The 72,089-nt window shown below is 44.8% G+C and overlaps 2 protein-coding genes across 4 annotated transcripts in view; both read right to left on the reverse strand.

Moving 5' to 3' along the window:
- Positions 1-2,249: 2,249 nt before the first annotated feature.
- Positions 2,250-60,088, reverse strand: Dhx35 (DEAH-box helicase 35). 3 transcript variants are annotated; one of them, XM_036185825.1, is made up of 22 exons: positions 59,942-60,088; positions 53,214-53,347; positions 47,261-47,353; positions 43,498-43,575; positions 38,923-39,027; positions 36,425-36,486; positions 35,422-35,491; positions 33,236-33,295; positions 30,894-31,006; positions 29,341-29,437; positions 27,667-27,825; positions 24,881-25,091; positions 21,245-21,369; positions 19,351-19,405; positions 15,230-15,325; positions 13,450-13,544; positions 12,595-12,672; positions 11,334-11,463; positions 8,530-8,611; positions 7,514-7,585; positions 5,385-5,496; positions 2,250-3,209 (listed from the first exon to the last, which is right to left on the reverse strand). In XM_036185825.1, exons 1-22 carry the CDS (start codon positions 59,979-59,981, stop codon positions 3,051-3,053), a joined length of 2,226 nt encoding a protein of 741 aa, XP_036041718.1. In that variant the 5' UTR covers positions 59,982-60,088; the 3' UTR covers positions 2,250-3,050. The 3 variants fall into 3 exon arrangements, with proteins under 3 accessions (XP_036041718.1, XP_036041716.1, XP_036041717.1); XM_036185823.1 differs by having other exon boundaries at positions 2,250-3,423; positions 59,942-60,087; XM_036185824.1 differs by lacking the exons at positions 2,250-3,209; positions 27,667-27,825 and adding an exon at positions 3,307-3,423 and having other exon boundaries at positions 59,942-60,087.
- Positions 60,089-70,596: 10,508 nt separating this feature from the next.
- Fam83d (family with sequence similarity 83 member D) overlaps positions 70,597-72,089 on the reverse strand; it is a 20,653-nt gene continuing 19,160 nt past the window's right edge. Inside the window, exon 4 of the mRNA XM_036183179.1 lies at positions 70,597-71,584. Coding sequence (XP_036039072.1) covers positions 70,597-71,584 — 988 coding nt within the window. The remainder of the gene's footprint in view (positions 71,585-72,089) is intronic.

The raw sequence follows: 72,089 nt of genomic DNA on the forward strand, positions 1-72,089 counted from the left end.
GCCACATCAGCAGTCAGGATGCAGACAGGAGCCCTGGCTACCTTTGGATCAAGTGCTGATTCACCCACTAAGCTGAGACCAACAAAGAGCAGGGACCTTTGCATTCAAAGCCAATGACTGTGGCATTATCAACAGAGAAGGCCTCAGAAGCCAGAAGCAGTAGCCACAACTGGGTCTTCACCTGGCTGTGGAGACTCTTGGGATTAACCACTAGTTAATCTAGTCTCCCACATCCCTACTCCCTCCAGTAGTGACTGCAGGCAGTAGGGTGCATATGCAGAAGCAGAATGCTTAGGGGGCCTGTCGTACTGGGGGCCACTTAAGCAGGCAAGGAGAAAGCTGGCCTGGACACGTTCAAACGATCCAAGAGCACCAGGTATATCTCCACGATTCACCCCACCTTAGCCCCACTCCCTGGAGAAAGCAATGACTGAGGACCTGGGGGCAAGTCCTCTCCAGGCCATCTGTCAGGCAAACCCCAGCTACCCTGTCAAACATGACTGGCTTCCTTCCACTTCCCATGACTTAAGAAACTCCAACAGAAAGCTAATCAGAGTTCCATCATCTGCTTCATCCTGAGTTGGAAACTGAGGAAAATCCAGCTATGGCACTGAAAAGTGAGTAATGTTTGATCTAAAGGATATGGCCCAGGACCAGATAACATAAACTCCTCTAGCAAAGACAGTCCCACACTGCTGGAAACCCATTTGCTCAGCACTGGAACTACATTCCAGGAGTGGTGCTGCTCAGTGTCCATGCCAGCTGGCCCACAGTCCACACAGCCACACCCAGCAGTTTCCAGGCTCTGGGATTTCACTGTGTTTTTGTTTACATTTTGTATTGGGTTTTAATTGGTTGGCTGATGTAAACTGTTGGTATTTGTTTTTCCTCAAGAACATTCTAAAGTAATAACAAAATAAATATATGAATAATCACTGTTCAGTATCACCATCATCCTACCTCCCTCCTGGTCCACTCCGCAGCCTTTTGCTGACAAGCATCCCCACTCTCAGACCCATACCATGCACACAGTCCAAGCGCTCAAGCAACACAGCAACACGTGCTGACTGACCCACAAAGCAGGCCAAAGCAAGGGTTCAAATCCACAGCAAAATCATCCGCAGAACAGGACCACAGGCCCATGCAGGTCACACAGGGAAATGCATGAAGGACTCCCGGGCCACGGTCTCCGGACTCTGTACCTGCAGATCTCCTGATGGTGAGAGGCTATAGTGCAGGTGGCGTAGGACACAAAGCTGGAAGGCCGCTCTCGGTTGTCTGGATGGGGAGGCAGGGGTGACTCTGTATTTGGGACCACACATGCAAAGATAGATGTGGCAAAAGAAGGTGGTTTGCTTCCTTCCATCTACTCCTCTCTGGAGTGCACAGTCTCCCATTTTAGATCTGTGGCCTCGAATTTGGGTATGACTACTCTAGCCGTTTTACCTCCCACTACAACATAACCTTTAAAAAACTATCAGGCTTTAACCTGCTGCTCTTGCAGAGGACCCAAGTCCAGTTCCCAGCACTCACATGGCAGCTCACAGCCATCAGTTCCAATGGATCTGGCAACCACTTCTGAACTCTGTGGTCACCAAGCATGCTCATATGCAACTACACATGCAGGCAAAACACATGAGATACAAATAAAAATTCAAAGTCTTTAAAATAAAAAAAAATAACAGAAAGAGCTGGCAAGACGGCTCTGTTGGTCAAGTACTTGCCACACAGCACAAGGACCTGAGTTTCAGTCCACAAAGTCATGTAAAAAGCTAGGTGTGGTGGTGCACACTTGTAATCCTAACCCTAAGGAGGCAGAGAGGGGGAACCCTGGAGCTCACTGGCAGCCAGTCTAACTGAATGGGTGAACCCCATACCCCATTGAGAGACTCTGTCTCAAAAATAAGGTGGCCTGTATCTGGGAAACAACACCTTAGGTTCTCCTCTGGCTGTCGGATGTGTCCACATGCACACTACAGTTTGCCCACACACACCAACAAAATATAATACTAAAACAGCATGCAGACCCCAGCTGACAAGAATGAGAATCTCTTCAGATCATCCTTTAAACAATGCCCCACACTTTGCTCTAATAAGGTCTGAGAGCATCCAGGCACACGGTGTGCACTATGGGGCTCTGGGTCGATGTGCACCCCACCCTGCCCCCAGATGCTTTACAAGGCAGCATCAGGTATCTTAGCCACTTTCAGGCCTCACCTAGAACAATGAACTGGACCATCGTAAAATATAAACCACAAGATCCACAGACAGGAGAAACACGTCCCCTCAAGTACAAAGATTTACTGTGATTAACAAGTTACCATTGCTATTCATACATTTATAAAATGGAAATAAAAATGACATAGGTTTGGTGCCCAAAGTGGCACATCCAAACTAAAACCAGTACAAAAATAAACTTTTAAGCTACACTTTTAAAATAAACATCATCGAAACGGTAAGGGGAGAAGTCTGTCCTGCCATGTGCTGAAGTGCCATCACTGTCACAGCAAAGCAGCCCTGGCTGGGCAGTGTGAACAGTGCCCAGGGGAGCTGCCTATGTTCTTGCAAGAATGCAAGCAAACAAACAAAGATAAATATACAAGAGTTATATTCCTGAGCCACACAAGTTTAGGGCATCTAAACTGTAGTGAATTCTTGCTAAAGAGGAGGAGCCCCGTGGGGTCGAGGTTGATGAACTTTCCCTGGTGCCCAGACACTGGCACCAAAATGTGGCATGGTGCTCTGGAGAAAGCTAAGCCCACTTGCAAAGGCAGTGGCTACCAAAGACGGGGGCTGTGAGTCCCGCATGGCCCACCACAGTGGCCCTAAGTCTCCTGCTCAGATGAGCATGGGCATGGGCAGAGGAAAGGAAGAAGCTGCTTGGTTTAGGGGCCCTGTACCTGATAGACCAGACCTTTGGTGATCTTGGCAGAAAGGCCCAGCATTTCCTTTTGTACTTACTGCACACAGCAGCAGTGGACCTCAGCAGACAACCACCAGGGCGCAGCAGGCAAACACAGGCACCCAGAAAGCCCTGTCTACACAGGCCTTCAGCGCTTCACTCTCCTCATCACAGAGCAGGAACAGGACTGTGCCTGCTGGAGTAGTGTGCTGGCTTCTGAGAGTGAGCACTGAGCCCAGAGCACAGCCAAGCCAACTCTTGCTTGGCCTAGGTGCAGTGCAGTGGAACACCAGCCATGCTCAGACTCCTCTGGGGTCCCAGTAAGGATGGTAAATGCTGAGGGGAGCAGGAAGAGGGAGCTAATGCGCAGGATGCAGCCCACACCAGATCGACTGCCTGTTCCTCCTGAGCTGGTGCCAGAAACCACACAGAGGAAGGCTGCCAAGCCATCCCTGCAGCCACTTGCTGAGCTCCAATCACTGGTCCTGGACCTTGGCCCTTTTGGCTTTCAGTGACAGGTGCTGAAAGAGAAGAGACATCAATGGGGTGGTGAGACTGAGAGAGCAGACTCCAGCAGGCTCCAGTCAAATCCTCGACCTGGCCCACACCATCCCAAGGCATGCTGTGCCCCTTGGAAAGCTGTCTGCAGGAGAAAAGACCAGGTATATGTAACACAAGAAGCTTCCTTACATCACCATGGGCATCAGTTGATAGGACTGAGGGGTAAAAACATACCTTACGGTAAAGCCAAATTACTATAAAATTCTCAAATATGTATTTGAGGCAGAATGTATGAACATAAGCTTCTAATCAGGGATCTCTCCTCACCAATGGAGGGGTACCTGACATCCTATCAATAACATAAGCCAACAAGCACAAACCCCTCAGCTGAGCCAAGCTAGCACCCAGAAGCTCTTCCCAAGAGAATGCTGCCCTCCTAACTGCTAGTGCCCCAACCCCATGTCCTAGCAAATCCAACATGACCTCACAACAGCCCAGAGAACTGCCATCCCTGAAAAAAAGCAGCACACCACCACCAACAAAACAAGCTGACAGAGCAGCAGGCTCCAGGCCTCAGAAAATGGCCAGATGCCAGGCTTTCTACACACTTGTGCCTGAGAGAGGAGAGCATGGATCCTCCAACAGTGAGGCCAGACACTCTTCCTAGATCACAGGGGTCTCTCTGAGGCAAATCTCTGTGGGTGTGCTTGTGGGGTTTGCTGCTTCTCTGAATTCTTTCCTCTCTGTTCTTCACCAGCCATGACTAATGCTGGACCATGTGGCCTTATCCAGGGGTAGCCAATGACGCCACCTGCCTGTAAGCCATTTCTAATGTGCTTTACTGGAAAGATCGCCAAGTATAAACAGAGTCGACTTTGAGCCATTTCAGGCCTCTGCAGAGAGAAAGCAACTCTGAAAAACAAGTGAGGGAAAGTCACCGAAGGCGCCAGGAAGAGCATGCTGACAGCCTGTGAGCTGTACATGTGCACCGTGTCCAAGGCAGCAGCCCTGCCCTGCATGGGCAGCCCTGGGGAACCTGGAGTGTCCCTGAAGAAATGGCTCCAACTTTGGACCTCAATCAGAAGAGACACCAAGCTGCCATGAAGGAGCTTTGGGGAGCCCTGTCATACAGCGAGGATGTCCTGGGTAGTTTCTAAAGGCCTAGCTCTCCCCAACACTCTCATCATGTTGCAGGTGATGGGCTGAAAGGCAGAAATTCTGAGAGAAGAACTGTCGTTTTTTTTCAACCTGCTTGAAGCAACGTGCCCCTTAACTTTGTGGGTCTGACATAAAGAAACTAACTTTGAGCTGAGAAGGAAAACTAACTCAGCTTGTCGGCCAATTCTTCTCTCCAGGAGCCTCACAGGCAGGGCAGGGCAGGGCTGCCTCCCTAAGTGCAGCACCCTGCTACTATAACAGGCCCTCTGCAGCACACCCACTCTCCACTCACAGCCGGCCTTTCTAACCATTTCTTTGGCCTCCTGAAGGCTGCTGTTTCCAGATGAGATTTAGATGGAAGAGACTTTCTTCCACTCCAGGTAACTTCTGTTCAACCCAACAGAGCCGAGACACACTGTGCACTCAGCAGTCCTTCATTTTAGAAGGATGCATGGACTTGGGGGGCAATAAACGGGCCATTTTTGCAAAAATGAAGAAACCATAAATCTGCTTTCCAAAGTGGAAGTGGCCTGCTATGGTGGCAGGGGCATGTAGTTGACTGCACAGAGGGTTTCAACCACCTTAGGCCTTTTCTTATGGAGTTGCAGGATGTGCTTTTAACTGTACTTCTCTATGAAGGCAATGAAAGTGGTTTCACGAGGAGGTTCTAGGGATGGTCTTACCTGTGTAGTGCATGTGCATGTGCATGTGTGTGTTGGGGGGTGGGGGATTTAGGAATGATCTAGGGTACTGAGATGGAGCACACAGACAACACTATGAAGAGGCTGCTGTTTGCCCGGGGCTAGGTTCCAGCCAATCCTACCGTTCCTTGTTGATAAAAGTGCGGAGCCAGCTCCAGCAGCCAAGCCGATTCTATGGCAGTCACGTCTCGCATGTAATACTTGGAGGTCTGGATAACTTCGTTGTAGATAACCCTGAAACAAAGAACAAACAGAAACACACGCTGACAAGTCGTCTCTGCTCTCACCATAGCAGGTGTACACTGTCTGTGTATGGCTCTACACACAGGCCCTGTGGCAGCTCACTCAGCCTCCTGACCCAAGTGATCAGTCATTGTGTTTCACAGATGCAAGTCTACATCATACATGATTTCCAGGCTCTCCAGTTATCCACAAAGGACCCCTCCAGACTGTGGCCTGCATTTGCAAAGCTCTAAATAGAACTTAAAAACTTAATTAGAAAGTACAGAAATGGACTCAGTCTTGCTATAAGACACACAAAAGAGCCTTCTAGAGTGACACAAGTATTTTAAACGTAACTCTGCATGCAAGTTACACCTCTATCAAAACCCACCTTTTACTGTCACAAAGTATGTCTTAAGAGGAAAAAGACTTATCTAGGGTCGAGGAAACACAGCCAAAGAGCAAGGAACACATTCTCTAAGCCCTGGACTTTCAGGAGTTCACCGAGTAAACCCAAGTTTCTGAACTATGAAAAGAATTAACTCAGGGCATCCTTAACAACTCCTCACCTATAAATACAAAAGCCACATGGAGTTTGTCTCTCAAACACCAATAAATGAATCTCAGCTGACGGGAAGAAGAGAAAAGGCTAAGAATGTAACAGTTGCTTACTGTCCTCAAAGCTTGGACGTCCATCCCCAACACAGGAAGAGAGGAAAGAAGGAGGGAAAGCGGAAGAAGAGAGGGGAGAGCAGGGAGAGGGGAGAAGATGGGAGGGCAGGAGGGCAAAGGGGAGATGAACGGAGAGGAAAAGGGGCACGCATCCAAGTCTGGGTTCCCTCTTGGACACCTGTATACTCAGGGTAGCAGGGAAACAGCTATAAATCCAGCACTAGAGTCACACTCCACCCAGGAAGCTTCTAGAGCTACACTGGTTACAGCATGGTCTAATTCTTGGTGAATTTAAATGCTCATCAGAAACACCAGCAGTCCTCGTTTAAACAGTGGGCCCTGGCCCAGGTTCTGATTCAGGAGGGCTGGGCGGGGCCAAGAACCTGCAATTCCAATATGGTGCCAGGTGATGCTGCTGCCAGGACAGTAGGGTATGAATCACTGTCACTTTCCAACTTCTCGACACGTGCCCCAGTCTGCCCCAGAGTATATCGGTAAAAGGCCAAGTGTTAGTGTCTTTAAAATTTCTAATCCTATCAATCCATACTTTTGTAGAATACAGTATAAATAAACTAGAAATAGGAAATAAGTACAAAATACAAGCCCAACTTTGCACTGAGCTGGGAAGATACAGCGTGACTTGTGAGAACACCTTTAAAAACTCTGCCATCTCTCAGTGCTGCACCTGCCTCTCTGCCTTCCCAGCCAGTGCTGCGGGCTGGAACCTCCCTTTGGTCACCCTTGGCCATCTTACTCCTCATCCCCACAGACACGTGCTTCCTCACACTGCCACAGCTTTGCCACCCTGTTTCCTAGATGTAACTGTCCTTTGAGTCCTTCCCCTGCCTAAAAATGACAGTCACCAGGTCCAGAGCAAGGTCAGCTTCTCCACGAAGCCAGCCTAACTGTCCGGGACCTTCAGTACCAACACCAGCACTGCACACAGCCCTTTAGAAAAGCCGCCTCCTACAGGAAGTCCATCTGTTTGCCTGTTAAAGAGTCTGGCTGGGGTCAAGTCCTCTCTGCACACTATGCCTCGGACAGTAAGCCTTTAGTCAGTGGGTCAAAGTGAGCGCCTGTTGGGAGGATGAGAGAGGAGACAGACTGCAGTTTGCTTAAGGAGGTTTTTTTGGTTTTTTTTTTTTTTTTTTTAAAGAATATTTTACTGAGTACAGTGCAAGGGAGCTGGGTAGTAACTGGATTACTGTCTACCTTTAGGGGATTCCTGATAGAGCAGAATCCTGGCAACCCAGCACACCAAAGTCAACACACCTATATTGCAAGCCGAGGCCAAGCCTGGGGACCCAGAGATGAGCAAGACCATGCAGGGCCAAGCTCAGTAGTGGGAGGGGCTTACCAGCGGGGTGGCTTCTCTGCATAGAGGACTGAGGCAGGGTGGATGTGCAGCTCGTGATCATCACGGATAGTCCTATGAGACACAAGAATTCTGTGTGAAGCACACTGCATGCACTTACTATAAGACTTAACATATTTAAGTACTTTTCCACAAATGTGTTAATATTAACCCCCCAGCTGCATGTAGATTGGATTTCACATGGACAAGACACTACTCTCTAAGCACACCTCCACCATCACTATCACCCTAGGAACCATGAATAAATCAGGCAAGAAAAGGAAGAGGGCTGGGCATGGTGAGGCACAGCTGTAATCCCAGCTATCTGGGATACCGAGTAGGAAGGATGTGGGTTAGGGGCAACTTGCACAACTTAGCAAGACCCTTCTCTTTCTAAAATAAAAAGGTGTGAGGTTAGCTCAGCAGCATAGTGCTTGTCTATCATGCACAAGGCCCTGGACTTAATCCCAGTATGGAGGGAAGGGGGCGTGGTGCAACCGTGGACACTGAGAACAAATCACAGGAAGAGAACGTTCTATCCACATTTATGTCTGTGTCTATCTCCCACAGATTCCCTTCCCAACAGAAACTGGGCTTCCACAGCCTTCCTTCTGCAGTTCAACACTGATGACGGGCTATGGCAGGAGGCACAGTAACCAGCGAAGAAACAATTGAAGGCTCCAAAGACACAAAATGCAGCCCCAGGTGCCAGTCCATGTCTTCCAGAACTGGAGGACACAATGAACAGCCCACTGGGGAAAGTGGCTTCTCTAGAGCACACCACTGTTAATGCTTCCTGTCATACTGAAATGCAGGAATGTCACTGTAATCCTAAACATGTGTTACTGTGTACAGATGCACTGGGTATTAGGACTCTTCCTGAGAGCAAAGAAAATCTGCTGAAAGCTGGAGAGCCAACCTCAATTTTGGAAGGGGTCAGTTAAAAGCTGCTTGATTTTTTTTTTATCCCTGCACAGCTTTCTGCTCTTCTTCACCAAGAAGCTTCAGAGTCCCGTTACCTGTATGCTCCAGAGGAATGAAACCGTGCTGCATTTGCAAAGAATCCTGACACGATGCACCTTAGGACAGGGTCTGGATCACCTACACAAGGCAGCAACAGAAGGCTGGTGAGAGTCAGTACCCTACCCCCGTGTTCTACATGCTGAGGCCTGGGCTATGATGCACAGAATCCAGGCCCAGTCCCTCCCCGATGCTCTGGCCACCTGAAACCATCTCTGAGCACACTCAGCCCTGCGCTCCCAGGTCTGACAGCTGCCTAGCAGCTGCTAAGAACAATGGAGAACTGCTCCCATAACTAGGACCTCTCCAACCAACCACAGGCCACAAAGGATTGGACCTGAGACAGCTGCTCCACAGACTGGCCAGTGAGCTCGGAGCACTGTGGAAAATGCTTTTTTCCCTAAGACACAACTGTGAAAGCACACTGCCTCATCTCTGGCTGTCAGCAAGTTTGCAATTCTCCACCACTTCCACACATTCTGTTCCTTTTTAACTGACATTTCTATTGCTACGGCAAACACATCTTTCATGAATAAAGCATCTCCATTCACTAGCTTATAGCCATGAGACAAATTCTAAATTGCCATGCAGGGTATAATCATGTTTTAATGGCTGAAGATATCCCCTACATTTCATCAGTTCTAAGCCATTTTAACTCGATCAAGTCAAGACATAATTACAGCAGCAGCCATTCTTTTCTTAGTGATACATAAAATAACGATGGATACACATCTTAGCTCTGATAAAGAACAGTACATGGGCAAACAGGTCCCTACAGGTGGTAGCCTTACAGGGCTCTCCAAATCACTTAACTGAATTCTTTACAGCAGGTTTTGGCAAGGGGAAGGGGCTATGCTACATCCTTTTATTTTTTATAAGTTAAATTACTACTTGTGTGTTTTTATTTCTTCTTGGTGAATTTTATATTCTAATCCTTTGTTTAACCTACCAAACAGGCTCAATAAAGTAATTCCATAATAAACATAGCTTTTAACTGCATAACTGCTAGAATACATTTCACTAACCTCCTAGATGAGCTGTAATTTACATACAATTGCTTGTTCTGTCTATCTGCTGTGACTGTTCCCAGAGATGCTAAGCCTCAAGCCTGCACTCTGCCCACCACCCATCCAGATGCAGCCCCTCTCTCCAGCTGGCCAGAATCCTCATTTAGAGCATGCTTTGTTCTTGGGGCTTATTTCAAAAAGGGTACCAATTTGTTGCAACCCTCAAAACTCAGCTTCATAAAATCATTCCTCAGCACTCCATTCCTTATTAGGAAGAATTTTAATTTAACATACCCCTCCCCCTGGGCAGCAGGTGATAATGACAGGTGAAGACACAGATGCAGAGGTGAGGCTGTCATTTATCTGCCAGGCGACAGGACCCCAGTGGGCAGATGCTCTCCTGCTTGTAAGTGTCCTGTTTCAGCCCACAACATCAACATGGAACCCTGGGCAAGCTCTGGTGGATTTCTCCTTCCCTACATTTATTTCTGCTACTTGCCACTGTCACCCACAGTTACTAGAGTGCCTACACTGTCACTTCTATAAAGCCCTGTGGCCTAACACTACAGTCTGTCTGTCTCCATGATACCTCTCTCCACTACACTGGGCTCTCAGTGAACCAAGTTGCCATCACTCACTATTAGTGTAAAAGCAAACAGAACTTCCTGGGTCCTGACTCTAACAAGTTTCCTTTAGCCTAGGGGCCTCTTTATTTTCCTTCCAAACGTGAGATAAAAGCAGCACACGTCTTCCAGAGTACTGAGAACATGATGTGCATCCACACACAACATACTCAGAACGCTGCCCGCCCGGCAGTCACTGTCAGGAAGTGTCACAGGTGCTTGTGGCACAGCAGGAAGACTGCTGAGTGAACCCAGTGCGTCACTTCCTACAAGATGGGTCCTGGCTCTTTGGCTCTTCGGGCTACAAGCTACGGCATCCTGAGGGTCATGTGATTCCTCCCAGGACCTCCCGGTTCCCATCACACAGTGGGAGACAAAGAGAATGCAGAGACCCGACGTGGTGTAACCTACTGTAGACTTCATAATGGGCACCTCAGTCACTGCTACAAGCCAGGACGTCTGGTACAGCCATGTTCTGCCTCACCCTTGGTGAATGCCTACGCTAAACACGTGGTGTCTACTTCAATAACACTTGCATCTGAGAAGAAAATGCGATTTTCATGTAATACCTATAAATTTCATCCATTTAAAAGTAACATTTTTGGCCTGTCAAGATGGTTCAGCAGGTAAAAGCCCTTAAAGACAATATCTGAGTTCAGTACATGGTAGAAGAAAAGATCCAACTCTCTGTGCCCACCCAAAACACAAACACACACACACACACACACACACACACACACACACACACACACACACACACGAACACAATCCTAGCACTTTTGGAGGTAGGAGGATCAGAAGTTCAAGGTCATCCTCAGCTATAGTTAAGTCTGAGGTCAGCATGTGCTACATGAGACACTATCTCAAAAAAATGTAAATTTTTGCAACAATCATCATTATATTAATTATATGTGCAATGATGTGGAAGTTAACAATCCTTAAGCGTTTTCATAAGCTGTGGAAGTCTGGGGGAGGGGTAACAGCCCAGGGAAATAAGATGGATCTATCCACAGACACCAGTCTAACATTCACTACTGAAAGGGTGTAGGCAGCTCAGAATGTGAAGCTGGCTGCAGGTACACGGCCTCCTATCAGCCCAGCATACGGACTTGAAGAATGCAACTGAGCGGAGCAGAAAGGGAAGCCACGGGCAGGGGGGCAAGCCACACTCACCTTCGCTGGACATCCTGGGCACCTGGAACTTGACGAGGAGCTTTTTCAGCTGTTCTCTCACGGTGGCCGCTCTGACAAGACCCTTGTAATTCAGGAAATGCTCCTGACACCACTGGGAGCTCTTGTTGTGCTGCAGAAGGGCCACCATTGTCAGCGGGCTACTTTCTCTCCCCCACTTGTCCTCTGATGAGACCTGCCCAACTCTACCTCTAAAGCAACCTGCCTGCTGCCCCACAGCCCCACTCTTCACACCAGCAGGCTCAGGAGAACTGAAGGACAAGCAGGGGTCCATCTAAATACACCACAGGAGTCAGCCCCACCTCCCCATGGCCCTCAGAAAGTCTCTTAACTTTCCCCTCCGGTGGACTTATCTCTTTATTAACTATAGGGAGCAACACAACCCATGCAGAAATCATTTTCAAATCCTATCTGCCCTCAAAGTGGGACTTTTTCTACCAATAGTGCCTAATTTTCTATATTCTTGAGTCCAATCATTACATCATGTGTTAAGTTTTTGCTAAGGAAACGTACCTCTAAAATTACATTTTAAGGGAGGAAAGTTTTTCAAATAAACTTTTAACATAATAACATTTTTAAGTGTAATTCACACAGGATTTCTCCAGAAGGCAACCAGAGAATATCCACTATAGATCTATGGATGCATCCTTCTGTAGTCAAATTTCATCTTGTGATGGCACACTGTACCTTCATCTTCAATTTTAACTAACTTAATCTGCATCTCATTTATTGAGTAATCATCCTCAAATCTCTGGTAAAACAAAACTTTGGTATTTCTCTTTTTAAAATATGTTAAATTAGTGAAAATATGAACTATTATTCCCTTTCTTTTATATTACTTTTTAAAGTTTTGTATCACTGTTTAGCTTTTAAGTGAGAATTTTAAGTTCTACTAATTGCTTTCAGTCCCATGGAGTACTCAGAAAGGAAATTAGCACTGCCCGTGGCCAACTAAGAGGAGGATATGTGGATACATGCAAGCCTCATTGAACACGTTCTTGTGGAAGCTGGGATGCCTTTCAAGACTCAACCCACACAGTTGTGGTTCTCAGTCCAGTCTGGAAGAACTCCCATTCAAATGTTGCCCTGCTTCCCTTGTCCAGTGCATGTGGGACACAGAGGTCAAGCTGTCAGCCAGCCTCAAATGTAGCACACAGCCAGCCAAAGAAAAGCAACATCCCTTAGCCTTTCCAGCAGTACTGGTCTCTTCAGTGGGAGGCTAGCAGTCTACTTTGATACTTACTTTGATAAATGCTTCATACACATTGAGCATGGTGAGATGATCACCCTCCTCCACAGCAAATTTCCGGTGCACTCGAGTCTGTAAAAGATGAAGTTCAATTTAGAAGTTGACTTCCATGAGCCTCTTGTACTGAGGAACATGGTATACTCGAGAAAGGCTGACAGCTTGACATTCCCATGTCCGACAACCATACATCACTCACTACCTCCTCTTAGGCACTCTTTAGACCCCATCCTTGAATTCTTCTTTCTGTGGCAAAGATCCTGAATAATGCCACTTGTTCCCTGGGGCTGAAGGGCTTCAGATAAAATATATATAGCAAAGACACAAATCATTTACTTCAGAACTTTGTCCCTGAACCAAATGCCACATAATCAAACTGCCTCCTTCCTTCCCCACAACAGACTTTTATCAAGTACCTCTGTTCTAAGCAAACTGATGCAATAATGAACAAATGGTGGAAGAAAGACATTAAATACATAAAAAAGCAGAACTCACAATGTCCTAGAGGTAAGAAGCATGGCGGAGGCAGGGAAGGGCTGCCAGAGGAGACACTGCCATGTTGGACAAAGGGTTTTACACTTTCACTCTCAGCCACCTGCATGAGGTGGGGTCTTGAAAGGTTAACTAAACAGACAACAGACAAAACCACCCGGGTGTGGGTGGCAGAATCTACCTCCACAGTGTATAGGAAGATATATAACGATGCTTGTGAAATCTTCCCACAATATACAGCATACTCGCTCAACTACAATCGGGAATCTTTTATGTAACTGTCTTCAGCAGTTTCTAGGTGAGTTTTGACAAAAATGTACAAGAGAGCAGTGTGAAGAGCTTGGGAGAAGCTGGACTTACTGCCTGAGATTTCTGGTTTGAGGGGAACACAAAGACATTCTGGATCTGCATCATGGCAGCGATGCTCAGAACCTCCTGAGAACAGCCGAAGTTCCCTAGAACATAAAAGGCGTGTTTGCAAACATTGTGGCGATGCTCAGGACCTCCTGAGAACAGCCAAAGTTCCCTAAAACATGAAAGGTGTGTCTGCAAACAGACAGTGTAGCAACAAGGAGCGAAGGGCATTTCCCAATGCCGTCCTTGTACTGTGTTGTAAAATGTAAAATAAGATCCTATTTTATAGTTCTTTTTTCAAGTCCCTAGCATGTAAGTACTTACCATGCCATGAATGGTCCCATATGTCCCAACTGAGGATTATTCCCTGCAGCGCTAAGGCTGAGGGCTCTTGATGCCAGCCAGGGCGAGGCTACGTTGGCCTGTCACCAAGGGCAGGACAGTGGCATGCCTGCTCCCTGCCCTCTATGTGGACAGCTCAAGGTAAAAGCACAGAGGAAAAGGGGGAGATGTGTAGGCTGTGCCCCTCCCACTCCTGGCCCGTCTGTGGGGTGGCTGGCCTCTCCCAAGTACTCCTCTGCTCTGGACACAAGCCTGCAGCACAGGCAACCAGGGCAGCATCCTGAGCTGCTGCTGCCTCCTGAGAACAGATTCTGCAGAGTTCATCAACCAGGATACTAGACAAAGTACTCCTGCCTGGCTCCCCACTGCTTCCTGCCTGAAGCATAACAGATTCTGCTCTTGCTGCATTTAGAATCCGTTTCTCAGGGAAGGGGGCCTCTTAGAGCTAACTTTCACCGTGCTACCTTCAAAACATGCCTCCATAAACTGCCACTTGTTATAACAGACAAAGGCATAAAATATTAACAGCACCATTCCCAGGGAGGGGGGACAGTTCCTATACCACCAAGATGTTTATAACTAGAAAAACAGACCTTGCCCTAATTCACATCCTCACAAAAATCGACAGAAAAACTGGAACTAACTCTGCATGCTGCTTCAGAATATAAAGTCACACAGCCACTGTGGCACACAGTGTGATGATTTCTCAGACAGTTGAAGTTAGCACAGACATTCTGGAAAATACAGGGATGTTCCTCAGAAACCTAAAACAGAATGGCCACATGATAACAGCAACCCTGCTACTGCACATGCTCCAAAGAACTGAAGTTGGTGTGTGGAAGGAAAACCACACTCTGGTGTCCACTGCAGAGAACAAAAATGTACAAGTAGAGGAGGAATGGGGAAAGACAACATGATACATACAATGGGATACTTCTTACACTCTTTAAGAATAAGTAAACTCTGTCATTCAAGACAATGTGGATGGCAGTGGAACACATCAGGCCCAATGAAGTATGTCAGGCCCAGGGCACAAATGCACACTTCAGTTATACATGGGAACAGAGTGGAAAGCAGCTGCTAGATGCTGGGGGGAGGAGGAGCAGTGATCAAGACTGGAGATGTTGCTTAAGGGATGCAGTTTCAGGCTGGAGGAGTGAGTTGTAGTGATCACCATGTTGTGATGTTCAGTTCAAATTGCTAAGGGGAAGTGCAAAATGTAATGAGAGGCTAATTACCTGGACAGAGGCTTTCCAGTACAGGCATCAAATATTCCACTGTCTTATAAACACACGTTCCATCTTTAGTCAAAACTAAATACTTTATTGATATTGTCACTTTTTAAACCATAACTGGCCCCTCTTCCTTTGATGTACAGAATTCAGGGAAACAAGTTCTTTGGAACCCAAAATAAAGTCAAAAGGAGCTGTCAGGCTCCACCCACCTGATTCCAACAGCATCTTGGCAAACATGGGGTTCAGAGGGAACTCTGCGATTCTCATGCCGAGCGGCTCAGTTAGGCGGCAATCTTTGTCCAGGCCTGTCAGAACGGAAGAATCAGAAGGATGTACCGCTGTGCCGGAACAGTAGCTGTGAGAATAAAAGGTGACCCATTGCTACTAAACCCAGCCTGACACTCAAAGAGAGGGGTCACACTGAGCGCAACGCTGCTTCTAACGAACTCTACTGAAGGACTTCATTACAGGCAGCAGCCTGCACTTCCTCCTGCTCCCTCTCTCTCCACCCCACAGGATGCTCCACAGAGACCTCTCTCAGTGGGAACGACAACTGGGAACACAAACATGGCCTCTGTCTGCTGACCACCATCTCCTCACTACTCTCCCCCAGTCCCCATGACATGGGCCCCACCCACCTTCTCACCTTCTGGATCTTACTGTCTAGCTAAGACCTGATATGCCACAAATCTAAGACCGTGCCTCAAAATCCTGCTCTGCTCACACCATGTGAGCAATGGCCAGGCTGGCACTCAGACTCTCGACTCTGGCCCTGACTCTCTCCACTTGAACTAGACAGGCTCCTCCATACTTCACCACCACCCCACCACCACCTTTCCCACAGACCTCCCTACCAATCCCCAGTATCAGGCCCAGGATTCCAAGATACAGATGACCATTTCACCCATCAAAATAACTGCTCTGAAAGCTTGCAATGAGCCAGAAAAGTTATGTCCTTTCTGTTCCAACACAATTGTCTTTTTTTTTTTTTTTTCTTTTGAAACTGGGGCTTCCCCAACACTCTACTGAGTGTTTATACTGGTGAGGACAGTCTGCCCACTGTTCTACTTTCAGAACAACCCTTGCAGAGGATAAATGAAAAAAACCAGGATTCCCTGCTCCTCAGTACACACAGCCCCTGTCATACACTGAGAGCTGGGGACACAAACCTGACAAGACATACGCTCTGAGCAAATGTCTGTGGCCCAAGCAGAAGACCTTTGGTCAGTGGAGAGCTTTTAAAGTCACAACTGACTATTCCTTCACAGAAAAAAAAGTAAATACAATAAATGAAAATGGACACACACACACTAACCAGAACAGATCACAGACTTAAGTATGAGGGTTAAAACTCCACAAACACTTGTAAGTAAACACGGGTGTCAGCAGTGGCGTCTCTCTTGGGTTGTCTGGCTGGTGCTTGGAACACTAGCTGATGCACTCAAGGTCTCAAACACACCAAACACGTGTCCTACAACTGAGCAAGGACCCCAGCCTCACAGCAGTGTGTCCTTGACACAAGGACACAGCCACAAGTGACAAAGAAAAGCTGAGGAAAGCAGGTAATAAGTCAAACTGTAAATTACAGAAGACACCTCCACGAAAATGGGGCAAGCACTTACAATGACATGGGGATCTATAATCAGAACATGTGAAGAACTCCAACTCAGCACTAAAGACAGCACAAACACACGCCAGCAAGCAAGCTGAACTGACAAACTGCTGAGCACTCTACAGTGAATTTCCGTGTCTATGGATTCCATGCCCTTAGATTAAACCAATTTCCATTGGAAGTATTTAAGAAAACAACCTCTGAACAATCACACCCAGACTCTTCTACTGCCATGGTTCTCGGAACAATACCGTAGAACAAACACTGACAGGGTATGCACACGGTGGTAGGTATAAGCCACCTAGAGACAGCTGAAAGCACATGGGAAGATGTGTGAGTTATATCCAAACACTACATCGTTTTACACGAGACTTGAGTTTCTCTAGATTTCAAGTATCTGAAGTAAGTCCTGGAAGGAAATCCCCATGGATACAGAAGGACTAGAGACACTAGTCTTGCAAACTGACTTGCTCACAAGCAGGAAGGTTCTCAATATCCTAAGTCATCAGAGACGTGCAAATGAAAATTACCAGAAACCACTTCATATCCACTAGGTCAGCTGTGATTCAAAAAGACAGACAATAACAAGTGTTGGCAACAGTGTAGAGAAAGTGGTGGGGGGTGTCCATCAAAGACTCACAGGCTGATGTTCATGGCAGCCTTATTTATACTGACCAAGAAGAAACAACTCACAACACCTACTAGCTAAAGAATAGAAAAAAACATTATATGGTATGTCCATACAATGGAATATTATTTAGCAGTAAAAATAAATGCTATACTGATTCTTGCTACAAGTGATACTTGGATAACCCTGGAAAGAGCTAAGTGAAAGAATCCAGTCACCAAAGACAAGCTAAGATTCCATTCGAAGCAATGTTTAAACAAGGCAAATCCATAGAGAGCAGGTTAGAGGCTGCCTGGAGCCGAGGAGGACAGGAATGGAGAAAGCACTGAAAGACACATTTCTTTTCGGAATGATGAAAAGGTTCTACAGCTGGACTGGACTGAAGACAAGACAACACTGTGACACCAGAAGCTCTCGAACAGTAAGTTACAAATTAATGAACTGTACACTATATGATGTGTGCCTTAATAAAGCAGTTTTTAAAATACTGAAGACAAATCTCAGGGCAAAGGCCTGAACTAAAACTTCCTGACAAACTCAATCCCCCACTCACAGAACCTCCCAAGAGGACACCACTCACAGGGCACAGAGCACAGAAGAGAAAATGCTACCTCCCAAGCTCCCACCACTTTCTCTAACTTAAGGCACATACTGTGCTTTCAAATGAACCAACAGGACTTCCTCCACAAAACAGGACGCTCTTGCCCTAACAATACCACAGGCTGCTGTCTGCCCTATTCCCACAGGGAACTCAGGGCTGAAATGAAGGGGGTGTCAGGATGGGGCTGGGAAAGAAAAAGGGGCATGAGAATGAGAACTGGGGTCCATAGATATCTGACAGTCTCTGGGTGTCTCTTGAAGTGTGTCCTAGTGATAGCTGAAGGCACTCTAACCAGCCCATGGCAAACACGGCTCTGGCAGGCCTAGCCTTTCTCCCCCATTCCCTCTGCCTTACTAAAAACCATTAGATTACATTCCTGAAGCTAGCACCCAAGGTCTGTTCCTTTATTTGGACACTTCCTCCTTTTGAGGCTGACTACCAAAGTCCAGCAATCAAAGTACTAAAACCCAGCAATCAAAAGCCCCCTTTGGCTCACCTAATTAACATGCCCTATTAAAATGAAACACCTCATCCTAACACAGGGTTTCCCCTTGTACCTTTATAAACCTCCATTTACCTGTGGGCCACATCTGTCTCCTCTCCATCCAGAGGCCGTCCTTTGTCCTCTGGGACAAGTATCCCTTCCCCCTCTCCCTTCTTCCCTCATCCTCTAGCTCCTGTCTTTGTCTCTTATTTCCTGCCCCTGGGACAAATAAATCTCCTTTGCGCTGAGAACTTGGTCTTAGAGGTCCTGAGCCATCCTTTTGACAGCCATCCACAGTTTCTGCCACACTCTGTAAATTATTATATTGGCCATGAGGTACTTTTGTCTAATTTCTATTTCAACAGAGTAAATGTCACTAAAGAGATTATTCACAAGAGAGAGCCAATCCCACTCCTAAAGACTCTAAAAATTCTAATGTGAATCCAGCTACCTATGTTGTGAACTATTAGTTGAAGATATGTTGTATTTGGTTATGCTGGAAACATTTGTTTAAAGATGCAAAGATATGCTGCTTTCTTTTATGTTACATTTGTTTAACTCTGTGTTATTTTGCCTGTCTAAAACACCTGATTGGTCTAGTAAAAAGTTGAACAGCCAATAGCTAAGCAGGAGAAAGGATAGGTGGAGCTGGCAGGCAGAGAGAATAAATAGGAGAAGAAATATGGTAAGAAAGGATAAAAGAGCGAGCAAGAGGAGAAGGAGGAGGGGGATGTCAGGGGCCAGCCACCCAGCTACACAGCAAGCCATGGAGTAAGAAGCAAAAAATGGTGTACAGAAATAGAGAAAGGTAAACCCCAGAGGCAAAAGTAGATGGATAATTTAAGAAAAGCTGGCTAGAAACAAGCCAATCTAAGACGGGCATTCATAGAAAGAATAAGCCTCAGTGTGATTATTCGAGAGCTGGGTGGTGGGCCCCCAAAAGGGTAAAAAGAACCAATAACATACCTACTATCTTATAAGAGAACACATGAGAAATGGGCATACCTCCAAGAGCATAGAGTAATTCCAAGGCTTGAACCATCGACTGTGCTGGCGGGGGCTGTAAAACACACAAAAGTCCTCCAGGATTAGTTTCTTTGACAAGGAACTGAGAAAATGTGACCACTCTGGTTCACTCTCCCTCTATCTTGCCCTATCCGCCCAGTTTCCACGCTGATGGTACCTAAAACTTTGCCTCCCACCTCTGTAGCATCCTTGGCAATGATTTCTCCAGGACTTAACTGCTTTTCAAGTCCCCTCCCTCATCCCCACTCCATCAGTGGAGACAGCCCCCTATTCTAAACCACTCCTTCACTGCCCTAAGTTCCCCTCAGCCTTCTCCTGTACTGGGAGCTACAAATCCTACAACACAGGGAGAATACTAACTTCTACTGGCCAGGTCTCGCCAAAGACGAGCTAGTAACATGTTCAAATCGCTGAAAATACAGAGAACTTTAATACTGCAAAGTGCATCAAGGCTCACACTGTGCCCTTCAGTGGGTGCTCTGACACCTTTCCCTCTCTCTAAAATCTCACTGAGAACCTCTGCAGGCCAGGCATCAGTGGTCCCTTCTAGGGACTCAATTCCTAGTAAACCAGCTAACAAGATCAGTAGCTTTCCAGACTGCTCTGCCTCTCCTCTGAATGTGCAGAGTAACAAATGTGCTTTAAGCATCAGAGAAATTTAACTCCATTTCACAGATGAGGAAAGTACTGGTAAGAAAAGGTCATCTGAACAAGGCTCTGTAGCCCTCAACGGCAGGGTCAGAAGCTAAAGTGAGGCCTTTGTGTTGTTGTTTGCCAAAGAACAAAGTCAACCCTTTAAAAGATCTAGTGACCGACTAAATAGCCTTTACAGTGTGGGACCGACACCTGATTTGCTAAACACAGGAGAGCCAAGGAATCACTGGATGAAAGTCATGCAGCTTGTGAGCCAAGCTTCCCTCAGCTATTACTGCGTTCTTTAGAAAGGCAATGTACACACTAGCTCAGCCCATCTGGGGGTCTACTGTGAGAAAGTAACAGAACAGCAAGGCACCATGTTAGTGCATCCAGGTTCCTGTGGGCACACATGGTCTTGTTCTGTGTTCTCCTGTTCTCTCTTGCACTCACAGAAGCTCTAGGGTAATTAGTTTGGATCAGTACACAATACTCCACTAGTATCATACTCTATAAAGAAGTCAATTCTTCTATAAGTCGGCAGATGACAAATACTCTCAGAAATTACTAACAAACATTAACAGATAAGTAAGCATAAAAATTTATTTAAAATATAAAATGACCGATAATTTTTTTTTAAATCTACCATATGAGAAATAACAAAAAGAATGGATATAACATCATTGCCACTGACCCACCATTACATCTGTGCACCTAAGAGAGAATGACGGGTGTAATGGGAGCATCCAGACCAGGCTGCACAGGTTCCTGAGACCCCAGCAGAGCCAGGCAGCCATGTATCAGGAGTCCACAGAAGGCCAATGACTCCACTTCTATAACTTGCCTTAGGAAATCATCATAGATACCGTGAGCCATAGGGTCTCTCCCAAAGCCTTGAGTTCCCTCAGCCTTATTACTCTACAGGTAGGCCCATTCACACCCTCTGATCTGGTGACAGCTCACACAGGAGGAACGGGCTGGAGGCCCCTTCCTTTGTCTCTCTGAGGACTGGTCGAGCTGCCCTGTGACTACTCACTCACTCATTCTTCCCTAGAACAAAGGAAGGGAGCCACAGAGGAAGACAACTCTGGCTCTCCGGGCCACCAGTTTGCCCCACACCCTTCACAGGACCAAGTGGCATGTGGTGTTCTAGCTGAGTGGGGAAGGAAGAAGATGGCACACCTAACCAGTGTCTCCACACCGTAACCCCATGAGCTCCTGAGCCAGAAGCAGGACTTACAGACATGAAATGGAACCTGAGGACATTGTCGATCCCTAGGGCTTTCAGCTGCAGGATGACGGGGGCCAAATTGCTGCGCTGCATCTCAGGGACAGTGGACTGAGGTAACTGGTCAAAGGCATCCTCTAAGAACAGGATCAGAAAGGGATCAAATGGGACACTCACATGCACCATATGCCAGAGTCTTCCTTCTCTGCCTTGAGCTCTATGATTCTGGGACCAGGTGCACATTATGATACAAAGTTGTTTTTACATTCTACTTCAAAAATATATTGAAAAATATACTTGAATATATATACACACTTATATTTATATATGAAAATATACCCCAATAAAAAGCACATTACTTTACTTCAGAATGATACTTTTCAAATGTCTTTTCATCAGTGAAATACAAAGCAGCAAGTATCTGCATAATCACTATCAGGTCCAGTTACTGTTAACTCTGCTTAGGGTAGAGTACGTCAAGGAAGCAAGAACAGCACAAATAAGCAAAAAACAATGTAAAAATAAACCACCAAAACTGCCACCAGAATCTGACAAAGGACCTAATTACAAAGAGCAAAAATTGTACAAACACAGCTTTTAAATCAAGGATCCAAATGCAGCGTCACACCCCGATCCTGTGCTTGCATGTCCCACAGGAAGACAGAGAGGGGTGGAGGGGGAGGACAAGGAGTAAGGGGAAGACTTCATGAAACCAGACCAAAGGGTGGGGAGAAGGAAGGCATGAAATCATTCCTGTGTATATCAGAAAGCCCATGGATTATACACGCCAAATGCTCCTGCCTAAGTCAACACTATACAGATGCACACCCTTCCTAAACACCAGCATCGCCCACCCAGCCTCCATTTAAATCAGAGAGCTACAACTAACTAGAGAGGAAAATAAGCACACCATAGTCTCCTGGAGAAGCAATATCAACAGAACTTCAAAAGGGTTGTCTCTAAGAAAACAGACAGCCAATATTCCGGACTGTGAACATAAACTGCCAAAATGCATGGGTCTAGCTGGAAGGTTCTAGATGGCAGACAACAGAAGGAAAAGAAACTCTTTAGTTATAAGAATACAGGGCCCAGGCCCTGTGTTACCAGGACAACCACATTTCCCAAGTACATCGCTGACCAAGGCAGAAACAAGTCATTAGCTGAGAGGCTGGCCCTACTGAGAAGACACTGAGAGAAGCAGGTATTGATGCTCAGAGATGAAGATGTGATGGCACTCAGAAGCTACAAAGGCCCCGACCACAGGCAATGCCCCGGGGGAGTGTCAGAGGTAGGAAGGACCTGGATCAAGACCAGAAAACAGGCCCTACAAGGAGCAAATGCTCCTGCCATGAACCACTGGTCGCTCAGGAAGGAGAAGAGCAGAGACTGGGGAAAAGGCTCTGCAGGGCTCCTGTGAGCATCAGGAGGATCTGCTGGGCAAAGACAGACATGCCTCAAAGGTTTGAGTGGAGGAAGTGGGAAACAGAGGGCGTGTCTAAGAACAGAGTACAGCTGAGAATTTAGTAAAATGTAAGTGAGAACAGAGGAGCTGAGGAAAAGCTGGAAGATTCTGGAAAACAAGATGATCTGTACCATCTGAAAACTGAGCTAAGATCTGAAGTACTGTGGATATTGCTCTGTGTAAATAAAATTCTGATTGGCCATTGGCCAGGCAGGAAAGATAGGCGGGACAAGAGAGAAGAGAATTCTGGGAGGTGAAAGACTGGGGTGGAGATTCTACCAGCCGAGACCATGACAAGGAAGCTAAGGTAATGGTAAGCACGAGCCTCGTGGCAAAGTATAGATTAATAGAAATGAGTTAATTTAAGATAGAAGAAGTAGATAACAAGAAGCCTGCCACGGCCACACAGTTTGTAAACAATGTAAGTTTCTGTGTGTTTACTTGGTTGGGTCTGAGCCTCTATGGGCCTGGCGGGTGAGAGAGATTTGTCCTGACTGTGGGCCAGGCAGGAAAACACTAACTACACTGAAGGCTGGGCACTAACACACTGTCTACTGCCCCTGGCCCTTCCCAACCACACTCATGCTAAAACAGCCACGGCTAAGGACTCAATAACCTTCCATCCAAATGCACCTGCCCAGCTTTGGTCCATGTCCTATATCACGTGATTTCTCTGATGCATGAGATGTTGGTACCCATTTCCACTTTAAAAATAATTTGAGTTGGAACTGGAGAGATGGCTCAGTGGTTAAAAGCATTGGCCGCATTTGCAGAGGTCCCAGGTTCAGCTCCCTAGCACCCATGTGGTGGGTCAGAATCACCTGTAATTCCAAGTCTAGGACATGCAACGCCCTCTTCTGACCTCCTCAGGTACCAGGCATACATGTGGTTCACAGACATACATGAAGGCAAAAAAACTAAAATTACATAAAACTAAAAGTAATAATTTGAGTTGTTGGGAATAGTGGCACACATCTTTAAATCCCAGCACTTGTGAGGCAAAGGTAGGGAAATCTCTGAGTCTGAGGCCAGCCTGGGCTACACAGAGAGACTTTGCCTCAAAAATAAATAAATAAAACAACTCGAGTTCCTTTAAAAGTTAAACACACAATTACTATATCTACAACTCTGCAGTTCCTCAAAGAATAAAGGTTTCTCTGCATGTCTCTAGTCCACGCACACACTTATCCCCAGCACCACTAACCCCTAGAACCTAAGAGAAACTGTAAATAATGAATGGACAGATTGTGTGCATGTACATAATGGACTATTACTCAGTCATCCCATTCCCTCTCCCTACTGTTCTGAAACCAGTCTCCAGTGCCCTACCCCCTCCACTTGGACAGCCTGGGCTGCCAGTAAGAACAGGCTCAAACACTGCATGGGCTGTGAGGCACTCCCTGCTCCCCAACTCCCAGAGGGGGAAAATGCACCCTCTCTGCTCCGATGGCCTCCTTTCCTCCACAGCCACTTATCACACCAGGGCATGCTGCTCTTTTCCTGGGTCTGCTTCTACCACCATACCATCTACAATGTAGAGACAGCACATGGCTTACTGAGTCCTAGGAGCCCAGGCCCTGCTGACAAGCTGGGAAAAAAGGAGGGCTAGGTGTGAAGGTCAAGGTGTAGTGATGTTCTGAGTTCCATACCCAACAGAGGAAAAGAGAGAGAAAGACAGGCAGACATCCATCAATGACTACATAAGGATGATGGAAACAGGAAAGAAAGAAAGATACCTGGCAGTGCTTAGCTCTCAGATTCTTAAGCAACTGCAGGTGGATACTGTATAAAGGAAGGACTAATGACTAGGAAGGTGTGTGCAGAGGCCAGGGGTGGGGGTAGGGTCTCAGTGCCACACCCAGTGAAAGAGACACACAGAGAACAGCAGCTCTGGAGCATCACAGTACCCGTGCCTTCCAGTACCAGCAGGCTGAGAGGAAAGCTCGTTAAGGGCCAGGACTGTGCCCTCAGAACCTAGCATGGCTCAGGATACAGAGTGGTGGTTCACTGAGCTAGCCTTGGCCAATGGGGAGTCCTAGCAAAGAAGACAAGAAGTGGTGGGAGCCCTGGGAGGGAGAGCTGGATTTTATGGTAAGTTCTGCCACAAGGGACAAATATCTGCCCTATGATCCAAAGCCCAGGCTACGATAAGAAAATGCAAAGTTGTTAAGAAACACCATACATACCTGTATAAAGGCGGTAACACTTTCCCGAGCGGTTGCGCCCACCACGTCCTGCCCTCTGGTTGGCTGATGCCTGAGACACTGGTACCACCACCAAGCATTCAATAGCTGTCCTGGGGTTGTAGGCTCGGAGCTTCATAAAGCCACAGTCAATCACATACACAATGCCACTGATTGTGATGGAAGTTTCTGCCACATTGGTGGCCACAACCACCTACCAAGAAGAGAAAGAAAGCTAGTTGGTTCTTTCCACTTTAAATAAGCTTAAAAATCCTACAGATATTTTGATATTTCAAACATCATGATGTGAGGCAGGAGTTAAAGAGCCAGGATACTCTATAACCATACACAGCTCCCTCAAGCCCGAGCCCTCCTTCCTCATCTAGATAGCATGACCACCACCTCCCCAGGGTTGTTGAAGGGAGAAGATCCAAACATAAAGAGATCAGAACCTAACACTGAGCACACGGTGAGTTCTTTTTTTTTTTTTTTTTTTTTTTTTAAGATTTATTTATTTATTATGTATACCAAAGAGGGCGCCAGATCTCATTACAGATGGTTGTGAGCCGCCATGTGGGTGCTGGGAATCGAACTCAGGACCTCTGGAAGGTCAGTCGGTGCTCTTAACCTCTAAGCCATCTCTCCAGCCTCCACAGTGAGTTCTTAATGTCTATTTTCTCTTTGCACAACCAAACAGCCATCTCGTACAGTCATGTTCATCTACTCACTATCTCGATGGCTCTGCATCTGACCAAGCACTGTTGAAGGTGCTAGGAATGTTCAATGGAGGAGAGAAAGCCCTGCTCTCCAGATTTCAAGATCTGGTCTAGTATGTCTACAGTGGAAGCACCTCTAACAGGCTGATAATTTCAGAGAGCAGCAGGTACCAGGGAGAAAGCACAACCCAGTAAGAGTATACTGTGCCACTATATGCTATATAGCACACATTACACATTATAAATTATAATAAAGTTTCCCCTTCACATTGCTGTCCAGAGAAAACATCCCTGGAAGATGAATGTGAGCTGAGGCCTACTATCAGGAACTGGCCACCTCTACAGAGACCAGAGAGAAGAGCCACAGAAAGGAGATACTGCCAACACAGCCACTGCTCAAGGAGCTTGGGGACAGAGGGGGCCGAGTTAGTGTGCAGCAATCTCTGACTACCATGCATACCTGCCAGCTGTCTTTGCCAGGTTTGATGCAGATGAGGACAGGTATATAAAACACACATAACTTTTTTTCAAACACTGCATATTTTATAAAATCATTTTATGAAAATCTTCCTACTTTTATGTAATAGAGGGTTACAATTTTATACTTACTATAAAGCCTTCTATCTAAAAGCTGTTGCTGAGACAGGTGAGATGGCTCAGCGGGTAAGGGAACCTGATGTCAAACCTGACAACCTGAGTTCAATCCCTGAGACCCACATGGTAGAAGAAAAGAATTGACTCCCGTAAGTACACTCTGACCTCCATGTGTGCCATGGCTCCCACCCCACATAAATAAATGTAATAAAAATGTTTAATTACATGTTCTACAGCTAGGAACTCTGAGATCTGAAGCTAAGTAACTTAGGGCAAGGCACACAGCAACTCAAGATTAAAACCTGGCCTTTAGATTGGCTGACCACAGTCCGTGTGTGACTGGGCAGGTTCAGACTATTCCATGCCAAATGGTCTGAAGCTGGAAGTGAGTCCTCAGACCCAGACCATCCCTCACCTACCTCACCTGCCATGTACTCCACATCTAGGAAGGAGAAAGGAGAAGGAAGAGGGCAGAAATCAAGCTCCTGGTTCCTCCCATCCAAGGCTTCTTGCCACCACACCCATCCTCAACCTAATTTCAAAGTCAGATATTTAAATTACTTAAACTTGACTCTAAAAACAAACTGGATTAGGAACCGCTGCTAGTTCTAACTGACCACAATCCACCACTGACAGTCTCTGAGGCTAAGGCAATAACGCGTTGAAAAAATATTAGGCAGACAAAGAAAAGCTACAGGAAGTGAGCTGCTCTGATAATTACTGTCAAAGTGGCTTTTCTGAGGCAGGTTTGGAAATCCTCACAGCACACTACCTACTACGCATTTTTAGATGTACTGTATAGAAACACGGACCTCAGGCTTGAAAGAAAAGTCCTGCTTAGCAAAGTTCACTTTGATTAAAAAAATAAAACAGGTGGAGGGCTAGAGAGATGGCTCAGCGGTTAGGAGTACTGACTGCTCTTCCAAAGGACCTGGGTTCAATTCCCAGCACCAATGTGGCAGCTCACAACTGTCTGCACCTCCAAGATCTGACACTCTCACACACATAGACATACATGCAGGCAAAACACCAATGCACATAAAGTGAAAATAAATAAATTATAAAAATAAAACACAGTCTGGGAGATGGCTCAGAGGGCAAAGTGCTGGCTGGGCAGGTGTGGGGCCTTGAGTCTCCAGAACCCACACAAAGCCAGGTAAGGTAGCATGTGTCTGTAATCCCAGAACTCATACAGCGAGAGGAGGCAGAGAGAGAAGAACCCCAGCATCTGTGGGCCACCTAGCCTGGCAGACACAGCAGCAAGCAACATAGACTCTGTCTCCATCAAGGCTGTCCTCTGACCTCAACATATGCACTGTGGCATATGCCCACGCTTACACATGAATGCTCTCACACACACACACACATGAACACACATTAATACAAACACATACCAAAAACAACTTTGAGGTACACAACAAAGGGGAGCCAATGTGACTACAAATGGTTGCAAGCACCAATGATCAGTAGGAGTCTCACCTTTCTGACACTGTGTGACACCCTTTCAAACACCTTCATCTGCTCAAAAGAAGGCAGTCCTGCATACATGGGGAGAACCCGGAGGTGTTTCTTCATCCCTGTGCGAGCCAGCGCCCGTGCCTGCTCGATTAGCATGGACACAACGGTTTCTACTTCTTCCTAAACACAGGACCAGAAGCCGGAGAAGCTGGTCATGCTATCACGCTGAAAGGACACTGGCACACGAGCTTTGACTCTGGTTACTGCAGCAACCCCACTCAGGATGACAGCCAATCAAATGCTACCGAGTAACAGTATCAAAGGCAAGAAACTGTAACTGTACAATTGATTAGTAAAACTAAACCTTCTGGAGTTAAGAGAGGAGTTCCCACAAATAAACAGTGAGGAACTGGAGAGAGGGCTCAGTGGTAAAGTGCGTACTGCTCTTGCAGAGGACCCGAGTTCAGTTCCCATCACCCAAGTCAGGCAGCTTACTCTGCCTGTGACTCCAGCTCCAGGGTATCCCACACCCTCTTCAGGCCTTCACACAAGCATCTGCACATAGATCTACACAAACACATAATTCTTAAATGACTATTTTTACACAGCTTTTATGGACCGAGGCAAACAGCATTCCATGTGTACAGACATACTGAGCATTCTGTGCATGTGGACAAGCTGCGGCCTAGGACCTCACGGTAAGCTTTCCTAAGAGAGGATTACTAAGTATGGGAAAGCTTGGCAGTGGGAAAGGCTGCAGCTGGCGGTAGTTCTGAGAAGAGCTATAACCATAAGAGAGTATTCTGGCTCATTCAGTTGTTTTCCACTATGTGGCCACTGGCTACCTGCACAATGAGCTGGAAAGATGTCCAAATTAAAGGAGCCCCTCCTAACGTCAGGCCACTTGGGAAAGGGTGACCAACATTTTGGCCACAGGTTGGGATTGAAACATGCACAAAGTACAATGTATTTAGTGTAACATCCAACACTGGCAAACAAAACAGCCCACTTGATGTAAACCTAATGTATTCTGAAATCACTATAATACATTTAAAATATGGGGTCAGGAGAGATGGTTCAGAGGTTAAGATTACTCACTGTTCTTTCAGAGGACCTGGGTTCAGTTCCCACCACAGGCAGATTATAATCACCTGTAACTCCAGTTGCAATAGATCTGACACCCTCTTGTGTCCTCCATGGGCACATGCACCCACATGGCGATACACAAAGGCTCACACACATACACAAAGAACAAAATTAAAATAAATAAAAAATGCAATTAACCCTCTATGGACAGAATAGGGAGGAGTTAATGACCCTCCGACAATCTAGATGGTAGACAATAACATCAAACCAACAATTTTTTAATGCAATTTAGCAACTGCAAAATGCAATTAAACATGACACAAGGGACTGGAGAGATGGCTCAGTAATTAAAAGCACTGACTACTCTTCCAGAGGACCTACACTTACTTCCCAGCACCCATATGGCAGCTCACAACCATCTGGAACTCCAATTCCAGGGCACCTGACACTGTTTTCTGATCTCCTCAAGCACCAAGCATGCAGGCAAAACAGTCAAACACATTTAAAAAAAAAAAAAAAGAAAGAAAAAGAAGAAAAGAAACAAATGGCTAAGAACAGAGCTCTATGTTAATTCTGGTATTGCTCTAACATGTCCATGGGTGGAGTTACCTGACCAGTAAGGAAGGCTAGTATATCTCCATCTCCCTCTGTCTGGTGAATTTTCACCACAGTGTCCACAGTTGCCTTGATATAATCTGGAACAGGACTGGAAAAAATACATGAGGAAAAAGATCATCACTGGAGCAAGCTCATTAATCACAGATCCAATTACACTAATAACCTGGCAGCAAAACCTCAGCAGAGTTAGTTTGGGCCAGCCCAGCAGGTAATTACTATATGGACAAGTAAAATAAATGTGCACTCCTTTTTTTCAAATGCAGTAATCAAGAACTGATGGTGTATCTCAATGGTATTGCACTTGCCTAACATCTGTAAGGTCCTAGGTTCAATTCCCAGCACAAGAAAGAAAAAAAATGACATTAAATACAGCACTTCTGTACATAATTACATGTAAACAATGGTTTTCAGCTGTATTTGCTAAGAAATAAAGACTATTCTGGAAGACAGAATGTTCTGGAAGCATCACTGCTAAATTTAGTCTTGACTCTCCTGTACAAATTTACATGCATCTGTGGCCATCAGCTCAGCTGGAGAGATTGATGCAGTAAGAGGCTTGTGGGAGGCGCATGCACATTATTTATCTTCGGCTTGCAAAGATGCCAAGGCTTCAGCCCCTGCAGAACTCCATTGTCCTAGTCAGGGTTTCTATTGCTGTGATGAAACACCGTGACTAAAAGCAAGGTGGGAGGAATGCTGTTCAGCATGGGAGGAAGTCAGAACAGGAACTCACACAGGGCAGGGTCCTGGAGGCAGGAGCTGATGCAGAGGCCATGGAGGGGTGCTGCTTACTGACTTCTCCTCATGGCTTGCTCAGCCTGCTTTCTTCCAGAACCTAGGACCACCAGCCCAGGGCTGGCCTCACCCACAATGGCCTGGGCCCCCTCCCATCAATCACTAATTAAGAAACCACCCTACAGCCCAAGCTTAGGGAGGCATTTTCTCTACTGAGGCTCCCCGCTCTGATAACTCTAGCTTGTGTCAAACTGACATAAACCATCCAGCACAGCAAACCCATCATCTCCTGGCCAGGACCTATGGGTTGAGTGAATGGAAATGGCAGACACTCCCTCCAGCTTGAAGGACTCAAAGATGAAGTTTACAGCTCTCTGGATTTATCAGGCACCAGACCAGGCCTAGTAACTAGGTACAGCAATTAGGATGGCCCCTTTCTTACTAGAGACTTCTCCCAAAAGTGTAGGCCTTCTTGCTAAGGATGTGAACAACCGAAAGACAGGGCTCAGTAGTGCTTCCTTGCTGATGGCATCCTGGAACCCCCAGTTCAGAAAACTGCCCAATTACCTCCCATCAGCCTACTATGACTTTACTCTCTCCAAATGAACTAATGGCCACAGATGCATGTAAATTAGCACAGGCGAGTCAAGACTAAATTCAGCAATGATGCTGGTCTAGCTTCCAGAACATTCCATGGATAACAGGCGCTGCACCCCTCTCCACACTACAGGCAGATGACATTCTCTAATTATTCTACATGACAGGCGATGTCCCATATCATCATCATCAAGAATCAAGCATTACCAAACCTTTGTAGGTAAAAGATATCCACTGGAAATGTCCGCCCTTCCACTGTAAGGATCACACAGGTATCCCTGGCTGGGTCACTGGTTTCATTCTGGTTAAAGAAATCTTGAAATTTCTGAAAATAAATAAATACATAAAGATTATCCACATTTATCTCAAAAAATACAAAAGGATGGTTCATAGTAACCTACAGAAAGAAAATATAAACCAGCAGAGGTATGTGGGACAGTAAGAATTAGACACATACAATGATGATTACACTCAGAGGAATAGCTTATTTTATTTTAGAGACAGGATCCCATGTAGCTTGACTAGCCTCAAACTCACTACACAGCTGAGGCTGGCCTTGAACTCCTGATCCTCCTGCCTCCATTTCTTGCATGCTGGGATTATGTATGTGCTATCACATCACACAAAGTGATTTTCTAAATTTATAATTTTCTTTCTTTTCTTTTACAGCTCCACAAAGCCATCACCCCAGGGACCAGCTTCAGTCTGTTGACACAGGGTCTTGAAACCCAGCTCAGACAGACCTGAAATATAGCCCAAGCTAGACTCAAACTCAGGATCATCCTGCTTCTGCCTCCTAGATGCTGGGATTACAGGCGTATGCCACCACATTCAGTGAAATTTACTTTTCTCTTACTGAAATTGCAGGGAATTTTTCTCTTTTTCTTTTAACTATTTCTTTTATTTAAAAAAAAATGTTTTATTCATTTTACATACCAACCACAGATCCTTTTCTCATCCCTCCTCCCAATCCCCCACCCCTCATCCTCTTCTCCAAAAGGATAAGTTCTCCCATGGGGGACAGCAAAGCAGGGAAAATTTCAATGACAGATTCTAAAGATTTGATTATAAATAAGGGTTAAAATTCAATGCCTCTAAGCTGCCACCCTCTGTGTTTTATTTAGCTGACAATTAGGGGTGACTCAGTTTGGTACAGGTTAAACCAGGCTGGTGGACAGCTCTAATCTGGAGAACACACATCCAATGGCACAAGGTTGTCGATTCCTAAAGAGTTCCCTCTTGCACGGTAGGTGTGTCTCTGACATGTAGTTGCTGTCACTTCCCATCTTACTGCAACGTCTTCTCCAATCGTGTGCACATGCATGCTGACACAGGACAGAACAGAAGCACTTCTTAATCAATGAAGGAACTTCCTTGCAGTGGAGATCTTGGGCCTGAATTACTATGACTATGCAGAAGAGGCTGGGACAGAACTGGACAGAACCAGCCAGGGCCAGGTTTAAACATTGCAGGCAGCTCAGAGACAGCAAAGATGGACACAAGCGACACGGTCAAGACTGTCACCAACACCCAGTGTCAGCCGAGTCGGGGCCCAAGGACGGCCTGGGTAGCCTTGAGGAAAAAGAGTGGAGATTCAAGACCCCTAGGAGGAAGTGGGTGAGGAGGCAGGAAGAGTGGGGACAGCAGGGCCCAGGGCTACAGGAGGAGGACTTTAAGAAGGGCTTGCTGGACATAGATACCACCAGGACACGCAGAACAGTGAGAGAGGTGAGGCCGTGAAAACCACACTGGATGGCATGGATGACTGGTCTCCAGGTGCTGGAAGTGCTGACCCGGAGCTACTCTTTAAAGAACACTACCCATGTACTGAAAGACACAAAGTCTGTGTCCTTAAGAGTTTTATCTGGTATCTTCATTAGGAATGTACAGATAAAACTCAAAAACAGCAAGTGGCCAAAAGAATGAGATGAATTGAACTGTGTTTTTAAAATAAAATACTAGTCACCAAGAGAGTAAATCAGCCATATAAAAACATAGGACCAAAGAGATGGCGTGGTTGGTAAAGATGCCTACTGCCAGCCTGATAATCTTGATCCCCGGGACCCACATAGTGGAAAGACAGAACTGATTCCTCCAAGCTGTTCCGACCTCCACCCTGGCATGTGGGCCCCCCACCACACATACAAAAAAAATTTTTTAAATTTTTAATTAAAAAAGGAAAAAGAACCACTTAACATAAAAACTACTACATGACAGGAAAAACTTCAATTGCACCAAAAACATTAAAATAAGTGTGTAATTTTCATAAATAAATTCAAGAAATATAGCCTCCCACTGAAAAAAGCTGCCTGTGTCAGGAGGACAGCAGAGACAGAGAGGAGGCAAGTGGGTAGTCATCAGCTCTCTTGGTTAATTACAGGCTAACTTCTACTCACAGCTGAGAAGGAGCATCGTGTGGTATCCAGGGCACCAGATGGCCCCCAAATGAGGCAGGTCACTCTGCCAAAGACATGCTTTGGCTGGAGGTTTGTTCCCAAGGATGTCTGACAACTCCACTGTTTACACAGAAGAGAGAGGAGAGAGGTGCCCTTACCTCTGCGTCCAGAGTGGCTGAGGCCACAATCAAGCGAAGATCCCCTCGTTTCTTCTGAATCTGAAAAGAAGGTATCAGGAAACAATGGTGACTGTGGAACAGTGTACAACTGCTAGCCAGACACAGCGACTCAGGCCTGCAAAGTCCAACAAGCAGGAGACCAGTGAAGGAGAGTCCCAAGGTTAAGGCCAGCATGGGCTAGACAGCAAGACCCTGTCTCAAAATAAAGAGGAGGCGTATCAGTGAGACAAGAATGCTCAAACAACTGGCTGCTGATGTCACAAATCACTGTGAGGTAGACCATTCTTCCTGATTTTGAAAACATACAAAATTTTCTAAATTATGACCTAATAAAAAATTTATACAAAATATAAAAGGAATTTAAAACTTTAACCATAACCCTACCCCATTGTTTAACTCTAACCCTAAATGTTAAGGACTGAATTTGAAATTATTAAAAATAAACACTGTCCCTCACATGTGGGTTCTGGGGGAGTGTAAATGTATATATTCAAAGTCAGAAGAATGAAAAAGTACATTTAAATCAAGAAATAACAAATTGTGACACCAAGATAACAATATGGGCATTAATGGTTATTCAAAGGAATGTGTTCACTGGGCACAGTTCATCTGCCATAGTCAGGAGCGGCTGTGGGAGGCTCCTCAACGCTGGTAGCCTGCATAGAACTGCCTCTATCACACTGTCCCCAGGTGGGGACAACCCAGTGAGAAAAGTCCATTCGTATCAGGAAGTCGGATCATCAGCCCAGATAAAATAGTAACAACGACAAAAGCCGTTTCGATATTCCCAGGCATGTGCCACTTTAGGACCACCAAAGACACAAGGCTGAGGGGTGGCGAGTGTCTGATCCTAAACCACCTTCCCCCACCTCACTGTAGACAGACGTGGTCCCAGAGAACACCCTTTTCTTATCTGCACAAGGGTAAACGTATGGTATCATCTTCAGATCTGTGCTGCCTCATTTAAGTCTCATGACAAATTATGATGTCCAGCAAGTCTGCCCAGGGACTTCCCCATGATGCAGTTCCTGGTCTGCCCTTGTCCAGGCAGCAGCCACTACCCACAAGTGGCTATGCAGAGCCTTTGAAATACACTAGCATGATGGAAAGATTAAATTATTTTTGTATTCCCCTTTTAATAATTCAAATCTAAACATCCACAGGTGGCTAATAACAGTTATAGTTACAATACAGGCTCATACCCAAACAGACACAGAGATATTGATTTAGAGATGCGTAAGTGTGGCAGTCAAAATTTACACCCAGGCAGTCTTCCCAAGGCCAGAGTTCTTGGTTATCCCAATCTACCACTTCTTTCTAAACTCTTGTCATTAAGGATGTGTATAGAGAAAACAAATAAAAAAATATTCAATAATGTTAAGGGTAGGAACAGAGAGTGGAGGTAATAGCTAAAACTAAATAGCAAACAAGAAAGGTCACTATAAATACCTCTATTCTGACATACGTTTGAAATACTTTGAAGTGTTAAAAAGAGAAAAGATACAGAAGTGCAATACATCTCATTTCAGGGTGCTCACTGCCACAAGACCTGACCTACACTTGGACACACACGTGCCTGACAGTACAGGGAGAATACGGTAGACACCAGGAGCCACTGTGTAGCCACTGAAAACGTCGTCTCCGGGGCTTAGGTTAGGAGCCCTGGTTGTTCTTGCAGAGGACCTGCTCCCAGCACCCACAGCAGGCACCTCACAACCACCTGCTCCTCCAGCTCTCAGGGATCTGACTCCCTCTTCTGGCCTCGGCAGGCACTTGCACACATGTGGTACAAAGACATACACATAGGCACACACATATTCATTACATAAATACAAAATATTTAAAATAACAACAATAATAATAGTGTCGTCAAAGACTATTTCGCAATAAAGAGAAATGATCTTGATATAATACCAAACATGCAAGATACAAAATAGCACACATCATCCAATCCCACTGTGTCAAGACATATACACAGGCAGGCAGACACAGAGAAGAAAACACATCAACATTCGCCTCGTGTTTTTCTCTGAATGGATAGGACTATGGATAATTTTTTCCCTTTGTATTTGTTGGATTTTCCAAATTGCTATAGTTACTTTCCTAACCAGGCAACAATATAAAAAGAAAACACACAAAGCAAAATGCTGACAGTGGAGTCATACCTTCTTCAGCAAGCCAATGGCAATGTCCGTATATAAGGTCCTCTCGTGGGCTTCGTCCAGCATGATGACACTAAGAATTAGAGAGACACTCTCAGTGAGCACTGGAACAACACCCCACAAAATCCCACCCCAGCCACCAAAGAGACCTCTGGGTACTCAGCCCTCATGTAATGACACCGAATCAAGAGAAAACCCAAGTCATACTTTGCCAAAGAGGTCATTCCTAATCTCTAGAAACATGATTTCAACAACCTTTGTGAAAATGACGACAACACACTTTGCAAAGACCTTCACCAGCCACCGTGGATTCCAACAGAATTTAATAGCTGGTTCTAACTGGTATGTATGACCTATAACCCCACAGAACACATTCAATAACAAAACTCAGCTACCTCAAAGATGTTAGGCCATGAGAATAGCCAAAGAGCGATGACAGATTTGTGAAACACATGTGCCAGGGAGTGGAATGGGACATCATCTCTCAAACACCAAAGCTACAGGGCAACACCAGTGCTCCCAGTGATGGCCAAAGACACACAGAGATAAGTCCTCAGCTGGACTTGGTACACTGCATTCACCAGAACACTGGCCAGAGGGCAGAAGTCGAACACCTGCCTAACATGTAGGCCCCAAGTCCCATCCCCAGCAGCTGGCTGGTAACTTCTCTGGCTGGGCTGTGGTTCTGCAGTTACTCCAATTCCTGAGTATGTCACAGGCAAGATAAACACAGACAAGCCAGCAGGCACACTAGTGACAGATGTCCGTGGGCCTGCTTTTGTTCATATTCTTGTTTGTCTGCTTTATGTACTCACTGTGGCTGCCTGTAAGAGGCACCACTATCAAAATCTTGAAAAACTTCCAAGGGCACAAAGAGCCACCATCAGGAAAGAAGACAGTTGAAGGCAGCTGAGCAGACCCGAATCTCATCTGCTAACCCGACTGCTTCCCAGTGTACAAGTGAGCTTTGGAAACCTTAGGAAATTATACAGGAAATCACATTTACCTATATTTTGTTAACAATGGATCAACCATCATTTCCCTGACCAGCATCCCATCCGTAAGGAACTAAAAAGTAAAAATACAAAGAAAGAAATTTATTTACATTGATGATTCAAGCTCAAGTATAATCTCTGTTCCCATGTAAGAACAACCCAGACAGCACAGTAAGGACAACACCCCAGCAGCTTTATTCATCCAGCAACAGAACTCTTTGAGAAAAAAAAAAAAATCCCACACTGGGCTGCAGACCTTTTAACTCCATCTCTGTGTTACCTGACATAGTTGGTAATGTTAATTAGCATCAACAGCAATCTGTGTATAATCAACAGTGAATCTCCCACTTACATTATTACCATGTGAATGCACTGAGTCTGGGCTAACTGCTCAGCATGTTCTCAACCTCAGCCTCCACTGACAGAGCCATAGTTAAGAGCATGGGCTCCAGAGACACCCTGCTTGAGTTCAGAGCCCAGCACTAACTCACCTGCTGTAAACACCAGGGCAAGTGCTCACCACCTCTGAGCCTTTCTTCACTTGTCAAATGAGGAGATATAACGACTGCACTGAATTACAGTGCAGTCTAAGTAGGAGTCGTGAACACTAACAAAACGCTTCAGAAACGAGCAGATAACAAGGGGGTGCCATTATTCTCACCCCCAAACCAAGCCGGTGTGTGATCAAGCTCTCTTTCAGTCTCATCTCACTTTGACTTTAAGTGTGGAATGTGTTTCTAACAATTTGCTTAGCCCTGGTTCCAGCTGTCTGTCTATCTATCTGTCTGTCTGTCTCTCTCTCTCTCTCTCTCTCTCTCTCTCTCTCTCTCTCTCTCTCTCTCACACACACACACACACACACACACACACACACACACACAGAAAAATGGAAAGTTCTATCAATGACAGTCTTAGCAGACAGAGCTTCTCATGGACCCAAAAACAGCCACATGATTACAACACCCAACCAACATTAACTGGTCTACATATAATTGAAGGCATAAACACATACTCCCTTTACCTGACAACATGGGTATCAAAAATTTGGAAAACAAAACCTGTTGGCTAATTTTATGTCAGCCTGGCACACACTAGAGTCATGTAGGAAGAGGAACCTCAACTGAAAAAATTCCTTCACCAGGCTGGCCACTGGGCAAGTCTGTGGGCATTTTCTTGATTGAAGATTGATTGGGAAGGCCCAACTCACTTTGGGCACGGCCACCCCTAGACAGTAGTCCTGGCTGGTAAGAAAGCAGGCTGAGCAAGTCAGGAGGAGTAAGCCAGTAAGTGGTGCAGAACATTCGTTTAACTACGCAAAGATGTGCTGCATTTGTTTAACTATGTAAAGATGTATTGTGGTTTTATCTTGCCTGCCTAAGGCAACTGAATGGTCTAATAAAGCCAAACAACCAATAGTGAGGACGAGGTGGGACTTCTTGGCAAGGAGAGTAAGTAGGAGGAGGAATTTAAGTTCAGGAAAGAAAAAAAAAAGAGACAGGGAGACACCAGGGGCCAGACAGACAGACATGGAGGAGGCAGGAAAGTAGGACATAAAGAATAAGAGAAAAGTAAAAAGCCCAAAGGTAAACAGTAGATGAATAGAAACAGGTTAAATTAAGTTATAAGAGCCAGTGGGACAAGGCCAAGCATTCATAATTAATAGTAAGTCTCTGTGTCTTTGAGAGCTGGTTGGAAGCCCAAAGAAAATTCCAACTACAAGTCAGCAGCACTCTTATATGGCCCCTGCTTCAGTTCCTGCCCTGATTTCCCTGGATGATGGACTAAAAGCTGTAAACTGACATAAATGTTGTCCTCCCCCAAATTGCTTCTGGTGTTTTATCATAGCAATAGAAATCAACTAATCAAGATCCATTTTCTTACAAATGGTTACAGTGTTCACCTGGCTCATCTGAACAGTCGTAATTCTTGTGTTCCAAATCGGCAAGGCACCTGGTCTAAGGACCCAGCGTCATTTCATCATAGCACCTTGCTCACAGCTCTATTCAACACTGGTTCTAGCACAGTGGGGAACAGTGTTCTCTCTGCTGAACTATCACCAATTACCACAATGCTGATTATTATTAGCTACTATGTCGATTACCACTGAGACAGAATCCTTTACATTAGATGGTTCTAATGAGCCAACCACTGTGAATTCCACACTGTACAAGTTTATACCAGTTCACACCAGTACACCCTGTGTTTGTCTGTACAGCTTTGTTTCTCAGCATAAGAATCGGTAGAAAAAGCCAAGCATGTGTAAGAAAGGGAACTCTGCATCCTTTGTGTCACCAGTGGACACAAAACGATGAGCCACTGACCTCCCAAGCCTCAGCATTGTCAGCTATAACCAGGGATAAATCTTACTTCTATGTTCTTTTCTGGGTGAAGATTCAAGGACTCTTTTAAACTGTCCCCAAGGGACCTTGCTGCCCTGGCCTGCACATGCTTTAATTCCCCAAGCAATCCTCTCCCTCATTCACACTGGAAGTCACTAGAAGCACTTCACCTTAATCCTCGTCGCCAGCGGGTCGGTGCAGTCGTCGAAGCGGATGCAGTAGCCCACCTCGTGGCCCAGCACTGCCCCCCTTTCATCAGCTACTCTCCCTGCAACCTTTGAGGAGAAAGATAATGCTGAAAATAGACACAGGAATTACTGCACAGAGCACAGACTTCAGAAAATGTGTCGGCCATATTACACAGCATGTGAACAATGAGAAGAAAAGGGACAGGTCATTAGAGAGCAGTGAATACTGACTGATCAACTGATGAGCTCTCATTCTCTCATGGTCTTGAGACAACTTAAAACAGCATGCCAGGGCTGGACATGGTGGAACAAGTCTTTAATCCCAGCACTGGGAGATAGAGGCAGCAGGATCTTGGTGAGTTTGAAATCAGCCTGATCCGTACAGCAGTCTGAGGCCAGCAAAGGTACACAGTGAGACCCTGTTTCAAAATCAAAACAAAGCAGAAAGCATACAAATAAAAGAAAAAATCACATAATGATCTTACAGATCGGTATTGAGGAAACTGGGCTGTGTGTGCAGTTCAGTGGTAGAGTATTTACCTATCGGTGTGCAAGGCCCCTGGGTTAAATGACCAGCACCAGAGGAAAAAAAGGAAAAGAAAAAAGGAAACCAAAGAAAGAGCATGTAAAAATCTAAACCACAGAATCAAAGCTAAAGAGCTACCTTGGCAGTGGAGCAGTAACACAAGGCCCGAGGGGGGCAGGGTGCAAGGGGACCAGGATGACTGAACACAGAAGTGGGCCAAGTTCATCTTCTCTTTGGAGTCAAGCCTATACCAAAGGCCAGACATCTAACACAATTCTCAACCATACTCCAGCTCCAACACTCCTGAAATCAATGAAAACAAGAACTCAGCTTTGGAAACAGGCAGGCCAGTGTCAGAAAAGACTAATGAAGGATCCACATGACCATAACAAAACACAGGAGGAAACAAAATGCTGCAGTATGAGAACTACCCTAGATACACCACAAAGTAAGGGGCGGTACAGAAAGGACTACGGCATATGCTGGCAACCCCAGCCCTTGGGAAGCGGAGGCAGGAGAATAAAAAATTCAAAGTCAGCCTGGGATACACGGCAAGACTCTATCTCTAAAGCAGAGAGGGAGAAGCTGACGAGATGGCCTGGTGCTTTCCTTGAAAGCATAAGGACCTGAGTTTAACCCCAACACCCACATCCAGAGCCTGGAATAGAGTACTATAACCCCAGCATGGAAGGCGGGTGGATTCCTAAAGCTCAGTGGCCAGCCAAGTGGCCGCCTACACACACACACACACACACACACACACACACACACACACACACACACACGAATATAGGAAAGTTTTGTTTTTTTTTTTAAATCCACCTAGCTAGATCCCTAACTATCTCAAAAAGACCATTTAAAGTTTACTAACTAATAGAAAATATCTGAACTAAAAGCCAGGCAGTGGCTCATGCCTGTAAAACCAGCTACTCAGAGATGACAGGATTCAAGGGCAAGGCCAGCCTGGACAACTTCAGAAGTCTCTCCTACCACCTCAAAAACCAGCGGAAAAGGGCAGTTACATTTACTAGTTGCTTTTTCAATGAGTTTCACCTCTGCTAGCTAAACATTCTGACTGGAAAGAACAAAGCTAAGCCATGAGGTTCCATGGCTCTGCACAGGCAGTCAGAGAAAGCAGGTGTGTGTCACCATCCTTCCAAGCCAGGCAGCCCCAGACCCCATAGTCACTAGTGAATTTGGAATACGGTTGCTCCAAGAAGGGTCCTGAGGCAGCCCAGACTCAGGAGCACAGACTCCCTGCATTCAGACGTCTCGCCATCAGCGTGCAAAAGAAACTGACAAGCATATAGAGATCAGAAGTTGCTCCACCCAGTGCCTTGAAATTACAGATCTGACAAGATCCACTCAGAATCAATCATCAAGCAGTCAGCCCACACCACGCAGTCTTTCAAAATGTCTTATGAAACCAGAGATGCACCCTGCTTGGCTCTGCCTCTGGAGGGTGCATTTCCTAGGAGGCTTAGTTGATCATGGTTGTTTGGAGCTAATCCTCCATATCACATCTCAAAAAAAGGTACAGAGAATCTGTGCAGAGAAGCTGGGAACCTACAGGGAAAACAGGCTGGAAGAATGAGAACAAATGAGCCAAGCGCTTCATAAAACATTCATTTTGTGGGTATAAAAGTAAAGCCAAACACTTCTGTTCTTGATAGTTCACTATTTGTATAACTACGCATTTTAAAAATGTGGGGGGTGGGGGGCTGGAGAGATGACTCAGAGGTTAAGAGCATGTACTGTTCTTGCAGAAGACCAGAGTTCAGTTCCCAGCACCCATGTTCAGTGACTCACAACTGCCTCTAATTCTAGCTCCAAGGGGACAAAAGCCTCTGACCTTCTTGGGCACCCGCAGCCACACATATACACACACAAATACACACAATAAAAATAGTAATTTTTTTTCATAATGTTTTAACTAAGTACAATGGCACACATCTATAATAGCAACACCCAGGAGGCTGAAGCAGGAGGTCTGCCAGTTCCAGCCAGGCTAGGGACACACTGCTCAGCCATAGGAAGCTACTGTTGAGCAAAGTCAAAGGCAAGTCAGGGAGAAGCGTCTCAGGTGCAAAGGCAGGAGCCAGACTTCATAGCTGATCTAGACCCACAGAAACTACTAACACTGTGCAGGGTCACAGGAAGTCCGAGAGAAGAGCACACAACTCTGGAGACACTGATCAATACTCAAAACAGACCAAGACACAATTACAAAGTGTGCTCAGAGAAGACAGCACAATTAGAACACAACAGTATACCCTATAAAACACAGAGAGCTGCACCTAGAGATGAAGAGTTTATCCACATCTGGGGAAAACACTCCATATAGTTCTAAAAAGAAACCCATTACAGTAGACAAAGTAGCCAGGAAGGTGGGGATAATGCCTGCATAGAACTGCCTCTATCACACTGTCCCCAGGTGGGGACAACCCAGTGAGAAAAGTCCATTCGTATCAGGAAGTCAGATCATCAGCCCAGATAAAATAGTAACAACGACAAAAGCTGTTTCGATATTCCCAGGCATGTGCCACTTTAGGACCACCAAAGACACAAGGCTGAGGGGTGGCGAGTGTCTGATCCTAAACCACCTTCCCCCACCTCACTGTAGACAGACATGGTCCTAGAGAACACCCTTTTCTTATCTGCACAAGGGTAAACGTATAGTATCATCTTCAGATCTGTGCTGCCTCATTTAAGTCTCATGACAAATTATGATGTCCAGCAAGTCCGCCCAGCGACTTCCCCATGATGCAGTTCCTGGTCTGCCCTTGTCCAGGCAGGGCGGGGGGGGGGGGGGGGGGGGGGGGGGCGCTACTGGACCTCAGTACCAAAGGAGCAAAGTCTGCAATTTCCAGGAAACAAGGGATGAATCAAGAATTTCATGCTGGGACTGGACATGCAGCTAGAGGTAGAGGGCTTTGCCTAGCAGGCCCTGGGCTCTGTCTCCAGCACAGAAACATGGCGGGGTGGGGTGGGGGTGGGGTAAAGAACTGTATATTAAGACCACATTCAAATATTCTCAAACTTGTTTTTTAGAAAATTACTAAATGTGGGGCTGGAAAGACAGCTCAGTGGTCCAGAGGACTGGCTACTCAACCAGAGGACCTGGGTTCAAATGTAAAACACCCATATACATAAGATAATAAAGTAAATTTTAAAATGTGAATCTTAAAATGAAAATCACGGAGCTGCATCAATGAAGGGAGAGAGAGTCCATCTCTTCCTCTCTCACAACACACACTTGAAAAACGGGTGGGCGGGCACAGCATTGCACATCTGTTTGTTTGGTTGGTGGTTGGTTTCTTTTGACACAAGGTATCACTATGTATCCTTGCTGGTCTGGAACTAGCAATGTAGACCAGGCTAGCCCAAAACTCATAGAGATAAGCTTCTGCCTCTGCCTCTGCCTCATAAGTGCTGGGATTTAAGATGTGCACCACCAATTCTAGTACTCAAGACACTTAGGCAGAAGGATTGCTTAAAGTTCAAGGCTAGCACCAGCTTCATGAGACCCTGTCTCAAAAAGAAAACAAGAGGGAAAATTACTGTGAAAACATTCCGAAGGTTTTTTGTTTTCTGTGTTCAAGCTTAAATAAACTCTCTCATGATAAGAAAATGTTCATCTAGAGTTTGGCGCTGCCCCATTTTACTATTTCAGCCTTCTCTTTTGTTATATTTATACACATAAACATGGTCATAACCCCACACTTCTAAAAGAGTCCTTATCTAACCACTCCTTATTTTGGACAGAACATGGAGTGACACTCACAAACTTTCACAAGGCTTCTGCTGGCTGATTTGTGCTTTAAACAAGTATTTTTATTTCTATTCCCAAATACTTTATTACTACAGTTCGTAACATACAGGCATCAATTCTGAGAAATTTCCAATCAAAGCTCTCTTTAAGCTAAATTCTTAAGGAGTAACTTCTACTCCTCGGAATTTTTTCAGGAAGTGAGAAAGGAGGTGATCAGGAAAACAGAAGGGCAGGCACAGTCACAAACAGAGACACCCACTGTCACAGCGGCCACTCTTCGAGGCTGGGTCACTCCAACCACTCGTCCTTCGGCTGTCCAACCAGCTTCTGCCAGGTACTGCAAGAGAACCACAGAAGGATTCACATCTGACACCGCTCTCCCAGACAACCCTCTCTCCAGGTGACCCTGCACTGTGCTAAGTCACCAAGATAGGTCACACTGCTGTGTGACAGACGACAGAGCTCAGGCTTATTCATGTTAGGAAATCCCATTCACAGTGAAGCTGATGGAAGAACCAAGAGACAGACTGAGCATGAGGACCCCCTGGTCCTACAATGTCTATGTGTTATAGCTGCACCAAGGAAAAGAAACCATCCAGTCATGAGAACACTCAATCTACAGAACAGAGAATTCTAAAGTACACAGAGAGGGCTAAACAGGAAGAATCAACCATTCAGCACATCTTAGTCAAGTTAAATAATAACTGTTCACAACTATACATAAATATAGACCATTAGAATATATTAGTAGATACAACTTGATTAAATGTATGTTTTCTGTGTATATATTTGATTTTAATCAATTAAAAATCAACACAGACAACAGGTTATTAGACTTAATTTTCTTTTTATAAAATAGTGAATATATTACTCTATAACAGAAAATATTTCAATTGGAATGTCATATAAATATTCATTGGTTCAAAAGAAACAAAGATAATAGCCAGTGTGGTGGTGCATGCCTTTAATCCTCAGGAGCCAGAGGCAGGCAAATCTGTGACTCAAAGCCAGCCTGGTCTATAGAGCAAGTTCTAGGACAGCCAGAGCTACACAGAGAAACTCCGTCTCAAAAAAAAGAAATGAAAAAAAAGTTTAAAAAATATATGGAGAGATTAAAGAGAATGGCTGTCTGTAGGGTTAGGTAGCGAAGAGATGGGGAAAGGGCAGTTGAAAGGGGGAGACAGGGATGAAGAAGTTATAAGAGCTCTGAATGTATCATCTCTGACACAGAACCCACTGTGTTCCATGTACTCTTCAAAAACTCAACAGCCTAAACCAGTCAAGACCTGGGGGAAAACCGAAAGAAAAACAAACACTAACAGATTACTCTCTGCACAGATGATAACACAAACCCAGAAACACAGGTGGAGAGTGGTACCCTCACTCACCAGGCTGAGTGATGATGGAGAGTGGTACCCTCAATGACCAGGCTAAGTGATGGAGAGTGATGGTACCCTCAGTGACCAAGCTGAGTGACACTACAGAGTGGTACCTTCACTGATGCCAGAGGCTAGAAAGAAACTACCCTCAGAAATGCTGTGATCCCGTGGGTAAATGTTGGTAAAATCCAGATGGGGATAGGAGGCTGCAATTCTACAACTGTTATGTGGACACTGGAATCTAACAAGCACATAAACAAGCCCATGGTGACTGATCTTGACTCAGAGTGATACATGCAGGGAGACAGGTGCTTCCGGAGGGTGGAGGAAGAGTTCATACCCAAAGGCATCCTGCCGAGATGCAGTGACGACACCTCAGCAGCAATAAGCACTCTAGCAGTGGATCCTGACTTCTCTAACACAAAGAAACAAAGCTCACACACAGACCACAGAAGATGAGCCATGTCTTGTGGATGTAGGAGATTCAGTACTGGTCAAAAAAGGATGAAAACTTTTAGACAGAAGGTGAAAGCAAAAGAAAAAGCTTCTCACAGTCAAATGTGGAACAATTTAAGCAGGAAAATTAACATGGTGCTTGATTTCCACTGTGAAAACACAGCTATTCATGAATTATATGACTGCATGTAAGTAATCAAATATGTAAATAGGAGACGAACAGTGCTTTTCAAAGAAGATTCCCTCTAATAGAGGTACAGAGAAAGAGGGGCGTGTTATGGCTACAGACAGGGCCTACAGGAGACATTAAAATTAGAAGGTCAAAATTTAAAGAGAAAGAGCTTTGCACCCTGATATTCTTCCTCCCAAAATATTTATCAACTAAGAAGGGACAGAAAATAGCTTTTCAGGTGACAGCTGGCACTTTAACCAAGAGCCCAAAGTTGGAATCATCACTGACAAGATAATCATGAAGCTTTGATACAATGTGCTCCACTATTTCTGTTGTATTCTTGCAAAAAATGCACATGCCTGGAACAGAAGAAAGCCATTCTAATACATAAATGAGAAATGCTCTACGACAGTGTGACAGACAAGAGAGATGAAGGAAGTGAGGACCTCCACTAGCTGAGAGGACTAGAGAGGAGCAGCAGTAGAATGCAGTGTAGGACCCTGACACTGAAAAAGAAACCACTGGGGGACCTGGCGGGGATTTAAACACAGCCTACAGTTTAGCACCTACTGCCCGCTGCTAATGTCTGCGCTCTGTGACTGTGCCGGGAGTAACATGGAGAGCGGAATGCACCATGTCAGCTTTTAGGACTTCACTCCTAATCTAAAACTAGTTAAAAATCAAGCTTCAAAGTGACAGTGAGGAACAAAGTGCTGTACATAATGTAAGTTTTTCACTATAAAAACTGTAGTGTCTTATAGTGGTCACATAGCACAAATACCGCCAACCACCCCAACCCATAGATACAGGCAGAATTGCAAGGACACAGCTAGAGTCCACTGAGTGCCTTATGCACATTCCCACATGGATAACTCTGCAAGGAAGACAGCAGCAGCATCAACAACACTCAGATGATGGAATAAAGAGGTCAAGAACTTGTCTGAGGAAACAGACAAAAACCCAAGAGCTGGAGTTCAAGGCCAGCAAATCAAAGCCTTGAGCACAGTCTGAAACTCTACAATCCTAATGTACACAGACACACACAGGGTGTCTCTCAGCAGCCATGCTACATGAATGACACACGTTTCCATGAAAATAACCTGTCCATGAAGCTAGTCATCTCAATATACCATGCAATTTAAATTTAAATTTCAATGGAGGTAGAGGTAGAAGGATCTCTGTGAGTTCAAGACCAGTATAGTCTAAATAGCAAGCTCCCGGACAGCCAGGGCTACAGAGACCCTGCCTCAAAAAAGCAAAAATATATACATATTTATAGTGTCCACTCACGTGTTCTATATATATAATATGCTAAATACATTATAATAACATAATTACTAATGAATGGTGTTAGAAGCCCTGCCTGTGTGTGAGCGGCAAGTAGACTCTAGGGGCCACAGAAGGCTCCTGGAGTTCTGCTATGTGTGTCTTCGACTGAGTGCTAGTAACAAATGTTATCCCTTGTAAAAATGCTGTACACTATACAATCAGGATATACACACTTTCCCACGTGCATTTTATACTTCAGGGGAAGAAAAGCCTGCACAGACTCTTGATCCTGGTCACTTAACTGTCATTCTTCTGTCATTCTTTACCTGTCAAGCAAGGCCTTTCTAACCTCACAGCACACTTCTCCACCTGAGCATCACAGCAGACATTCTTCCAATAAGACAAGTTCCACCCACAGCGATGTGTGATCACAGCTAACTTTACTTACTGCTCTAGCAGTACTCAACTATGAGTCATCGGAGACAGAGCTATGTAGTGCACATCTCTGAATGAGTCCTACTGTTCTTTCAGAGATGGCCACTCTTACAATTTTGGGAGTATAATAAATTGAAAACAATTACTAACTTTGTAATTAATAAAAAATCCTAAGTTCAATTTAACAAAAAATACCTGAGAAGAGTGTTTCTTAAGAGGAGACCCTGATTGTAGAATGACAGGAAAGAGCATTCCAAGTTACAAAGTCCTCCAAATAAAATCTGTGTGGAAGTATATTAATGTGTACTCACCTGTGGAATCTGGGTGCTCTTCCCACATCCTGTTTCTCCAACAATCACTACAGTCTGATAGCTTTCCACCAAGTACAAAATGTGGTTCCTAAGCTGGGAGTTAAGAAGACATTGTAAGCAACCATACTTTGTCTCAAAAAACCCAAGCAAACATACTTAAACTCTGTGAAATAAACTGTTTCCAGAGGAAGGTGAATTTTAAAAAGAACTAATAAAATGTGCCTCCAATTCTCAGGGGCCACTGGTGTCAGCGTGAGCCAAGATGTGCACAAAACGACTGTGGAGCATGTTAGTACTCTCAACTCTCCAAGTAGACTGCCACCTAAAAGAGGCATACCAAAATGCACACACACCGAAATATAAGAAGTAATACTGCAGGCATATCAACATGCACACACACCGAAATATAAGAAGAAATACTGCACGCATGCACATGAAATATATAGAATATACAAAGTCATAGAGACAGAAAGATTAGTCGTTATCTCAAGACAGAGAAAAAAGGAATATAGAGCAATGATTTCCTAAGTACAAAGTTTCTGTTTTGTATGATGGAAAAGTCCCACAAATGAACAGTAGTATCAGGACATAATATCATGAATGTAATAAATCATATCATAAATATAGTTATTGAATGAATACTGTAAATGTACTCAATGAATACCACAAATGTAATTAATATCATGAGTGTAATTAATGAATATCATGAACATAATTAATATCTTGAATGTAATTCATGCCACTGAATTGTGAACTTAAAAAATGGTTAAAATTGCAAATATTATGTTCATTTAAAAAAATAAGGTAGAATATAATCACCATAAATTATATGTGTGAATGAAATTAAAGACAGTGATGTTCTAAAATGTTTTTTTTTTTAAATTTAAATAAACATTGGATTCCAGAATCCTAGCATGAAGAGAGTATTAAGATAGTTCAATATTCCTTTTACATGTTGATTACATAGTAACTGATACTTTTGGATATATTGGATTAAAACATTGTTACATATTTTTAAAGTAATACTGTAGGCATATTAATAACATGTGTGCACACACATACACACAAGGAAATGTATTTAAAAAAACAAGCATGGGCTGGAGAAATGGCTTAGAGGTTAAGAGCACCGACTGCTTTTCCAGGGGTCCTGAGTTCAATTCCCAGCATCCACATGGTGGCTCACAACCATCTGTAAAGAAATCTGGTGCCCTCTTCTGTGTACATAATAAATAAATAAATCTTTAAAAAAAAATAAATAAGCATGGTGGTACACACCTGTAATCTCAGGACTTACAAAGTGGAGACAAGAGGATCAGGAGTTCAAGGTCATTTTCAACTACATCACAAGTTCAAGGCTAAACTAGACTACATGAGACCCTGGCTCAAAAACACAACAAAAAAGTGTATAAACCACATTTGTTCCAGAATTGTTTATTATAGCCAAAACTTCCAACAACCTAAATGTTCATCACAACAGGTGTGTGGTTAAATCAGTTATGAAATACTCAATAATGGTTGTTTAGAAGAACAAATGTCTACAAGATACACTAAGAAAAGAAAGCAAGGAACAGACTAGAGTGAATGGCATAGATTGTGTGCACAGTGTATGCACATGGGGGGGCATGCATAACAATTCACATGTGCAGAAGGACAGCAGGTGTCCTGCTCTATCACTCTGTACCTTATTCCCTTGAGACAGGGTCTCTCACTGATCCTATAACAAGGCTGGCAGCCAGCAAGCCCCAGCCATCCCTGTCTCTATCCCTCCCCCAAGACACTTCAATTACCAGCATAGGCACCGCTGTGCATAACTTGTTCTGTGAATGCTGGGATCTGAACTCAAGTCCTCATGCTTGTACAACAAAGAGTTTTTTCCCACTGAGCATCTCCCAGGATTGCAGTACTTGTATTTTAAAGGATATAATAGTGCTACATCCAAGGTGGGTAAAATGGTGAGGAAAGAGATGTGAAGAACTCTGGGTTTTATACAACACTTCTTATGCATTACCTAATTAAAAATTAGATTTTATTTATTAGCATGTGACTATATCAAAACAAGGTTCACAATAAAACATCTACAGGTAACTGAGCCTCCTGTGACCGCTCAGTGGGAGCAGGCTTGACCACTAAAAAAGCCCCAGAAATCCTAGTGTCCCATTTGCTTAGCTTCAGAGCTTTAAAGCTCATGGCTGATTACAGGGGTTTCATCATGCCTCATGTGGAAAGAAACCTGCCTGGGGCTCCCTCTCTGATCAGGCTTCAGCTCATCTGCTGCCACACCACTAAGGCATTTGGTGGGGCTAAGAAGTGGGATGCTGACAGATTCCATCTAGCAAACAAGGTCCTGGTTATTTGGGGCTTCTGAATTTGTTATGCCTGGATATATATATATATATATATATATATATATATATATATATATATATATATATATATATATATATATATATACAGTCCTGAGGCCTTAATGGGAATGTCTTCTTAGAACATTTGTTAAAACTGAAGATTTCTAGCTCTAACATTCAGGTTTCTAAACAGTAGAGCCAGGTAGAACCCAGGAACCTGCATGTCCACACACAAATAAATAAATAAAATGCAATGATTTAAAAAAAAAAAAAAAAAGCTGGGTGGCAGTGGCACATGCCTTTAATCCCAGCACTTGAGAGGCAGAGCCAGGCGGATCTCTGTGAGTTCAAGGACAGCCTAGTCTACAGAGCAAGATCCAGGACAGGCACCAAAGCTACACAGAGAAACCCTGTCTCAAAAACAAAAACCAAAAGAAAAAAAAAAAAAAAATAGAAGGAGGAGGAGGAAAAGAAAGCTTCATGTGATGGCACACACCTTTAATCCCAGCACTAGGGAGGCAGAGGATGCTGGTGGATTTCTGAGCTCAAGACCAGACAGGTCTACAGAACAAGTTCCAGGACAGCCAAGGCTACAGAGAAACCACATCTCAAAAGAAAAAAAATCAAAAGGAAGGAGGGAGGGAGGGGGAAGGGAGGAGGGAGGGAGGACAGACGAACTCCACTGGAGAGGACCTATGAAGAGCCCATGTATCCAGGAGTGTAGCACGAATTGTTACAAGGTCTTATTAATAAAAACAAACCTGGTGCCAGTTATTGGGGTGAATGCTGGAAGATCAGAGAAGCAGAACAAGCCACAGCCACCTCACCTTGCCAATTCCTCAGCTGACCCTGTTTCATCAGGCTGGAAACCTCTGAGTCCTCATCCAGAATGAATCTCAGCTGAACTGTTGCTCCAAAGCCTGAAAGCTTAACTTGCCTAGTTCCTGGTTTTCACGACTTATATACTTTTCTGCTTTCTGCCCTCACTTCCTGGGATTCAAGGTTCACTTCTTGGGATTAAAGGCATGAGTCACCATGCCTGGCTGTTTCCAGTGTGGCTTTAAACTCACAGAGATCCAGGTGGATCTCTGCCTCCCAAGTGATAGGATTAAAAGCGTGTGTGCCACCATTTTCTGGCCTCTGTATCTAGGGGCTGTTCTGTTCTCTGACCCCAAATAAGTTTATTAGAGTGCACAATATTTTGGGGAACACAATACCACCACACAGGTGTGATTGCATATACCTGTAATCCCAACACTTGGGAGGGAGGCCATTGGTCCAGGTGTGGTTTAGCATTGAGTTCAAAGATGAACAGTTAGCTCTTCATTATGAGTGGCCTTGGATACAAAGCTGGAGGCTGGACACGGCCTAGGAGGCACAGGAGGGTGCCACATTTGGAGAAGATCGGACCAAAGACAGCAAGCAACTCTAGTGTCTTGTACTTTGGCCTAGCATGGACAGACAGGACCAGAAGACGGCCAGTGTGGAGACAGGAAGAGACAGGGAAGTACTGTCACCAGGCTTAGCGACACTGAGGACAGGCGTGAACTTCAGACAAGGGAGCTGGCAGACATAAGACAGACACCTTTCACAGCGGCGCCCATCTCAAAGGGAACTACAGAGGGAAGTCTACGGGAGGCTGCCTTGGAGATGGCCTGGGGAGCGACTGTAGCTGCTTTGGTCACCTGTTCACCGTGGCTGCGGCCATGCTGGGATCAAGGCCAGGATCTCACCACACTTCATAAAGCCACCTTTCCATTTGATCTGAACAGGAGAAACGGTGAAGGAGAACACTGTCCTTCTCACCTTCTAGACCTATCTTTACCATCTCACAGGAGTGCAGCAGCACTTGGGCTCTGTCCGCCTTTTATCAGTAACACATTCTTCTCTTCATCTCTCAGTAGGCTCAACTTGTTTTTATTTAAGTTTCATTTCATTTATATGACAGCTAGAAAATGATGGGCAGTCAAGAAAGGTCAACATTTAAATACTCAGTAAACAGCCACTTCCTTATTCTTGGGTATTGGTGTCAGGTATCTTATAAACACTGCACTGGTGACCTCGTCCAGGCCTCATAGCAATCCTACAGGGCAGGTGTTATTACCCCATAGCACAGATAAGGAAATGGAAGCTTACAATAGTGTAGCAAGGTCACCAAGCACATGGTGAAACCGGGTGGAACCCTGAACTCTACTCCAGGATCCCAACACTTCATCGTGGCTCAAAAATGGTGTCCTTCAGTGTCGAGGAAGCAATGGTAAGCCTATCATCTCATGTCCTGAGGGTCCTACTCATATATCTCTATCACATACAATGGATAATGCCAGTCACCTGAGGAAAAAGCTTAGACACTATCAGAAAGACTAAAACATTTAAGGTCACCTAAAACGCCAACCAAAGCAACTTAGCTAGATTAAGAAGGCTTCTGTTTCATGTCTATGTAGAGAAAGAACACATTAGTGGAAGGAATTACCAGCAGTATCTAAGTGAAAGGAACCCCTAGGTCTAAGAACTCACTGTCTTAGTAGGGCTGGTGGCACACACCTATCATCCCAGAAACTCAGAAGCCTGAGGCAAGAGGATCACAAGTTCAAAGTCAGCCTGGATTATAGAGTGAGTTCAAGGTCAGGCTAGGCTATTTAGCAGGACCCGGTCTCAAAATAAAAAGTAAAAGGGTTGGGGATATGACACAGTTCAGGGGTTGACACTTGCCTGGCATATCTTGGATTAAATTCTCAGCACAAAAAAAAGAAAAAATAAAACAAACAAACAAACAAAAAACAAATAAGCCTTGTCATCTTCCACCCAGCTCTGTTCTGTAGAAAGACAGGCATCTGTGCTGCTGACCCTGCCAACACAAGCCATTCCAGAGACACCATATGAAGCAGGCAAAATTCAAACCTCAGCATCCTCATCAGAGGCTGAGTCAGTAGTTACCAACAACATTTAGCTCACCTCTGAGCCTACTTTCTAGCTGCAAGGGGACCTCACATGCCAACAGATCCATCAACAGTGTCCATGGCACTGAAGGACTTTGGTCACCATAAACAAGAAAGTTTGAATGTACTCAAGTTTACACTTTGGTCTCCTGAAAGCTGAATATGGGCCATGTCATGTGCACTCACAAAGCTGAGAGTCTGATAACCTCACCAAAACCCCAGCACTGTCTCATTAAGGATTACGAGTACTAGCTGATCTCTTCCAAAGGAAGACTCTCAAATTACCAATTAACTATGTTAAATATGTCTTTTAAAAGAAAGCAAAAATTGGCCACAAGTTAATAACATGTTGACTCTGATTCACAGAAGTTCAGTGTTTTAATGTGTCATTTTCTGCATCTAAAATTGTTTGTTCATAATTGAAAGCAATTTCCTTTCCTAATATGAACTATCTAAAAGAAAAATCTTAAAGGGTGAGTGTCCTCTCCTCCTCTCTCGCTCTCCCTCCTCCAAACGCAAACACACACACTTGCACGCATGTACACATATGTCCACACACACACTAGAATGGGGTGAGGCCCCTCTGGCTCCCTATGACTTACAGAACCATCTATGGCAGTCCCCTTCCTTCAGCGACAAGCTCATGATGTGGCCACAGACACACCATACCTTGAACACAGGCAGCTTCTGCCGCTGCTGCTCTATGGAAAGGGCAGCATAGGGGTTGTAAATGATGGTTGTCCCCGAGTTCTCAGTGATACTCTGTCTGTCTTCGGAGATGCTGACACCAGGCCCTTCTGTACCTGTGGCAGAAATGTTTTTTTCAGATTCTGATATAGTAAACAAAAAGGGTGTATAAAAGACAGATAAATAAAAGAAACAATGTTTTTGGCTTCAAACTACTAAAAAGTATTAAACTTTGGTGTTTCAGAGTTTTCAAAAAAAAGAAAAAGAAAAAAGAAAAAGCTAGGAGGTGCCTGTCAGAACTCAAAACTCATCCTGAAAGCTTCAGTGCAAAGCCTAGAACAAGGAAGACGGCAGTCCTGCTGGGCTATCCAGAACTGGGTCCTACAAATTCTAAACAGAAGTGAAAAAAACCCAGTGGGAATCTGCCAAGGCCAAGGACAAAGCCTGGTACTGACTGACAGCAAAACTCAGAGACAACAGGAACCAGGGGCTCAGGCTGCCACAGCTTCCCCCTCCCTCACCTCTGCACCTCTTGACAAGTTGAGAACCTTCCGGCCCTGGGGTGGTTTCTCCACAGGCTGCTGATGGTCCAGAGCTCAGCCCACAGCTGACCACCAGTTATGCAGGCACCCAAGAACGAGACAGACGGTGCAAACGCTTCCTGGCGGGCACTGCTCTAAGCACCAGAACCCAGCCCTGGACAACACAGGTGCGGGCTGACCCTGACAGACTCACTGCTTCCCAGTAGAATGTAACCGGGTACAAGAATGACAGGGAAGTGCCAAGGAGTGAAGTGAAAGGGACTTCCAGTGCCAAGTGTATGATGTACACGACAGTGAGGGGCCTAACATGATCCAACTATCACAGCTGACAGAAAGAGTTACAGTGGTAACAGCTGCATGTGAATCATAAATGAGAAATGACCACCCCAGAAACACTGCAGGGCAGACTGAAAAGCAGACAGCCATAGCATCTAGCTCTGAAGAATGACACATCAAGGTGGCAGATCCTAGGAGAAGTATGGGTTCCATCCTATCAGCTTCTGTTGCGTTTCATGCCAACTTGTCTGTGTGAGCCAAGGACAGAACTAGGTTAAGATACAAGAGAGGCTGGAGAGATGGCCCAGCAGTTAAGAGCACTGGCTGCTATTGCAGAGGACCCAGGTTCAGTTCCCAGCACCCATAGTGGCTCATGACCATCCACAACTCCAGTTCCACAGGATCTGACACCAGGCATGCACATGGTACGCAGATACATACAGTCAAAACTCACATACACAAAAATAAAACTAATCTAAAAACTAAATAAATAAAACAAAAGGATGGGGCTGAGAAATGGCTCAGTGGTTAAAAGCAGTTAATCCTCTTGCAAGGGACCTGGGTTCAGTTCCCAGCACATACCAGGTGACTCACAACCAACTGTCCATTAACTCTAGTTCCAGAAGCTCTAACGCGATCTCCTGGCTCCCTGAGAACTAGGCACATGCATAGTGCACATAATACATGCAGGCAAACACTCAAACATATAAAATAAAAATAAATCTTTTTAAAGTAAGTAAGATATTAATTAATGACAGAGTTCAGAATTCAGCTCAACATAAGGAAGGCAGTTCTAAATGTCAGAGCTGTTCAGCCACAGAGTGTGCTGTCTTGTGAATTAGGAAAAGCCCCCTGAGTTCAGCCACCTGCACAGCCCCTACTGGGGGCATCTTGGAGATAACCACCCGAAACAGTGACTTTCCAGCCTGCTGATCTCAGAACCTGCAAAGCCACTGAAAGATGGGAGCTTTGTGGTAAGGGTAAGTCCAGCGACTTCATCTGATTTATGTTTTCATTTTGGTTTTTTGAGATAGGGTCTCCTTACATATCCCAGGCTGGCCTTAAACTCCCAATCCTGAATCAGCACCAAATTTTATGATTGACAGGCATGTGCTACCAGCTCAACTCTACATTTTTGAAGAGCTCCAGATCTCCTTGATAGTCAGATGAAGCCCTCCTCCTGAAGAAATCATGCAAGAATAGAATCCACCAAAACAGAAGCTCCGGAGTCTGCAGACTACTGGAACTAACTTCAGAGCTCCAGCAGCTTCATCTCCAGCCCTGTTCCCGGTTCTTCCAGGAACACAGCTGCCGAACAGCAGGTAAGTGAGGCACCGATGCCTGCTTCTGCCATAAGGCTAACCTTCCTTTCAACGAGAAAAAAAGACAAGAGCAGGGAATGGCCCAAAGCCTGAGCTGGTTTCCAGTCCTCCTCTTACCACTGCTATGCCCCAACTTCTGAATTCTTACACAAGAAAACTACGGCAGAGAAGAGTGTACCCCCTTCTGCCCTGTTTTTGTTCAGAATGCGCCCCTTCTTGAAACATTTAAACCACGCCATTACATCTGGAGTATCTGAACACTGTTCACTCTCCCACATGCTGGCTCACAAGCCCCCAGGGCTTGGTCCCTCATCTCTAATCTACAGCTGTTAGGAACTTTTACAAGAACAGCTGCTGTCAATCTGTAGGGCCTTTTCTTCTCCTTACAAAAGACTTCATTCAGCCAAACAAGAACCCCAAGGCTGCTTTCCATCTATACACACCCACAGCCCACTCTGTTTATGGCTGTTTTTAAATTGAGAGTGTGTGCCATGCTTCAGGGAGTAGCCTTTTTGCAATTTTTGCAAACCATTTACGCTTGCATTTCCCCATCTGTAAAACAAGGCTGACAACAGCACCCAGTTCGGAATCCCTTCAACCTAGGAAGCCAGAAGAAGGTGGATTCCCTAGAGCTAAAGTCATAGGCAGCTGTGAGCCACACAGCATGGGTGCTGGGAACTAAACTTGGGTACTCTACAAGAACAGCAATACAATTCTTACCATGAATTAAGTTAAAAACAAAACAAAAACAAACAAACAAACAAAAAACCCTCCAAGCAGTTCAATAAAGCTTTTGCAAGGCACAAGGTCAGACACCATTAGTACTTGTTGAGTAAGTAAAAATGGATGGGTCCTTCTGACCCATCCATGTGTGCCAGCAAATAAAGTGAACATTTTTTTTCTGGAAAAACCTCAGGCAGGTCACACAAGGATAGTTAGAGATCAAAAAATAGTAGTTTAAGGTCTCCATTCACACCACCAGGAAATGTTTTAAATGGTCATTGTTGCTCATCTGAGAGATGTTTCTTGTCAGTTTGCTGTGTAGCTCAGGATAGCCTGAAACTCACTATGTCGCCCAGGCTAGCCTTGAGTGCTCAATCCTCATGCCTCAGCCTCCCAAGTGTTGGAATTACAGGCATGTACTACTACATGCAGAAAATATTTCATTTAAAACATCAAGCTTTATTTTCCTATTTGGGAGCCAAATGTAGGCATGGGTCTGTAATCCCAGCTACTTAGAAGGATCACAGGCTAAGAGAGAATTCAATTCCTAGGCAACTGAGGAAGACTCTGTCTTTAAAAAAAAAAAAAAAAAAAAAAAAAATCTGCCAACTCTGAGCCCATATGATAACAACCAGGTGCAGTGTGATACCTCATATGCAAGTTCCATGGCACATCTCTACAGTACATTCAAAACCCTTCAATCCCATATTCTATTACACACTTCCCTTTATGTAGTTTGTCTAAAAAGTTCCTGTAGTTATCTGAGTTCGTGATTTTGGGCTTACAGGATATGCTCATGATTCCACGATTTAGCCTTTATACTCGGCTCCACCCACTTCCCTGACCTGCCTTTCCCATAATCCAGTTCCTATCTTGAATCTGAGTTTGTTCATCTGTGAGAATATCAACTCATCAGAGAGATGTTGTTACTAGTTGATAAGATGCTGTAAATGAAAGTGACTGGCCCAGGGCTCAGAACCCACCGAGCTACTCAAATCTCAATGAATGAAAATAGTCTACCTGAGCCAGTGGGTACCCAACTTTGATGCATGCTAGAAGCCCCCCAAATGTTTAAAACATACTGCTGCCCAGTTCCTAATTTCTTAACAACAGTAAAAGGATACCAGGGGGTTCTGGTTTTCAGTTTTTTATTTTGCTTTTTAGTTTTCCAAGTGATCCAACTATACAGCAAAATTTGAGACCCACTTACCTAGGCAGTCACCCCACCCAGACCCACTTACCCTAGGCCATCACCCTGTTCACAACGCAAGGAAGTTATTACTGTCTTCACCTTCTCTTCCCTTTACCTCTAAAGTGACTAATGGCCCCTCCTGCCAGCTCCCAGGCTAGAATTAAGGCTCATCAACATCCATCCTGGATGTCAGTAACCATCTCTCTTAAGAGTGGTCTTCACTGTATCACTGCCAGGGTAAACTTTCCAAGGGAAACATGGGTAAGTCCCTGCTTAAAAGCAAGGAGCCCAATATTTATTTGTTTGTTATTTTGTGTGTGTGTGTGTGTGTGTGTGTGTGTGTGTGTCTACACACATGTATGGGCCAGGGTACACGCATGGAGGTCAAAGGACAACTCTTTAGAGTCAGTTCTCTCCATCCACCCTTGCATGAGTTATAGGTATTAAGCCTGCTGAGCCATCTCACTGGCCAAGAAGCCTAAATTCTTTAGCTTGCCAAAGACATTTCAAGACGAGGTACCTTCCTACCTTTCCAGCATCATCTCCTGTTAAAACCATCACAGTACTCCATTATTGGGGGCTTGGGGACATCCTTAAGATACAAATCCTACTTTCAGTGGCCTGGCAAGCCATTCCCTACCTCACCATAAACAAACCATAACAAACTTCCTCAGAGTTCACTCCAAAAACATCACCATCTCCATGACACGGTCAATTTCTGACACTCAGCCTTCCCTTCCTCACCTAGTCTTCTATACAATTTACTTTGCATTCTTGTGCACTGTTCTCATTTAATCTTCACAGCAATCCTCGTATGACAAATTACCAATAAGGTAACAGGGCCTCGGAGCACTCACGTGGCTCTGTAAATCACCAAGTCAGTAAGTGGCAGGCCGGGAAGGCACTGCAACCCTGCACTGGAGCCCATCTTCTTCCTCACCATCTCTTCTGCCTTCCTTAGAACCTCTTCCAAAGGACATGTAACTTCAGAGTCAATTGTGAGAATACATCTTGAGAGCCAGGCCACAGGCATGTGTACTTGACCTCCTGACTACAGGAGTATACTCTCAATGAACTAAACAACAGGACAGACTCTAAGAGTAATTCCAGGTTCTTTAACCAAAATGGTGCCCTGGTACCACACAATAAACTCTTGAACAAGTAAATGGTAACTCATTACTAATGGGATGGAAAATCGGCTGATGCCTGGCAATGCTAAGTCATCCAAGTGTCACCAAGATACAGAGATGTAGATATAGATAGTTGGTTGGTTGTTTTGTTTTGTTTGTTGTTGTTGTTGTTGAGACAAGGTCTCTCTTTATTGCCCTAGGTGTCCTGAAATGTACACCAGACTGGCCTCAAACTCAGAGATTCTCCAGCCTCTGCCTCCCGTGCTGAAATTAGTCACAGATCACTATGACCAGTTCAGGTTTTTTTTGTTTGATTTTGGGGTTTTGGGGGGTTTTTTGGGTTTGTTTGTTTGTTTTGGTTTTTTGTTTTGTTTGTTTGTTTGTTTAAAGAATTAAGTGTGTCAATTGCTTGGATTTATTTTTCTAAAACTTAGACACATGGTCAGAATTCTGGAGACCACCTAAGACATCCTTTAAAAGCTGTTCCCTGTTGCCTTTTCGGTCTCATATCATTTTCATCACAATATAATGTATACATTCAGATCTTTTGTGGTGCATGAGGAGGAGAAAAAGAAAAATATATAAGAAAAAGAAAAATATATAAGAAAAAGAAAAATATATAAGAAAAAGTAAGGGCAGGGACTTATACCGGTTAAGAAAGTGTTTTTTGTTGTTGTTTTGTTTGTTTTTATAAGAGGCATGGACAAAAGGAAGTACCCTACATGAGCATGGTCTGGTATGCATAACTCAATAAAAACCTGGTCCATGAGAAAATTAGAAAACAAAGGATCCTGTGACAGTTTTGGTTTTGTTTTGTTTTGTTTTGTTTTTTGAGCTGAGGATCGAACCCAGGGCCTTGCACTTGCTAGGCAAGCACTCTACCACTGAGCTAAATCCCCAACCCCGGATCCTGTGACAGTAACTTATTAGCCTGCAAGACAAAATGAGGTGACAGCCACTAGGAAGGAGGACGTGCACTTTGTGGTAAACATTCAGGGTCGGCAAGCCCTCAGCTAAAACACTGGAACACATTTTCCCTTTTATGAGCTATTAAGTCAGACCATGTACTCCTGACTCCACGCCCATAGGACAGGTGTTTGTTTCCGCCCACTTCACAGGTGAGGAGCTGAACGCATTGCTCAAGGTCCTCCATCTACTGCTGTAAGGCAAAGCGGCGGACTTGAACCTGGACACTGTCTCCTCAACCCAAGCTTCTAACCTTCCTCAACCCTTGAGCTGCACGGCCTGTCGATCCCCAGTGCAGCCCCAGGGCAGCACCAAGACACGCGTGGGCGCTTCGCGACTCCGCATCAGGAAGTGCCAAGAAGGCTGAGACTCGAACAAGGTCACCCGGAGCTTCCGCCGCGGTTGGGGAGGCCTTGCCTTGCTCGGGACCACCGTGGGCTGCAGCATCCACGCGCGCGGAGGGGTGGTGCCCAGCCAGCCCTCCCCGGTCAGGCTCACGGCGGGTCCCCAGGCCCAAGTCACATCGCCGAATCTACCCAGGTTTCCTTCCGTGCCTTACCGGGTTTCCAGAACTTCACTGGTCCCAAGGGCGCAGCCATGCTGGGGTGAAAGGTCACAAAGAAGACTCCGCCTCGCTAAACGCACGGGGCTCAAGGGGCGTGGCCCGCGAGCAGCCCCTGCCTAGGCGGCTTGGGAGGTGAGGCCACGCCCCTCGGCGCCCCGCCCACTGTGGCCCACGTGACCCGTGGCTTCTTTAGGCCGGTATTTGGGCTCCTCCCCTTGGGCCGCGTAATGCTGCGCCGCCGTATTGGCGCGGAGGTTAGCTGCCCTACCCTGCCTAGATGCCCTGGGCACTTCTAGGAATTGGCTGTAGTGTTCCCGGGCTGCTGCAGCTCTGCAGCCAAGAGTGCGCCGAGGCAGTGCTTCCGTGGTGAACTGAGAGATGCTCACGTTTACACGCTAACGCAGCCGCGTCTCTTTTAGTCTCCGTATTTTCATACGGAGAGATAATAATGGTATCTGCCTCCAGCGCCTGATGACCCCGTTAGTATTTGTGTTCCCACAGGCGGGGTTAGAACTGGCATGAGCTGTAAGTGAATCAACACTGGATAAACAGTAGAACGATGTTTATTATCAGCAAGTAAAACTGAAATGTTACAAGCATCTTCCGATCTTAAGAGACTTGTCGGTTAATGGGAACCGAGGAGCTTATTGGGTTGGAAGATGAGACTAGAAATCACATCAGTCAGACCAGGGCGTTCGCCCACTGTTCCCTCAGGTCGACTTTCACGAATCAAATGCTTTTTTATAATTGCACATCCAATCCTCAATCTACAGAGACAAAACCCAGTAACATGCATTTCAGGATGCTCCCAAATTCCCAAGCCCAGCAGCAAGCTTAGGAAACAAAGGATAGCTAACTATCGCTCAACTGGAAATATAAGGGAGCTACAATTCTAAGCTTTAGAATCTATACATTTTTAGAGCTCTGAAGGAAATGGTGTGCTTCGTTACTTGAGGAAAATGGCAAATTATGGAAAGCTTTGGAGAAAGCACGTGGCCCTGATCAGAATCTTAACCTTGACCATCACCTGGCTCCTGGTGGACATTTAATCTCAGTTGTAAAATGAGTTTTAAAGGAGTATAAATGAGATGAGGTACAGAGTACCTAACATAATTCAAGACATTGCAGGCACTAGATCAGTATTCACTCTCATTAGCTCAACTCCAAGAGCAAATACACCAAGAGAACAAAGTCTTGAGTTTACCTCATGTTCATTTTCCAGATTTGATTTGTTTCCTTAATAATTAAATGAAATTCAACACATGCTAATCCTTTTGTGGAGAATTCTCCAAACATGCTTTAAAACCTTCAAATCCTTGAAGGACTGACCTTCCTATATTCACTATCAAAACATTCCCCCTGTGGACCCAGGACTTGCATGCCCACTTTTACTATATATTTTTTTTGTTTAGTTGTACTAAAGTTAATCTGCCTCTATTTTTATGCTGGGAACTTCTTTTTTTAATTTTTTATATATATGGATTTCGCTGGCTTGTGTGTCTCTAGCAAGTGTGTGTCTGTGTCTCTGGAGGCCAGAAGAGGGTGTTGGATTCCTTGGAACTGAAGTTACACAGGTTTGAGCCACCAAGTGGGTGCTGGGAATCAGATCTGGATCCTCTGGAAGAGTAGTAGTCAATGCTCTTAACCTTCCGAATCAACTCCCCAGGCCAACTTCTTGAGGACAGGATCTTGTCATACTTTCTATATGTGTGTTGCCCATTGCTCAAAGCGACTATTGAGCAAGTACATTTTTGAACACTATGTTTCTAAGTTATTATAGCAATATTGGTGAGATACAGCAATCTCACCCAGAACCTTATAACATTGAGCTATAATCTAACCCAGGCCCTCTACCATTGAGCTACAATCCCAACATTGATTCTTCTTTCTAATCTTTTCATTAAAGTCCTACATACAGAAAATAAGATTTATACATGAAAATGCCACTCTGTAAATGTTTTTCCTACCCCATGCCTTGTGGGGGTTGTTTCTTTTGGGTTTTGTTTTTGTTTTTGTTTTTTGTTTTTGTTTGTTTATTTGTTTTGAGACAGGGTTTCTCTGTGTATAGTTTTGGTGCCTGTCCTGGAACTTACTCTGTAGCCCAGGCTGGCCTCAAACTCACAGAGATCCGCCTGTCTCTGCCTCCCAAGTGCTGGGATTAAAGGCCATGTGCCAAAGGCTGCTTCCTGGGAGGAAGAGAAACCTCAGCTCATTAAGGATTCTTGCCATGCAATCCTAACAACCAGAATTTGATCCCCAGAACCCACATGAAGGTGAAATGAGAGCATGGACTCCACAAACTTGTCCTTTGATCTACATACCATATGTACCTATGTGTGGTACATGTGTGCACACATGTCACATCACACAAACAAGTAATAAAATTAAATATTTCATAACCTTAAAAACATTTTAAAAAATACTGCTTTCCAAGTCTGGAACTCAACCAATCCTCCTGCCTCAGCCTCCTATCACCAAGCTCAACTTTATTTCCAAGCCTTTGTTTTACTTACGGCTTTCAAAGAAATCTTCCTGTTTAAAAAGAGACAGCAGACTGGAAGTGCCCAAATTGTTAGGTCGCAATCTTGAAGCTGGAGAATTTAGTCAATAGCTACCCTAATCTCATCATGGAAAATTGAGGTTCATGAAGGTTAAAAAGACTTAGGAAGAATCAGTAAGGGACTCGTGTGTGTGCGTGTGTGTGTGTGTGTGTGTGTGTGTGTGTGTGTGTGTGTGTGTTTGAGACCAACTCTCACTCTGAAGCCCTAGCTAGAACTCACTGTGTTGCCCAGGATGGTCTTGAACCACATAATTCAGGATGGCAATCTTGCCTCAGCCTCCTTACAGATGTGAACCTAATCACAGGTTGGTTTTTCAACCACAAAGGGGCCATTTAGAACCATTAGAGCTACTCACCTACATGTGAATTTACCTGCCTCAGAATGTTCTCGGAGTCCCACCGTTCCCCAGGTGGATTGTTTCACTTCCTGTCTTCTACTGAGTACCACTGTCCACTCTGATGATGTGCTTTTGTTGTTACAAAACAGGACTGGTCTCAATAATCTCTCTGGTTAACTTTTTCAGGAAGAATGGCCTAAAATAGCTATTCTAAAAGTTAATATTTTTTTTAAGATTCTCTCATTATGTTCTCATTAAGACATGCTCTTCCTGGACTGTCCCAAAATCATAAGCCTCCCGCCTAAACTTCTCAAATGTATCTCATACCTGCCAAGAACAGCTGTTTCTAAACAGAAAATCCAGAACTGATTTGATTCATTGCCAATAAGACACAGATTTGATCATTTTGTCATATGGAGGAATATTTTGCAACTTCCAGGTGGCAGAATTTTCCAAAAAGATGTTTCCCACACATGGCAATCCCTTCAGTAGGTTCCTTGTTTCACAGAAAATGCCAACCTTTCAGACCAACTCCACCTTAAAACTAATCTCTGTCTGAAACTGTCATAAGGAATGAAATGACTGAATTTGAACACTGAGAAAAATGTATTGTTTGAGCACATGAAAGACAGGTTTCTGTGCCTGTAGTAATGTACTCTGCACTGAAATACTTCTGGATTACTACTTCTGCACTGCCTGTGTTTGAGAAGCATAGGACTTAAGGGTTTGTAGCAGTTGTGGATGCAAGTGACAGAAAACCCAGCTCATGGCTTTTTGGAACCTATTCCCCATGCAGGGATGCCTTCTCTAGCCTTGATGCAGCGGGAGGAGCTTGGTCCTGCCTCAACTGATATGGCATGCTTTGTTGACTCCCATGGGAAGCCTGCCCCTTTATGAATGGAGAAGTGGATGGGCAAGATAGATGGAGGTGGGGGAGGGAACAGGAAGAGAGGAGGGAGGGGAAACTGTGGTTGGTATGTAAAATAAATGAAAATATTTAATTAAAAAAAAAAAAGGAAAAACCAGCTCATCATCATTTCAGCAAAAATGGTTCATGCAGCTGGGCATGGTGGCACACACTTGAAACCCTAGCACTTGCAAGGCTAAGGCAGGAGGATTCCCAAGAATTTAAGGCCAGGTTGGGCTACATAGTGAGATCCTGGTCAACCTGGGCTACAGAGTGAGACCATATCTCAGAAAGAGTAAGTGAATAAAAGTAGTTCATAGGTACTAAAGAGTCCAAGAGTATCTGACTTAAAGACGTGGCTTCATCAGGACACATGTGGCACAGCCAGAACTCTGTGTTCTGCCAGCTTTGCACCCAAATGCAATGTGGTGACAAGATGGCCTTATCAATGTCCAAAATCCTTTTAAGCATTTCAGAAGGAAATTCCCTAGCAAAATTATCTCTAGCTGCCCTGTGTATCCATCCCTGAATTAATCAATGTGGCAAGGGAATATGATGGACTGATTTACTTAGAACCAGATCACACGATCCATCCCCAGGGTCAAGTGCAGCCAACTTCTCTAGAATCACATAGAGCACTGGGGACAGATGGTTTTTAGAGAGACATCTTGGCATGAGATTATCAAGGGACCAATTAATAAAACCAAAATAATCTATGTCTACCACATCCATGTATGCTTGCACTATGGCTGCCAGCTTCTCAAGAAGCCAGACCAGAGAGATGTCCCCTAAAGGGATCTTTCATAGAATTATTTTACACAATTTTGCTGTGCCAGGATTTCCTATTGAGAGTCTGAGGTGGGTCTTCTGAAATCATAGTACCATATTCAAATGTGCCAGGTTTGCTGACTTTGCACATCAACAATGTTGTTCACATTGGTATTTCTATAATCAAAAGTGTTCTCCCACTTCAAGGATCTGAATGCAGAGTTGTGGAGAGATCCACAGGAAAGACACTCAGCAACCAACCACATGGGTCTGTATTGTGCTATATTGGGGGGCTAGTCTTGTATCAACTCAAGCTAGAGAGGGAACTCAATAAGATCTGGCTAGATGCCATTTTCTTAATTTCTGATTGATGGAGAGGGCCCAGCCCATTGTGGGTGGAGCCATCCCTGAGGTGGTGGTCCTTGGTTTTGTAAAAAAGCAGGCTGAGCAAGGCATGAGGAGCAAGCCAGTAAGTAGCACCCCTCCATGGCCTGTGCATCAGCTCCTGCTTTCAGGTTCCTGCCCTGTTTCAGTTCTTGCCCTGACTTCCTTCATTGATGAACAGTGATGTGGAGTTCTCCCCAAGTTGCTTTGGTCAGGTGTCTCATGGAAGCCACAGAAACCCTAATGACGGCTTTAGGAGCCTGTGATTCTGGGAGTTGGATGGGTTGGGAAGGCCTCCTTAGGCCTGCAAGATACTTTCTGGCTAGCCTCAAAACTGGGACACTCCTGAGACTGAAAGGGAGTGTTAGAGAGATGGGATCTGGGGATAAGAGGCAATACTGGCAGTGCCAGGCAAACTGGGGCACCTATATAGGTTTGTAGCCCAGTGAAACCAGGTTTACCTAAATGCACTCAGCATAAAGTACATTCATACAGAATCTTTCCAAATACACTTGCCTCAAAGCTTCAAAAATTACCCTTTTGGAGTTCAGAATTAACTTGTTTGTTTGAGACAGGATCTCACGTATCCCAGGCTGGCCTCCGACTCACTGTGTAGCCAAGAACGATTACTATTCTTTCTCTACCCCAAGTGCAGGGATGACAGCTGTGCACCACCACGCTGGCTTTATAGTGCTGGGAATCAAATCCAGGTTTCATTAGATGAGCGCTCTACCAACTGAACATCTCCAGCCCTGCACAACAATGTTTTAATGGGAATATCCTTATAAGAAATGCATGTGTTCCCTTAGTAGCAAGGTGTTTTCTTCACCTTGTGGACATTGAGTGGTGTTTCTAAACCACCTTCCTGTGGCTTGGCTACTAGAAAGTATCAATTTACATATTGCCCTACATAAATCTTGCATGTTCTAGCATGCACTCTTAGCTTCATGCATGATTCTGATTTGTATCTGTAACCTTGACTCTTTCATGAAATTTTTGATTTACACAAGGCAATAGCTTAGGTTTTAATTTTTTTAAAGAAGTTTTGTGTGTGTGTGTGTGTTTTTGGGGTTTGTTTATTGTTTGTTTTGGTTTTTCAATACAGGGTTTCTCTGTATAATTTTGGTGCCTACCCTGGATCTCACTATGTAGACCAGGCTGGCCTCAAACTCAGAGATCTGCCTGGCTCTGCCTCCCGGGTGCTGGTGGCATGCGCCATCACCGTCCAGCCAAGTTTTAATTTTTAAAATTACATTTATTTCTTTACTGGAGGCAAGCACGTTTGTGCCATGGTGAATGTGCCATGGCATTCTAGCCAACATTAGGGAACAAATTGTCGACGTTGGTGGGTCCCTGGAATCAAACTCAGGTAGTCAGACTGGCCAGCAAGCACCTTTATCCACCAAGCCATCTTGCCCACCTGGCTTTTAGTTTTCTTGTTAGCCACTTTAAGTCCCTTCAGTAAAAAGAAACTCTCTAGCCACACTACCCACAAAGGTGGGGTAGCCCTGTCTTCAAAGGATTCCATGTTTTATGAGAGGATGTCAACCCTGCAGATTGGAGCACATATATATTTATATATATATATAGAGAGAGAGAGAGAGCTCTAACTCAAAGAAATCATGAGTGAGGAAAACAAATAATGCTGTATTTAAGCACTGAACATTTGATGATAGAGAAAATTTTACTAGTATTGCTTAGGTATAGTAGTCGTAGTATGGTTATGTCTTTGAAGGTATTTTAGATTTGTTATGTATGAGTGTTTTGGTGACATTTATGTATATGTACCATGTGGCTGCCTGTGGGGATCAAGAGACATTGGATTCCCTGGAACTGGAGTTAAGGATGGTTGTAAATCCCAGTGTTGATGCTAAGAACCAAATCTGGGTCCTCTAAAAGCAAAAAGGTACTCTAACCTCTGAGCCATCTCATTTTTTGTTTTGTTTTTAGTAAGTAGAGCTAAATGCTGGTGGAAATTTAGCTCCAGTTAGGACATTTGCCTGTCATGTGTGACTTCTGGTTTGACCCTAGCACTGAGGGAAATATCTTGAATATTTACAGCTCAGTCTGTCATGGCTGAGCATGGCACCAAATGGATGGAGAGAGAATTCTTACCCAATCAGCTATTGTGGGAGGGGAGTGCATGCAGGCTACTGAACCTGGGGTCTTGCACATGCTCCATCACTGAACTATACACCATCCCTAACTAGGCCAGCAGACGGTGCAGGTGGTTCAGATCCCTCCTGGACAAGTAGCTCTAGTGGTACTTTCCAGACTGAAGTTTGACAAAGACTTGGTTCATCCTGAGACAGGACTATTTTTAGGATTCCATCTACCTCTTTTTTTTGGGGGGGGGTGTTGAAACAGGGTTTCTTTGTGTAGTCCCGTCTGTCCCGGAACTCACTATGTAGACCAGACTGGCCTTGAACACAGAGATCCATCCTCCTGAGTGCTGAGATTAAAGGCGTGCACTACCACCACCTGGCTTTGGCTTCCATCTACCTTTTGTTCCTATTTCTAATTGTTGACAGCACTTTAAGAGAACAATGATTGACTCCTGCCCAGAGAGAGGACAGTGTGGTCAAGTGTATGACAGGCCAAGTACTCAACCTTCAGATTCACTGACACTTCACATGGGTAGTCTGAATAAACTTTTCAATTTATTGGTTTAGGAATTCTCAAAAACATGTGAGTGGGGGTGCATTTATGCACAGGTGCATTTGTGTGCAGGTGTAGATGTGTGAACAACCTTAACTGCTATTTCTCAGAAGCCATCCTCTTTTTTTTTTTTGGAGACAGAATTGCTGGCCTAAAATTCATCAAGTAGTCTAGGCTGGCTGGCAGTAAGCCTCAGAACCCACCTGTCTCTGCCTCTTCAACACTGGGATCTCATGATCCCATCATGACATTTTTGTGGGTTGTGGGGATTGAAATCAGTGATTGCAAAGAGAGCACTTTACCAACTGAGCTATAACTTGTGTTTATATGTTGTGTGTACATGTTCATGTGTGTTTATACATTCATGGGGGAGTGGAGGTCAATGTCAGATAACTTCCTCACTTTCTATCTTTAAAATCTTATATTTTGGGTTTGTGTGCACACACATATGCCACAGCACCTGTGTGGAAATCAGACACACTGCAGGAGTCCATTGTCTCCTCCCACCACATGGGTCCCAGGGGTTAAAGTCCAGTTGCCAGCCTTGGCAGCAAGTGCTTTGATCTGCTGGACCCTGACAGTTCCATCCACCTTTTTCTAGAGACTGGACCAGTCCCTGAATCAGATTAGGGTTAGACCAGCTGGCTAGCAAGCCCCAGGCATCCTCCTGCTGTCTCCATCGCCTCAGCACTGGGATTACAGGTGCATGCCATCATGTCAGGCTTTTTTATACCAGTCTTCATGCTTATACAGCACTTTACCAAATAAGCCATCTCCAAGTCTATAATGAAAAGTCTTAAATGAAGGTCTATTAATACCTGTACACGGACTTAAAATTCCAATGGAATTTAAATGCATGATCACAATCAGGGCTTTGTGCCTACATTTCTTCACGTGGCTGTTTCTGCATTAACTCCCACTACACAAGAAACAGGCTCGAAGGCCTTTATACTTAAACAATCATACAATAGAGGATCTGGACACCTCTGTTTAAGTTCTTACATCATCTTATACCAGCTTTATGATCTTGAGTAGGCTATTTAATTTCGGCCTGTTTCTACATCTGAAAATGGGATGCCAGCTGTCTAACCTTAGTCACTAGATATCATGAGGATTTAAGGCAGCACATAAAGAGATCTAAGTTTGCAAAATGTATACTCAAGGATTAGCCAGAGGGTTCACAGCCAGGCACGTGCCCATGTCTTAACATGCTTGACAGCCACAGACTACAGCACTAACCCAGCAGATAACTTGGTCATGAGAGGAGTCCTGGAATACTCATGAAAATCTGCAGGAACATTCCTGATCTGCATATATCAGCATTCTCCTTGAAGACAACACCCTACTTATTGTAGACTTCTGGGTTAGCAAGCCAGGAGGAAGCCACAGTTTAACTCTTTCCTTTTGTGTGTTTTTATGAATGAGACTGACAAAACCAGGACTCCACAGCCATACCAATCCTGATTAGCAGGATATAGGAACCAGTTACATTGCCTGACACTGGACCAGGAATCTGGGATAATTGTCAGTGTCCTTTCTTGCCCCTACTCTAGGATATAGGATTGCTAAATCATTGACAATACACCCATCTGATGAAATTGGACCCATTGGGGCCACTAGAGTGAATGTGAAGCCAGGAATGCACACCCAGGACTCTTGGCAGATAGTCAAGGTCCTCACTGAAGCAGCTCAGGCCTTTTCTTTGAAAACAGAAAAGCAGAGGCACACACAAAGGCCTGCTATGCTGGCAAGACTCTTCAGGTGCACAGTAATGTCAGTTTTCACCATGCCAAGGATGGTTTGACCCCAATACCAACTCAAAGTCTTTTAACTTTTTTATGTTTTGTTTTCTGGACAGGGTTTCTCTAAATAGATCACATTGGCTTCAAACTCAGACCCTTCTGTCTTGGCTTAAGTGCTGAGATCGGAGGCATGCGCCACCACACTAAGCTTTCTTCTCTTCCTTTTTTCTTTTCCAAGACAAGGTTTCTCTGTGTTGCCCTGGCTATCCTTGACCTCACTATGTGTCCAGGCTGTCATTGAACACAGAGATCCACTTGCCTCCGACTCACAAGTGCTGGGATTAAAGGTGTGCACCACCACTACCTTCTTCTAATTCTTAAGTGAATATATTGTCCCCTTTACAATCTGGATCATTTACTTCTTTATCCAAGACTGTTAAAAAAAAAAAAAAAAGAGGGGCTGGAGAGATGGCTAGATGGCTCAGTGGTTAAGAGTACTGACTACTCTTTCAAAGGACCCGGGTTCAATTCCCAGAACTCCATATGGCACCTCACAACTGTCTGTAACTCCAATTCCAGGGGACCTGGCATCATCATACAGACATACATGCAGGCAAAACCCCAAGGTACATAATAAATAATTCTTTAAAAAACAAACAAACAAGAGAATCACACAAATACCTATAATGGTACATTTATTTATGACATACCCTTAAAGATAAAGAAAAGGGTTCTAGAAAGAAAACCAAACCCAGGCAAACATAAAGTTGTTTATTTAATGCTAAGAACATAGATATTCAAGAGGAAGTCAGTTAAGAAACAATGTTGTTTAACTTTTAAATATGATTCTGATCCTAAAAAAGTGGTGTTTCAAAGCACTAAGGCAGCACACACACACACACACACACACACACACACACACACACACACACACAGTATCTTATCTCTCAAACCAACCTTAAAATACCTATGTAGTCTTAAGATATAATATTAAAATAGTGCAAAAAGGGTTGGGGGTTTAGCTCAGTGGTAGAGCGCTTGCCTAGCAAGCACAAGGCCCTGGGTTCGATCTTCAGCTCTGGGAAAAAAATGTGAAAATAGTGCAAAAGGGAAAAGGTACCCATAGTGTTTCAACCAACAGACGGTTTCTACAGAACCAATAAAAGTATCAGACACTGTGTAGTCTCAAACTCAAAGGTGACTCAGTGTCAGGTGAAAGAGGTGGCTGGGGACATGTGGTGCTTGGTGGGGCAGGAGGCTCCGCTGGCCGAGAGGGCTGACCCCAGCAGCAGTCACTGACAGGGAGGATGAAGTGCTATGTCCCTAACAGAAACCAGGTTCACAGAAGCTCTAGTAAAGGCTCCAGGACTGTAGCTGAGGTAGTGTCCTGAGAAGAGTGTTCTCCTTGACAGCACGGTCAGCATCTGGTTGAGCCGGGACCTGATGCCAGTGAAGTGCACCTGCCGCTCTTTACTCAAATTTCTGAATGAGTCCCTCAGGCACAGATCCAGGTGGGGGGTGCCCAGACCCAGGTAATTGGGGTATCTAGGAGTGCGGAGGTCAGGGGCTGTTAGGGAAACATGGGAACTGACAGAGCTTGCCAATGAGCCCTGGGAAGACATCGAAGAGGATGACCTCAAACTAGAAGATCTCGACACCGACATCCTTGATGCAGGTGACCCTTCTTTAGACTGGGCACCCTGAGGAAGGAAGCTCTCATCAACTTCAGTCTGCGTGGTAGTGGACTTGGACCATACTGTGGCCTGGGAGCTTGCCGCCCTTGTGACTACTGTGGTTTGGATCCCAACACAGGCCACGCTGGAACTGGTCTGTGTTCCCACCTCACTCAGGCTTACTGCGACCATCTCTTCACCTGGCTCTGTTTGGGTAGCAGCATCAACTACCTTGCTATCCTCTAGTTGATCCTTGTGGCTGTAGAAATAGTCTTCATCACTGATGGTAGAAGCCTCAGAGTCATGGCGCCTGGTTTTGGCTCTGTCTTCTGGCGGCACTTGTGGACCCAGGTTGTTCTTGGGTGTACTTGAGAGTCTGGCCAGCCGGATGCGCAGCAGATTGCCCAGTGTGGGCTCCTTCGAATGTGGTTTTCGGTCAGCCAGGTGGTCAAACTTGCCACTGATCTGGAAGTTGGACAGGAGTTTGGAGCTGATGGGCTTTGACTGGGCATACAGGATCCGGAACTCCAGATCAAAATGTTCAACCACTTGGCCAGACAGAATGACCAAGTTACTGCTATTTAATTTGCCATCGGTCCATGTAAAACTGAAGGGTTAAAAACACACAAACTGGTAAAGATAAAGGATCTCAGTTTACGTATTCTAGTAGCTGCTATGTAAAAGTGACAACTTTGAAGTTAACATGCTGTCCATGAAATAACAAAGGCATGTGTCAAAAGCAAAGGAGGCAGGCTATGGTTTAACAGATACACACAAAAATACAATCCTCAGGCTCAGTTTTAGCCTAGCAAGAAGGTGTATAATATTTAGGCCAGCAGCCTTGTTTTAAAGGTTAGATAATCATCTGGAGATGCCAAAGTGGGAAGCTAGTGGCACTTCTTCCAGTTTCTCAAGTGGAGATGGCTATTCCATCAAGATGCCAGTGCTCAGCACATTTTATAGCTGATTAGTCTGGTATTCTGGACTGTCCAGCATCTCTTCCTTTTCCTCTGGAAACAGAACCTACACTTGTCTCTGCCCACAAAACCTTTCATGCCTGCCCTCTCTCTAGTCTCAATGTGGTAAGAATATGGTCCAGGATGGCCAGTGTC

The sequence above is a fragment of the Onychomys torridus genome, chromosome 4, assembly GCF_903995425.1.
Source record: "Onychomys torridus chromosome 4, mOncTor1.1, whole genome shotgun sequence".
Classification (NCBI taxonomy): Eukaryota; Metazoa; Chordata; class Mammalia; order Rodentia; family Cricetidae; genus Onychomys; species Onychomys torridus.

Coding starts and splice junctions, on each gene's coding strand:
- Dhx35 (XM_036185825.1), bottom strand. CDS start 59,981: ATGGCTGCGCCCTTGGGACCAGTGAAGTTCTGGAAACCCG. Junction 13,545..15,229: donor CAAGATGCTGTTGGAATCAG/GTGGGTGGAGCC, acceptor TTTATGTTCTAG/GGAACTTCGGCTGTTCTCAG. Junction 5,497..7,513: donor GCAGAGAAGCCACCCCGCTG/GTAAGCCCCTCC, acceptor TCTTTGTTTCAG/GGTTATCTACAACGAAGTTA.